Here is a 72,089-nt window from a genome sequence, read left to right as displayed (position 1 = left end):
TTGGCGACTTTGTTTCATGTCTTTGTTGCCTTCATAGACTACTATTAGTGCTTCCCACAAAGCCTTTGCTGATGTATACTCATGAAATCCTTGAGCAATCTCCGGAGATAAAGCCATGGTAAGTGTAGCAAGTGCCTTTTCTTGTTCCTCGACTCTTTCAAAATCGTCATCAGTGTAGTTTTCAACTTGTTTGAAATCCTTCATCTTGATATATTTTTCAGTACAATATTTCTATTCAGGAAATCCTTCGGCTCATAGCAATCTAGGAATTCGAGTAGTGGTCCCTATAATTGCATCTAATTCTTGATGAGCAGTCATGCTTTGAGATTCCATGTTTAAAGATTTGAATGAGTGTAACCGCACACACTACAACCGCACACTGCAACAGTACACTCTAACCGCACACACTAAGTGCACACTACAACCACACACACTGTCTGCACACTCCAACCGCACACAGTGGCTGCACTCTTGATCGCACACCTAACCACATACCTGACCGCACACTTTACCGCACACCTGACCGCACACCTTCAAACTACTTCAACCGCACACCTTCAAACCGCACACCCAACGATTTCAACCGCACACCCAATAATCTCAACCGCACACCCAAAAATCTCAGATTTTTTAATGAATTTTGATTTCAAGCTATCAAAAACAGTGATTAACAACAGTTCCTTGATTAAAGAGTATGAATTCACTACAGAAATGGTAAAATTTCTCAACCGCACACTCCAAAATGCTTCAAATTGATACCGAATTGGCTCTGATACCAATTGTAAGTCCCAAACTATGGATCCAAATCAGTAATCAATAAGATAATAACAATCAAATAGAGTGTTAGAAGGAGTAGAAGAAGAAACAAAGCAAGCATGCACACATTTATATCATATAAATGTCAAGTACACCCTGTCACACATACACTGTTCATACGTACCTGACAAACTGACACAACCATTTATATACGACCCACACCAGCACATATGAGTGCAGCCGCACACACATGTACGGCCGCACACACGTGTGTAGCTGCAAACACACAGACAGTTCTATCAATCTACCACTACACTATTACTCTATCAACCTACCAAGCTCTATACAAAAGAATGCCTAGCCCAAACCACAAAAGTATAGCCTTTCAAAATGAGTATGAATGATGGTTGTATAAATTGTATGTATTTGAGCCAGGAAAATCCTATATTTTCCTAAAAGTGAAATGCAGTCTCAAATGACCAAGACCGTAACCTGTGAGCAACTATGACATGCTCAATAGAATGATGTATAGTCTTATTATAAAACAAAAATATAAGAAGATTTGTATTTTAATGTGAAAAGAACTGTATCAGTTACTTTTCCCATGAAAAATGTAATACCATAATAATTGTCTATCCAGTGAGTTTTTATAACCGTACTATCATAATTTGCCTGTAGCGATGTTCTTCAGGTGTCGAAATGAGATGACACTTGTCACCCCGGGGACTGTAGCTAGTAGTCAGGGCGCGGGATCATTAGTCCCGTATAGATCTATACACACTTGTCACGTTCTCCGGACGGGAGATTCTGGTTATAAAGAGGACTTCTAGCGGTACCTTAAAAGGTATATTGAATATGAACGACTCATGAATTCTTAATTAAGTCACGTACTAGAATGAATATGTTTGTCTCTGAAATAATTACCCTTTTCTACAGATTTGACAAGGCATAATAATGATTTGTATGTTCTTGCATGTTCACTAATGTTATAGTAAAAATGGTTACCCTTGATATGATGCAAATATATAAATAAAAATTCAAATATTCATAATTATGTTTCATCCCGAGAGGGTATAGTGGTGTAAGATGTTTGCATGTTAACAAAATCCATGTAGTAGTTATAAAGACAATATGAAATGTATAACAAAAGATTTATGTTTTCATACGGGATTAACCATGTGTTTACTTGTATTGCCCCCCGTAAAGTGTTCAAAAGAATTTAAAATCAGTTAAAAGTGTAGAAATGGGGGTATGAACTCACTTGGTTGAAGAGGCGGGTTGAAGAAGATAAGACAATAATCGAGCAGAACTTCGACAGGAGAAAGCGGATTTCTCGGGATTACTGGGAATCTCGGGAGCGTAAAACTTCCTTCAGGACTTGGATATGAAAACCGGGACTTCGAGATGGCTCCGAGGGTTTAAACGCAGAGCTTCGGCATGAGAAAGAGAAGAAATGAGCAAATAATCCTGGAACCCTTGCACCCTTTTTATAGGCGCTGACCCCCCTCGTATGTTGTGCGTACTCACACCAATTACACTGGGCGTAATGAGTCATCATTGCACGCGTAGCTCGGACCTGATGGCCGATGGGAGAGCCTGCTGGTCGATGGGACGAGGCCCTTATCGCCTGGTACGCGGGGCGTAATGTGATTTTTCCAACTTCTAAATTGTGTAACTTTTGCGTACGAGCTCCGTTTTTTGCATTCTTTATATCCATGCGTAGGTGAGAATGTACTCTACAACTTTCATTTAGACTCCGTCGGCTAATTTTGACCTTATTTTAAATTATATATTTTTAATAGGCCGGGACACGAAAAGTCCGTTAAAAATCCATCACTTCTTCATCTGACGTCCGTTTTTGTCTGTCTTTTTACTGTTGTATTGTTATTGTCGAGACCTTCATCTTTCATTTAGGTTGTTTTGGCTAAAAATTGCTCGATCTCTATTTCGAGTTTTTAGCTGTCTACCGCTATCCCGAAACTTCGAAAAATCATAACTTCCCCATACGAAGTCAGATTTGGGCATTCTTTTTATGTATGTTCACAGTTTAATGATATCTACGACTTTTATTTAGATACCTAAGGCTAATAAATATTTTATTGAAATTTTTCGTTTTAGGCTTAACAGTGTTTTACCGGTATTGTTACGGATCTTCAAATGGTCATAACTTCTTTGTTATAACTCAGATTTTTGTGTTCTTAATATTTTTGAAAGCCTTGTTACAATATCTACCACATAGTATACTCAAATTGAGCTTTTTGAACATTTCATTTTTTTAACGCTATTTTATTATTTCACAAAGAGATTAAAAAAATTTACTTTAGTCATTACAATGATTTGAAATAACGGGCTGTTACAGCAACCTCCCGAGCTGAATAATAATAATAATAATAATAATAATAATAATAATAATAATAATAATAATAATAATAATAATATAATCAATGATAGGACTTTAAATTAACCAAGGGAAACCCAACCTCCAAACCCTTTCCCCAAGGCCCAAATACCCCTTTACTTGCTAATGGTCCCCAAAGTCCAAGTCCAATATTCTTAATGGGCCTTTTGGCCCAATAAGGCCCAACCATTATATCCATTGCTCATAACAAATGAAAAATCCCATAACTTACAGAATGCAACCAAGCCCAATAAGGCCCAACCATTAAGTGCTTAATGCTCGATTCCTTCACGTCCAAAAGTCAGATCTAGGTTTGTTAAAACGTCCTAAGGCATAAAGTTGCCAACTTTATGCCTTTGCATGCCTCATAAACACCCAACACCTCTATTAAGACCTTTCCAAGGTCTTTAACCCATGCATGAGACTAATACATCCACAAAGACTCCATTTTTATGCTTCAAAATGACCAAGGGACCTCAGATCTGCCATTCCCATCTCATGGAGTTGCTTAACTCACCAAAAGAGGTCCAAAATTAACCAAAGGGACAAAACTAGAAAAACCTAGCTAGATATAAGGATTTAGATGGAAAGGTGCAAGCTTTTTACCTCCAGAAGCTTTGAAAGATGAATATGATGCCGGATCTTGAAGCACCCACATGTTCCAAGCTTGCTTGACCACCTCTTCTTCTTGCAATGAGCACTAAAAGGCCACAAATGCACTCTTTTAAGCTCAAAAATGCTCTCACAAGGATCTCTGGAGTATAAGGACGTGCTAAGGTTGTAGAGGCTCTCTAGGGTTAAGTCCAAGGGACTTAAGATTGATTAAATAGGTCTCATGTCCGAAAATTAGGGTTTTGAACCCCTGGCGCGTACGCCCCACGTAAGGCTAGGTACGCCCAACATACCTCAATTCTCTTCGCAACCAGCCATGCATAGTACGCTAAGCGTACACTTAAGTATGCCCAACGTACTTAAGGGACCATTTATGCAAAAATATAATTCTTTTGGATTTCAAGACAAACCAGATTTAGGGCATTACAACATGTGTGAATGTTTTATTAGTTAGTTAATTTCTTGATTAAGTAATGAATATTCAAATTAACAAGCAACAAATTATTTGTTTTTGTGTTCATTTCATTTAATTCATGAAAATATTTTCTCCAAAAATGGTAATGGAAACGTTTTGATTCTGTTTAGATTTGGTGACGATCATAATGATAGTTGATTTTTCACAAATTACATGTTTTATTGAATTGTGACTTTGACTAAGAAAATATGTTATGAGCTTCTGTGACTATTGTATTAATTAAGAAGGGTCTAGCTAATTTATGCTTTTAAGCCACTGTAGCCAAATTAGATTAAGTCACAAGTATTGCACCATAACACATTGTTAAACTAGCTAAATACCCATGTGATGAAGTCCAATATCAACCATCTCACCTCTATCGATCTAAATCAAACATTTTATTGTTTAATTTCAATTTTATAGTCCTAGTATAATTAAGAGTTTTAACAAGAAAATATCCCCCTTTTTTTCTTTTATAGTCATTTTAAAAGTATTTTTACAAAGAGATTTTTGTAGAGTTCACAAATTGAACCAATCATCATGGATTCGATCCCTTTACCATCATATGCTATCTAGTTTGCGAATTTATGGTTATTTATTGTTGCCAACAACCACCATCTTACTCGTATCCTCTCCGAATAATTGAGCATTTGATTTGTATCCTTATAAGTGATTAATCAAAGAGATTATTGTGTTATATTTACATAAATGTTCATACACTTTTAATTTGCTGTTTCTATTTGTCTTCTTGTTTTTGATCCAACATAGGGTTTTAGTAATAGTCGATCGACTGTCTAAATCTAGTAAGGTTTTTTAGTTTGAAACATCAATTCTACAACAATGATGACATATATATTCATTAAAGAAATTTTCAGATGATAGCGGCCCATCAGGCAGGAGCGATGAGGTGCCAGCGTGGGAATCAAATGCCCTTGAGGTAGCTTTCCAGCCTAAAGTCTTGGCCGAGATAGTGGCGGGAAAGTCGTCTAGCGACAAAACGGTATGTTGACTACCTAAGTGCTGCACACACCACCACCAACATCCTTTCTATCCTTTCTGAGCCAATCACGACCCAGAGCAAGAAACAAAGGACACCTCCGCCAATGAACCATTGGAAATAGTGTCCAAGGCTATTAATTTTTTTTTGTAATAGCATGGTCTTTTTAAGTCGATCTAATGACCAAATAACATTAAGGAAATAGAGAAATAAGATATTAATTATTAAGGAATTAATAAATTAATTAGAAGTGTGAACCAAAAAAAAACCAATCTCCAGAACCCTCTTCTCACCGATTCTGGTCTCTCATTATTCGTTCGACTTACTCCCTTGCTAAATTACAGTAGATGTGGGCTTGAAATTACTTGAATTTAGTCGTGCACAGTTTGAATCAAATTCCGAGTCGAGTTGAATTTGAATTTGTTGGTCATATTGCATAAAAGATTTTACATAAAGTGCCTGAGAAATCTGTCATTCTTATTACTTACCTAAGCACGTTGGTTATTCCTTATCCAGCTCGTGTTGTTCTAGAAGAAATTGTTTTTTGTATTTTAAAGCGTTAGGTTAAAAGGAAACAACCTGCATTATCTCCTTTCACATGCTGAACCGAAAAAGACAAAGTCCTCAAAAGGGTGCTACATCAAAACCAAAAAAATCTAAAAAGCATGTTGATAAAAAGGAAAAAGTGATTCCTAATCCAGAAAAACAGAGTCTGATCAGGAGATTTTCAAAACCAAACCCTATAAACCTATTCCAATTGAAACTATACTTCTGATTTCCGCCTCTAAGCAAATTTCCAATGTCAAATCTTCTAAAGAGGAGACAAGCAATCTTAATGCCTTTGTTAACATTTATGAGGTGGAAATAAACATTTCACAAACTGAGGTGATTCATCTTGAAGTTGATATTTCTTTACCTCCAACTCCACCACGAACATCACTCCATAATCAGCAACTATTTCTTCAACCTACTATGAGATTTTGAAGATTCCGTTGAATAAGCGTCTGGATTTAATCTAGTCTATAGTTGCAACCCAAACTTCTGATATAGCAGATGATATCCATGAAGACGAGCATATTGATCTTGGGGAAGTTGTATTCTTTGTTGCTCCGATTCAGATTCCTGATGATCATGATAATTTGGATGGGAATGCTCTAATGTTAATCTAGCAGTTTAAGATTTTCAATCGGAAGCTCAACTTGATGATAAAACTGTCAGCAAATGTTTTCCAATCTTCCAAACCTTCTTTTACATTGACTCCACTTACTGCAACTACTAACTCTGAATTGTCCTCGACAATTGTTTAATCCTTTTAGTCATATCCAGTTCTAAACCTTTTCCCTTCTTAATGCCCCAGGCATTTGGAAAATTTTAGAAAGGACGAATATAGCACATGTAATCGATCCTATATCCGAAGCATATAGGACACGATTCATGATGTCTTACATAAAGACTAAACCAGTCTTTTGCTATAACATTTCCATTTTAATTTGCCAAGTTCTCATAATTCAGATTATGAAAAGGGATGCCGTAATCATAATCGAATTTTAGAACGCAAATAATGGACTCATATACAGAATTTCCTTATGTTGAGCCATTCCAACATGAAATTCATATATATATATCCTTGACTAAATGGTTAAAACCTCACGATCTAAGCTTATAGATTTGAGATGAAGTATAATTTCCTCTCCCTTAATTATAGCAAAACAACTCTTTCCGAGTTGAAACTTTTGTTTTCTATAATTAACATTGCTAACTTGCAATACTTATCATAATTATCATGCTCCCACTAACATGATGATTATTAACATAACACTTATGCTCCCACTAGCTTTGACATATACTCAGAAAGCTCGACTTCTAGAAATCAATACTTTATTGATTTTCTTACCAAAGTTCAGATTTCTGATACTAGATTGTTTTGATAAAACTTTATCAGAATCATACACCTTCCCTTAGATAGCATACTTGTGTGTCTAAACAATTATGAAGAGGGATGCCGTAATCATAATGGTTAGACCTTTTTGCCACTTCTCACAAGTCCAGGTTAGTGTGCCGGTAAACCACACATGCTCCACTAACGACTTTGAGAATGTAAATATCACAATTGCTATCTAGCTAAAATCTACTTAGTGAAAGTGTTTCCTCACCATCATTTTCATGAATCGGAGAGAAACCTTATGACACTCAGATTTGCTGGTGTATGTGTTCTTATCCATGTGAATTGTCAAAACCATAGTCAGAAGACAAGGATAATGACAAATCCAAACTCATATGGACTGAATTCAATGTTAATTTCTTGCCACCTGGTAGCTCAAGGGCCTGCCATTGCTTCCAAGTTGTTATGCAACCAATTGAGAACTCTAAGAACTCATATGCAAAACCAACTTTAACTGGAATGGGCACAGAATATGTCAACACGATAGGTTATAAACCTCAATTCGTGTGCTAGAGAAGAACTTCAGGTTTTATTCTTGATTAGTTCTTGAGACTTTCAAGACCTTTAAGACTCCCACTGTCCTCTTGGCCTATAAGACTCCCTTGTCAAACATCCAAGAGATAGTGCGGATTCTAATCAAGACAAACACTTCACAACATTGGCCTTAGTTGGTCTTTGTTTTATCCAAAACATCACAACTTACCAATTTCAAATGTACAAGAGTAGAAAACTTTTACTCTTACATTTGACAAGTGTTTTAAACCTTCTTTAAGACATGTCACTCAAATTACAATCTTGGAGTATGACTCTAAGACTTGTAGTATGACTCATCTTCTTGACTTAACCATTTCAACAATTCAAGTTCCTCTTCTTAGTCATAAGAATGCACTAAGATTTCCTTAGAGAACTAATTTTGATATGATTTCTTAATCATTAAGATGATCTCAAAACTGATACTAAAGTACTCTCCCATCTTTTCAGATTTGAGAAACTTTTATCCTTCTGCCTAATTTGATTCTTCTTATTCCCTCTGTCATACATTGGAACCTTTTTCCAATGTCTCAGAGTTACACTTAAGCATGTAAGTATAATCATATTTACTGAGCTTTAGTAAACTATGACGAATAGTTTTATCAAACTTTTGTGGTGGACTTAATCAATGCACAAGAATGTGTACTCGACCCCTTAGTCCTTTACTTGACTCACACATCCATGTGAACAAGTAATTAGTCTTAATTTTCCAAAACTTGAAAGTTCTCATTCATCATGCTATACAACTTGCATGATTCCAAGTTCCGGTCCAATTGAGACTTGGGTGATGAGAATCTTTCCTTATTTGGTAAGTTTAGACATTACCACAAATGAAAGAATCAATTTCATATTTCCACTCTTGCTCTTAATGGAATCATATAAGCAACAATTTTTCCTCAAATGCCATTGTAAGGATATTTTAAAATAAATAAAATCAAAAATTTTCCTTTTATTTTAAAACTTTGCGGAAAAACTTGTCCTTACAATTCATATGAAAACTTGTTGTTATCTATTCCTAAGCAATATCTCATAACTCCTGAGAAGTAGCTCAAGAATCCGATCTTCAAACTACGTGATAGAAATCCATCTATGCGATCAGATTCAGCATATTCTTTCTTTAAGTTTCTTCACTTTTCTTTGATTCTTAAAACATCACCATGAGACCCAGTCACATCATGTATCAAGAATCTCAGAATAGAAACTTAACAGAGTTAGATAGTGGACTTTACCTGAAGTAGAGTCAAACTTATTGACTTTAACATCCTTAGGTAAATATGGCAGCTTCGCAACCAATGCCCCTTTCTTTGGCAATATAAACATATGGGCCCTTTGATAATGGTACACGAGACTATCACAGACTTAGCTTTTCTCTTTACCATTTGGTCAACCGAGTTGACTATGGCCGATCCCTTTCCATTGGGAAGAGAATGCTTTACTAGATATCCAATGTCATCATTGTCAATGTCCATTAAGTTTTAAGAAAGTTGATCTTAACAAATAGATAAAATCATTAAGGGTCTTGTCATATTCTGTTTCATAGGTGTTCCAAAAGAACTCACTATGTGACTTAGTAAGTAGTTGAACCACCAACTTTCTCAAGACTTTGACACCCAACTCTCCCGGCTTGTCAATATGTGACTACATCTCCAAGATGTGACCACACCTAGACCTTGCCTTGCCAATAGGGCTTGAGTGACCTTAAAATTTTCAAGAACTTGTGGGTTAGGGAGAATAATTGGAGGAGGAGAAAGAAGTATGATTTCCAAGGGATATCATCTTCATTTAGGAAAGCTTGTTTCAAGAGATTTAGGAAGATCATAAATGTCTAAACCAGACATGTTATGGGAGATATTCAAGATAGTTGATTTAAAGTCCTTAATATGACACCCAATATGAAATATTAAGGCTAGGACCCAAAAAACTATTTTATAACTTAGAAGAGGGATGTCGTAATCCAAGCTATAAAATATTTGAAGGTAGGTGAATGACGATTCACCAATTTCCACCAAGATAAACGAAATGAATTATTAGGTTTTAATTGGATTTGAAACTCCTAGATCTTTTGAGATTCATTGAACTGTTCAATGGCATGTTTCAATCTCGAGTGTGCCCTTCAGGTTTTGTGACTGGGATGCCGAGGATCACAAAACAAGGTGTGAAGTAACCATGCAAATTACTAGGTACCCTTAAGTGTTTACCCCTTAATCGATGTGCCGGTTAACCACACACGCTCCATCGATACTATGATAAACATTATGTTACCCTTTACCTACCTTGTTAAGTCCAAGTTAGTGTGCCGGTTAACCACACACGCTCCACTAACGACTTAGACAAAGTGTAAAGTGTAATTTCATGGATTAGCACCTTATTCACATTTTCCTAAGTAACTAAGATTGGGAATTATTAAGAGTTTAGTTACTTAGTATTTATCATTAATACTTTTAATGAAAGGAGAATTTATAAGTCCTTGTCTTACCCGTTCGGCTAACGACCCTCCACCAGTCAAGCAAGCGGTGGGTGAGAGTGGACACCCATTAAGTTGCCATTTTATAGGCAACAACCTTATACCCACCTTATAGACCGGCTTCGTGAATGAGGCATACTAGCGGTAAGACTGACTTTACTTTTATACATACATATATATATATATATATATATATATATATATATATATATATATATATATATATATTATTAACTTATAATATTATAAAGTATAAGGGTTGAATTTTAACTCTTTAAAATTCTAAGGGCTAACTTGGAATTAAAGTATTCATAAGTGAAAACTTTTCAAATTCCAAAACTTGAGGGCAAGTTTTGAAACTATTCAAAACTAATTAATTCCATAATTTATGTGTTTAAAGTAGTTTTAATCCAAAAACTCTTCAAGTTCCATAACTTGAGGACAAGTTATGGAAGACTTTAAACTAATAAAAGAATTAACTTTTCTTTATTTTATAACTTATGGAATTAATTAAGGTTACACTTTATTTATTTATTTTTTTAATGAAGTAACTCTTGAACCTCCATAACTTAGGGACAAGACTCTTCATCTTTTGTAACCATTGCCAACTTTTATAAGTTTTATGAAACTTAAATGTGACTTTTCAAATAACTTGAGGACAAGTTACAAAAACACATTTTAGAATCAACTCTTAGATGAATTTGGATTGAAAACAACTATTTCACTCAACTTTTCTATTAATCTAAGCAACTCATAAGTACAAGATAATTCAAATCAAACTTTTTCATGTAATTAGTCTAAACCTTAAACTAATACAAAACATGAATCTATTGACAATTATCTTTGAAAATGGATTAGCATGAACATTACCACTTCAAAAACAAGTTTATAAGTTCAAAAACATCTTAGGGTAATGTTCCTAGTCCATTTCTAGCCAAGAACCTCGAAAATATGCTGTCTGGGGGTCCAACTCGTCGAGTGCATGAACCAACTCGGCGAGTTGGATCGATTTGATCACTTTTTAGGCATGGACTCGCCGAGTCTCCTGATGGACTCGCTGAGTCTGATGATCAGACAGCAACAATTTCGATTTTTTAAGCAGTTTTGCAAGTATAACAAGAAAACAAGCCTAGGCTCTGATACCACTGTTGGGTTTTGAGCATTCTAACACTCCTAAGTGTATATGCAACCCTAAATACCTTGGATCTATGTTTTCTCTATTATACATGCAAATAAGAACTTCCAAGGTATTATCCTAATCTAGCATACAAATCAATGAATGTAACAAGATAGAATACATACCTTTTGATGTAGCTTGATGTCTTCAAGCTTTAAGAGCTTAGCCCCAATAGTGCGGAAGCCTCAAGTGGAATCACAAATCACCAAGACACCTTGGATTACTTTAGAGAATATGAATACTTGGTTCTCTCTAGTGAAATTGGCTAGCCCTTCTTAGTGTATCCACACTAGTGCCCATTTCACCAACCAAGGACATCTTTATATAGTGTGGAGGATTAGGGTTAAACCCTAATACCCATGACCTTTCATTTCCTAGGATCCATGGGTTAAACACTCCATGGACTATCCATGAAAGCTTAGCCCAACCTAAATGAACTTGGCCCATTCCATATATATAAGAGTCCATATTTAATTAGTTCCTTTTGATCACTTAATTAATTATAAATTAATTCTTGATCAATACTAATTAAATAATATGATTCCATAATAATATATTAGAACTTATAATATATTAATATTAATCATAAACATACTATTCTCAAAAGATTATCCATATGAATTGTGTCGGTGAAGTGCAACCCAAATGGACCATGCCGGGTCGGGTCAAGTACATACCAAATATAGTTATCGACTTAGACATTAATCCAACATCAATAACATCAAATCAACTAAAAGCTTCAAAAATTCTTATTGATAACACTCGAAGATACCTATAATATGACAAAAAAGGATAGATAGTTGGTTGATTCGAAAAAGCCACTCTCCCAGTAGGAATAAATTCCAGATTTTAGACAAAAGATAGATATCTTACTCCGTAGCCCACTACCCTCTTATATTATCTAACATGACAAACTAAATACTATAAAATGCCTAAAATGCCCCTAAAGCCCTTGCACTAATAAGATTCTCTTTATTTTGTTGATTTCCCATCTTACCCCTTTCTATAAAGTTGTACGCGAGTGAATGCGTAGCAAATACCTTCGAACAAAGTAAAACTTTTCAACTCCAAACTTCGCTATGTGAACAAATACTCCTAAACAAAATTAACAGTTCATTCTATGAACTCTAATTGTCTTAATATGCCAATTTTTATCACGAAGTTTGAGTGCAAATTGATTTTGGAGCTATATAGTGTATAATGCATATATGCATGTTTTAACACTTGATTTTGATTTTTTTGTTCAATGCTTTAACCTTCGGTGCTTCTTCTTTCTTTAACACCCAGATCGAAATGAATTACAAAGGTATCTTTTTCCTTACAGGTTTTTGTGTAGTTTTGGGTTAATTTGGGTTGGCTTATGACAACAGGAGGAACATGGAAAAGATAAAACAAAAATCTCCAATATGAGGAGATCATTAAACACCCCATCACTTTGTGATTGAATATGAAAAAATTCACAATTTTGAAGGTGGGTGAAGATACATGTTATTAAACAAAAGAGTGCAATTGAGACCCAAAACCTACTCACAACTCAAAACAAAAGTCATAAATTGAAATTTAAGCAAAGTGTAACAGGGGATTCGTATTAGTGTGTGATTGTATGTGTTTTACGCGATCGATAACCAAAATAAGAGAGAGGAGAGTGCAATGCTCACACTCAAAACAAAAACCATAAATCTAAATTTTATTAAAGTGAAGCCAAACAAGAAATTTCAGCAAACAGAAGCCAAAGAAGAAAATTATGATTTTATTTTTTTTAGTGGATTATTTTGAAGAGATGATGATGCAGAATATGGATATCTCTGGTTGCAAAAAGAAAGGATGAAGGAAGGTGATGATGGAATGATGGTGATGATGGTATAAAAGTTTAAAAAATGAACAAAAAATTAAGTAGTGGGAACATCACCAGGAAATTTATAATTGGATATTTAAGTTTTTTCATTATTAGTGTTTGAGTTACCATTAAGGAGCCGATAGGGATGGAAATAGGAAGGGTATGGCGTGGGGTTGACCATCCCTGTCCCCATCCCCGAGTGCCTAAACACATCCTCATCCCCATCCCCATCCCCGACGGATGTGGGGAACCAAATCTCATCCCCTTTTGATTTTGTGCATTTCCCCGACTCATTTCCGATTTATCATATAATAAACTTAACTTATGTAAAAAAATCAAGTGTAATAAGTTATCAAAACCAGAGGCCATAATACGATTGTGTTTATATCAATTATAAATATTAAAATGTATGAAAGTGAAAAGTGACAATTTGGTATATGGACCGACAAATTAAGGGATGATTGATGAACTCTTGTAAATAGGGATATAATTTGATATAAGGACTCTGACTCTAATGGTCTAATACAAAGCAATTCATGCTTAGTGGACTTATTTCAAATTCAATAAATTATATATATATATATATATATATATATATATATATATATATATATATATATATATATTGGAGTTACTAAAATTATGTTAGGTTTCATCAGTTTAATCAATTTTCTTTCAATTTGAACCGAAAATTATTATCTAGGCTTTCTGTTATTAAATCTTGGGGTTCTTTGGATATGCGTTCATACCTGAATTTCTAATTATTTAGGGTTTCAACATGATTTTATGATTTAGGTCAAAATTATCAGAAATGGACGTTCTTTAATCATTATTGAAGATCTGATTCTGGTTCATCTTCAAGTGGTAACTTTTTATATTAATTTCATTCTTATTTCTTAAGTCATCATCAACATTTTCAGTAGTTTTGTAATATTTATTTGATGATGTTGATATTATGTAGATTCTGATAAGGATAGTTCATCTGAAGATGGATTGGATGCATATGCAGATGCAGGTCATTCACAGCAGGTCATTCACCTACAAGTTGAATGTCATAGATTAAGGTAAGCTAAACATGTATTAGCTAATGAATTTTTTAGGATGTACATGCTTTTTTGTCAAATGGTAATATATTGCTATTTGCCACTGTTGGATAACCTTGTGTAACACATGTTCCAGGTATTGATTAATTTATATAATTTTTAGGGTTTTTTGCATGGACTCAGCGAGTTGGGGTGGTCCAACTCGTCGAGTAGAGACTATTATGAGGACGTGGGATTTAGGTTCTACTCGACGAGTTGGAAGGCGCCGACTTGACGAGTAGGAGTTGTAATGAGAAACCCTAATTTTTAGGGTTTGCACCCTATTTAAAGAACATAATCTGCCTCTTGTGGCCTGCCTTATCACCTTATTAGCCAGAGAAAACCCTAGTTTGACCTTGCACCTCCTTGAGTGAGAGAAAGAGCTTTTGTGAGCAATTTTGGGGTATTTGTGAAGGATTTTAGAGCTTGGAGAAGAAGAAGCAACGAGAGGAGCAGTATAATCGACATCTACTCTGTATTGACCATCATCTTGAGGTATAAATTCGTCACCTTGATCTCTAGTTAATTAGATCCCTTTTCTTGGAAGTAAATGGTCATTTTTGGTGCAAAATGGAGTCAAACTTGGATCTAGACTTATCACAAGGATATGGTTCCAGATTTGGACCTCTCTAGGTGTGACAACCCATTATTTTCTACTTTGTAAAAGTCAACTCTAGTCAAACTCAACAAATAAAAGTCAAACTTAGTGCTTTGTTAATTTAATAAAGTTAAATTAATATATTTGATACACTAAAACACTTGGTAAAAGTGTTGTAGAAATAAAGAAGTAGAAACATCCAAAATCCAAGAAGCTTCGTAAGACCACAAACCCTCACTTCTTCTTCTTATTTCTTCTTTCTTTGGACCGCAAACATTTCGCAACCGTAAACCTCTAGACCGCAAACTCGTATCTTATCTTCTCGCTAAGTGTTATCGTCTGCAAACTCGCAACTTATCTTCTCGGTAAGTGTTCTCGGCTGCAAACTCTCGCATCTTATCACCTCGGTTCGTGTTCTCAGCCAAAAACTCGCATGAATATATGTAAGAAGTCCGATATTTTCATTCATTCATACACCTTACAACCGCAAACTCACACTCCTCTCTCAAGAACATCAAACGAAAACACATTGTTCTCTCTCAACTATCATTCAAAATCCTTTGAATCTCCGTCAGATCTTGCTAAGAAGACCGGGTATTCTTCGTTTCTTCAAGCAAACATCTTCCTTTTGAGTGATCATTGGGCCGAAAACACTTGAGTCTCCTTGGTTTCACCAAGAACACCAAGATCTTCTTGGGCCGAAAACCCAAAGGCTGGCCGAAAACTCAAAGCAACCTTCCTAATTCGCTTCTAACACTTCGTTTGTAAGTAAATCTTACAAATTAGTGTGTTTCCTTAGCATACTTATCATTATATTCATTATTTATGTCTATATATTACGTGAATTGCTAGTAGGACTCGTTTTTGTTACAGAACATCACTTGTGGAAAAACATCCTATACCGAATCTTCAATCGAATCATTCACAAAAGGTGAGTTCATACCCTTGCATTTTCATTATTTTTACAGTTTTAAGGGGGGGGGGAATACAAGTCTAACACAAGGAAATTGTGTTACAAACAAATTGTTTCCAAATACTTCAAAAATGACATCAAGTCACCAAAAAGATATTAAACAATATGACTAGTGTATAATTACTTAAACCAAAGAGTATGAATACAAAGTACTGGTTTTACAAGAATATAGTTTACAATAACAGCTGGTGGAGCCAGGCACACTCACATTTACAGGTTTTACAAAGGAATACAAATACAGAACACTAGTTTACAAAACAGAGAAGCATACAATACAGAAAACATTCTTTTTATAGTTTTATTGTGAACTAAAACTATGTTACACTATTTTATAAGTACAACAATGCTTACACATAACAGTTTTATGGGATTAAAACTACTTTTCAGTTACATCAGAAAATATAGGATTTTCTGGAACATTAAACATACTCAAGGAACAAGAAACAAGCTTTCAAACATAAATACTTATGCACTCACTCAACTTTATTGTTGATACTCTCTTTTTCAAATACTTGTATTCTTAGGGACCAGTAGACAGGTACATCCCCGAGCTTTTGAGAAGACAGAGCAGTTTTGAGTTGTGTCTTTCAGTTTTACTATATTTTTGGTGTCGATATACAATGATTGAACACACATATAAAAACTTATACCTATTTAATGTAATGGCTATTGTACTTTGATTACTATGATGCATGTGTTGTGATACTTGAACATGAAGTCACCCACCACCGGATGTTTCCACCATCAGGTTTAGGGGTGTGACACTAGGTCCCCAATGACATAAAGTTGCTCACTTTATGCAGCTTAGCAACTTTTCATGCACAAGAACCTTGTCGGAAGCCTAGTTTTGAAGTTATAGCCTTGGAGGGCCTTGCATTCATGTAAAGTTTGCAACTTTACGTGGTATCTGCATTAGGAGAGGTTGGATCTGAAGTTTGGGACCTTAGATCCCACTAAAAAGGGTTGAACCTAAAAGCAACAGAAGGAACTCGTCGAGTCCCTTAGTCAACTCGACGAGTCGGGTAGGGTTTTCCCATTTTCAAGTTTTAGAAGGAGTTATGTGAAGGATTAGGGTTTTCGGTCTTCAGGAGTTTTTAGTCTTCTGGACATTGAGGAACTCGACGAGTCACATAGGTAACTCGGCGAGTTGGAGAGTTACACGGGTAACTCGACGAGTTGCTGGATGCACTCTGCGGGTTGAGGTCAACATGGACTGTTGACCTTGACTGTTGACTTTGACTTTGACCAGGGTTGACTTTGAGGGCACCTATAGTATTTATGGGACTGTGACAAGTTGATCGCATGATGATTACAAGCGGCTGAGGAGCGATAGTGCATGGGATGTATCTCATCTTAGCTTATCAGTCTAGCATTCGAGAGGTGAATCTTCTCACCATACCAATGGGTCTAAGGCACAATGGCCGACCCATTTTATGATATGTGGATTTTCGATTGATTATGCATTATATTAATATGACATTTGCATGGAATACCCCCCCCCCCCCCCCGGGGGTGGGGGGTCCCGTGGCAGTAGACTGAGACCACGTGGGGGTTCTCGTGGTATTTGATATAAGACCTTAGAGGGTTTCCATGGCAGCCTAGTATATTTGTATGATTGGCTTGTATGATATTTGCTTGGTGGGAAGACCATGTGGGGGTTCCCATGGCAGGAAGACCATGTGGGTTTTCCCATGGCAGGAAGACCATATGGGGGTTCCCATGGCAGGTAGGAAGATCATGTAGGGGTTCCAGTGGCACAAGGTGTAAGACCCTGGAGGGTTTCCAAGGCTTCCTTATATGTTGTATGCATGGCTTATGCATTATATGTAGTTTTTATAGCTAATATGTTATCTGATATGTGGATTGTGTGTGGGGTATGCTCTGGGGGACTCACTAAGCATTAGTTTACAGTTTGTGGATTTGTTGCAGGTACATCTTAGCCTAAGGGTAAGGGCAATGTTTGATGGCGTGACGTGCACTCTCTCTCTCTCAGGTGTTTTATGGTACACTATGATGATTTGAAATAAAATTGTAATGGTTATTAATTTTGAAAGCAATTGTATTTGGAAACCTCATTGTTTGTGATTGTGTGTAGGGTATGCTCTGGGGGACTCACTAAGCATTAGCTTACAGTTTGTGGATTTGTTTCAGGTACATCTTAGCCTAAGGGAAAGGGCAATGTTTGATGGCGTGACGTGCACTCTCTCTCAGGCGTTTTATGGTACACTCTGATGATTTGAAATAAAATTGTAATGGTTATTAATTTTGAAAGCAATTGTATTTGGAAACCTCATTGTTTGTGAAAGTACTTTGGTTAATTAAAAATGAAAATGTTCTTTTGAAAATTGGGTCATTACAAGTTGGTATCAGAGCCTTGGTTTGAGGGATTCGGGCACACTCTCGGGTGTGTTAGGACTCAAAGTAAGGAAATCGTAAAATTGTTTTCAAAAATAAAAATAAAAGTTAGAACTTTTAAAGTATGGAAAATAGGAGAGTGCAAGGTGTGATCAGCCGAGCCAAGTAAGTAGTTCCCCAATGTGTTAGCCATGTTATATTGATATTTAAGCTATGATAATCGTAAGAAACTTGCTATGTGTATGCTTTTAAAATTATATTCGGTTAGGAGCTTATAGCCTTAGAATGATTGATTTGACTTATTTCCTGTTCCTCTTTTGGTTGTGGTCCTAGGGTAAGATCTCTTATTTGAAATTCTATTTGATCCTTTTATGTGTATAATTTTCATGCATAAAAGCAACCTGTTAGGATTAGTATGATTGATGTGGGTAGAGCAAATCTTAGGATCGCCTAGGATTTGAGACATGCAATAGTCTGTGGGGTAAGATTTGTTTTGGGATGAATGGAGTTATCAGGTAGAGCCTTGGGGAAGGTACAGGTAGGTCTGGAAGGTAGTATTGGGCCTGTACTACTGAAAGCACAAGACCTGTACCCGAACCAAATATTAGATCTAAAAGATCTAAGGAGGACATGTGTGCAAAGATCCCTTATTTAGGCAGCCTGATCATTATGATTTGTGGCATTGTAGTTCAGTATGGTGGTGACACGATTTGGAGCAGGGGGTTCAGGATCGGGGTCTGGATCTGGGGCTGGGTAGGTGACACTACTGATGCCATTTATGATAGGTTGTGTGAGCTTATTGCAGCATAGGTTACTAGAGGCATCCTTGAAGCTACCCCTATCATCTTTGGGACGGTCAAGGAGGGTATGATGAAGATCATGGAGGAGAGGCTCAGGGCATTCAGAGCCGAGATTGTTGTGGGCCAGGTTAGGGCCCGAATTCCCTTGTTTTGAGAGTTCAAGGCGTGCGGAGCACCGAAGTTTTTCGGGGTCAGGGATCCCATTGTTAGCCGACATCAGGTGGCAGATATAGAGAACGCTCAGCACACAAGTTCTTGTGCTGATGCGGAAAAGGTTGGTTTTGCTTCATGTATGCTGAGAGATAAAGCCCGAGACTGGTTGTAACATCCTAAAATTCAAGGCCAAAAATTTCATTTTTAAACAAGTGATTTATAAAATAATGTATCAAAACATTGCCAAGATCATGTCAATACATAAAACCACGATATCATGTCTCAAAACCATATCATCTGAAATAATAGAATATCAGAGTACAATCCCAGAAAACTATAAGCGGAAATCATGTGTGTGTGTGATGTGCTGGTACACCGTCGACTCCTTCCCCTTAGACGAAGAGGTACCTGAGACCAAAACTGAAACTGTAAGCACAAAGCTTAGTGAGTTCCCCCATCATACCACATACCAATCAACATACATATTGTCGGGCAATTTTGGAGCGCCCGACCTACCCATGTCAAGCCATTCAGGGGTGCTGACCTACCCATGTCAAGCCGTTCTGGGGTGCTGACCTACCCATGTCAGGCTATTCTGGGGTGCCGACCTACCCTCCGGTCTATCTCAACCGAACATGGGGACTATTTCACCCCTACCACTAGCATATAATATCATATCATAATCATGATGTCAGACATATATGGGGTGTCCGACCAACCCATTGGTCCTAGCGACCGAATCAAGGACTAGTCCCCTCCTACTGATACTATCTCACATAACATAGCATACTAGCATACACACATATCAAGCAATAGCAAACCAGACAATTACCATAAAGACAATCATCCCAACTTAAACAACTACTAATGGGTCGGCCTTGGTGCCTTAGACCCACTTCTAACTCACCTTGATGTCGTGCAGTGTCGAACTGTCCTCAGCGTGTAAATCGACTCTCCTCGACTCCTCAATCCCTACATGACAACCCTTCTAAGTTATCAACTCGAATACGCAACCCCAACTAGGGTAAACCCAATTTAGTCAAAGTCAACATCCAGTTGACCTGACTCGCCGAGTTGATCTACCAACTCGTCGAGTCCATACTCCTCTACCCAAACCAATCCCCGACTCTACTCGTCGAGTCTAGCAAGAACTCGACGGGTTCTCCTTCAATCATACCATCGGGACCATCTTCATCCGACTCGCCGAGTTCATCCTTGAACTTGTCGATTTCATCTCCCTCATAAGAATGTTTCTAGTCTATCACTCGTCGAGTTGTATGAACAACTCATCGAGTCCATCTTCAAAGATTCGAAGATTGCCTTGGACTCATCGAGTTTACTCAAACACTCGTCAAGTCCCAGGATTCCCAGGCCCCTTAAGAGCCTAAACAACTGAGGGACTTTCCACCCTATTATCTGGTCCATCAACAGAAAAGATTTGGTGGTCATTACACCCTGACTCGCTGAGTCCCATGAACGACTCGCCGAGTCCAACCTTTACCATCACTATATAGTCGATTTAAATGGGTCTTAACACACCAAAACCATAGATCTGGCCTCCTAATGTCCATTTTACACATAAAGTTCCAAGCTTGGTGCACATGCATGGGGTCTTTGGCTCAAAAAGTCGTAAAAGATGTTCTACAAGATGCATGGGGCTCTCATGGCCATAGAGTTGGCACCTTTATGCCATGAGACCCCTCCAATGACCCAAATCTGAAGTCAAAACTCCATATAACACTTCACAAATGTGAAAATGGCTTAGAAAGCCCTAAATATACTCAAAATCCAATCCCCAAGGATGAATAAACACATGGAAGACCAAGACAGGGGCATTTTACCTTGAATGAGCTGGAAATGGAACAAAATCTCTGGATTTCCAAGTCCCAACTCGAACACTCAAGCTTCTTTCCTCTTCTCAAGCTTCATAATCCACCAAAATGCACCAAAATGGCCTTAGGACACTCATACAAGGATAGGGTTTCGAGATAATGCTTTTTTGGGAGTAATAGGGACTATGGAGGCTGAGATAAGTTGTTTAAATAGGATGCAAACCCTCAAATTTAGGGTTTTAACCAAACAACACCTACTCGTCGAGTCAGTCTCCCGACTCGTCGAGTAGGTCACTTAAACCCCCCGCGGATCATGACTCTACTCAATGAGTTGGGCCACCAACTCGTCGAGTCCCAGAGAAAAACATAAGAATACTTGAAAGGAAAGCATACCAGGGATCAGGTGTTACACTGGTAGGGAGAGGTGGCTAGTCAGGTAGGAGAAACCGGTGTGGCTGAGATGACATGGGCCGAATTTGTCCAACGATTTGATTTGGAGTTTGCACCAGCCATTGAGGTGCAGAGGATGGTGAAGGAGTTCCAAGAACTCCGTCAGACTACCGAGACAGTGGCGGAGATCACCACTAAGTTTTGGCAACGAGCATTGTTGATCCCATAGTATGCTACCGATGAGGACATGAGGAGGACGCATTATCATTCCATGTTGAAGGATGATATTCGGGAGTTTGTGAGCTTCACAGGGTGCAAAATCCTGAATGAGATGGTGGAGAAGGCCCATGAGCGGGAGATGGAGTTAGACTTCCACACCAAGTGGAAGCCTGAGCAGGCACAGACAGCAGTGGGTCAGGCTGAAAAGCCTAAGGCCTCAAATTCGTCTAGTAGGGGCTAGCAGGGTCGTGGCTGGTGTGCCAAGTGTGGGAGATTTCATGGTGGAGTTTACCGGGGGACGAGCCCGACATGTTTTACATGTGGTCAGTAGGGCCACGTGAGCACGGATTGCCCCAAGAAGGGCTTGATTTTTTTTCACTACAACCAGACTGGCCATAAAAAGGCCGATTGTCCGAGGTTGCAGGGAGGGGGAGAAAAGTGGCAGTGCCTGCGCTGGCCACGATGAGGATTACTAATGGCCGCCCTGCTAAGGTGGATTCTCCAGCGGTGAAGAGCCACACATTTTTGTTGACTACCGAGGAGGCTCAGACAGCACCAGATGTTGTGGCTGGTACGTATATTATCTTCCTGGTCTAGATTTATTGTATTGCTTATGTGTATATTGTGCTCAGGTATAGGGACCTTTTTAGTCAATGGTATGTCTGCTCACGTTTTGTTCGATTCGGGAGCTACACAATCGTTTGTGTCTCTTGCACTTAGCAAGAAGTTTCGGGATGCGCCGGGAACCTTGGATTTCCCGATCAAGGTGGATCAAGACCGTGTCCTGAATGTGCTTGAGGAGAGGTTTCGTGTTGATCTAGTCCCGATACCGTCGCGAGGGCTGAAGGTTATTGTTGAGATGGACTGATTGGGGGCCAATGGGGCCATGATCAATTGCGAGCTCCAATTGGTTAGGGTTTGAACCCCAAGTGGGGGAGATCTGGTTATCCATTGAGAGAGGGCCTCGTAAGGGACAACCCTCTGTTCGGCAGCAAGGGCTTAGAGATTTCTGCAGCAGGGTTGTATGGGATATCTGGCATATATCTCAGATACGAGGTTTGAGACGACGATAGATGTGGACAGTGTGCCGATTGTATAGGAGTTTCGGGATGTTTTTCCCGAGGAGTTACCAAGAGTGCCTCCGGAGAGGCAAGTGGAGTTTCGTATTGATTTGGTGTCGGGTGCCACTCCGATAGCGAAGGCACCATACCGGCTCGCACCGCCTGAGATGCAAGAGTTATTTATATATCTTCAGGAGCTTCTAGACCGAGGGTTTATCCAACCGAGCAGTTCCACGTGGGGAGCTTCGATCCTGTTCGTGAAAAAGAAGGATGGATCACACATGATGTGCATTTATTATCGAGAGCTGAACAAACTAACGGTGAAGAACTGTTATCCATTACCGAGGATCGATGATTTGTTCGATCAGCTGCAGGGCATGTCTTGGTTTTCCAAGATTGATCTTTGGTTGTTATACCATCAGATGAGGATTCGAGATGAGGATATACTGACGATAGCTTTTAGGACTTGGTATGGGCACTATGAGTTTGTTGTGATGCCATTTGGGCTCACCAATGCCCCAATGAGAGAGGTGTTGGAGACCCTGAGGACGGAGAGACTATATGCCAAGTTCTCCAAGTGTGATTTCTGGCTGCGAGAGGTACAGTTTTTGGTGCACATCATCAACTAGGAGGGTATTTCGATTGATCCAGCCAAGGTTGAGGCAGTGATGCGGTGGGAAGTGCCGAAGAATGCTTTCGAGATCCATAGCTTCTTGGGTCTAGCAGGATATTATAGAGATTCATTCAGGATTTCTCCAAGATTGTTGTGCCTTTGAATCACTTGATCAAGAAGAATGTGACATTTCGGTCCGGCACAGATCAACAGTTGGATTTTGAAACCCTGAGACGGAGGTTATGCAAGTCTCCAGTTCTAGTACTACCTGAGGGGTTAGATGATTTGTTGGTGTATTGTGCTGCATCGATTTCAGGGTTAGGTGCGATACTGATGCAAAGGGGGCATGTGGTAGCTTATGCCTCAAGGCAGTTGAAGCCTCATGAGGCGAATTACCCCACCCATGACCTAGAATTGGGGGCAGTGGTGTTTCGCCTCAAGATTTGGAGGCACTATTTGTATGGGGTACGATGCACTATTTATACTGATCACAAGAGTTTGAAGTATCTGATGGATCAGCAGAACCTCAATATGCGACAGAGGAGGTGGTTGGATGTGCTGAAAGATTATGACTGTGAGATCTTGTACCATCCAGAGAAGGCCAACATGGTGGCCAATGCTTTGAGCTGCAAGGGAGCAGGTTCCCTGATTCGGGACGTTTGTTTGAGGATTACGGTGATATCTCCATTGTTGGATATGATCAAGGAGGATCAGGTCGAGAAGGTGAAGAAGGAGAATTGGAAGATTGAGCGGATTCGAGGACATTATCCTTTGTTTGTTAAGGATAGTCGTGGTCTTCTGACACAGTGTGGTCGGGTGTGGGTACCAGTGACTGGCGGAGTAAGACAGAAGGTATTGGAGGAGGCACACAAGTCTAGGTTCTCTATACATCCAGGGGCTACGAAAATGTATAGATATTTGATACTGAGTTACTAGTGGCCCTGCATGAAGCGGGAGATCGCTTGGTTTGTGGTGCGGGGCTTCACCTGCAGGAAGGTCAAGGCTGAGCATCAGCAGCCTCATAGCAAGGTTCAGCCGCTGTCCATTCCCATGTAGAAGTCGAAAGAGATCACTATGGACTTCATCACAAAGTTACCGAGGATGGCGAGGGGGTGTGGACACCATATAGGTGATTGTAGATAGATTGATGAAGAGTGCCCAATTTATTCCGATCTCTGAGAGCATATCTGCTAAGAAGTTGGCGGATATTTATGTGCAAGAGGTGGTGGCTAGACACGGGGTGCCAGTGTCGGTAGTCTCTGATAGGGATATTCGGTTTACATCTAGGTTCTGGAAGAAGTTCCACGAGAAACTGGGCACTCAGCTGCATTTTAGCACGACGTACCACCCCTAAACAGATGGTCAGAGCAAGAAGACGATCCATACACTTGAGGATATGCTTCGAGCATGTTTGTTGCATTTTGGAGGGAGTTGGGATACGTACCTTCCACTGGTAGAGTTTTCATACAATAACAATTACCATGCCAGTATCGGTCGACCTCCATTTGAGATGTTGTATGACAGGAGATGCAGGACCTTGGTTCGTTGGGGCGAGGTTAGACACTGGGTCATGGGGAGCACTAAGGTAGTGCTCGAGACTACCAGGCTGATTCAGCATGTGCGCAACCAGCTGCGGGTCGTGCAGAGCCGTCAGAAAAGTTATGCTGACCGGCGACGATCGAATCTAGAGTTCCAGGTGGGGGACTTTGTGTTGCTAAAGGTGTCGCCGTGGAAGGGGGTCATCAGGTTTAGGAAGAGGGGCAAGCTAGGGCCTTGATATATTGGACCATTCAGAGTTACGACCCGAGTGGGCAAGGTGGCATATCGCTTGGATCTGCCAAATGAGCATAGCCAAATTCATAACACCTTCCATGCGTCACAATTTAGGAAGTATGTCACCGACGAGGACGCAGTCGTCTCCTTGGACGACATTTAGGTGGATGAGAGTCTAAACTACATCGAGAGGCCGGTTTCAATCTTAGATACAAATATCAAGGTTCTTCGGAACAAGGAAGTGAAGCTAGTAAAGGTGCAATGGCAGCACCGCAGGGGCTCCGAGTGGACTTGGGAGACGGAGGATGGGATGTGAGACCACTTCCCGAATTTTTTTGGGCCAACAAACTTCAAGGACGAAGTCTTGTTCAAGTGGGGGAGACTTGTAACAACTGTTCAAGGTATTGATTAATTTATATAAATTTTACCCAACTCGTCGAGTAGAGACTATTATGACGATGCACGATTTAGGTTCTACTCGACGAGTTAGAAGGCCCCGACTCGACAAGTAGGAGCTGTAAAGAGAAACCCTAATTTTTAGGGTTTGTACCCTATTTAAAGAACATAATCTGCCTCTTGTGGCCTTCCTTATCACCCAATTAGCCAGAGAAAACCCTAGTTCGACCTTGCACCTCCTTGAGTGAGAGAAAGAACTTTTGTGAGCAATTTTGGGGTATTTGTGAAGGATTTTAGAGCTTGGAGAAAAAGGAGCAAGGAGAGGAGCAATAGAATCAAAATTTCTACTATGTATTGACCATCATCTTGATGTATAAAGTCGTCAGATTGATCTCTAGTTAATTAGATCCCTTTTCTTGGAAGTAAATGGCCATTTTTGGTGCAAAATGGATTCAAACCTGGATCTGGACTTATCGCAAGGATATGGTTCCAGATTTGGACCTCTCTAGGTCTCCAATGACATAAAGTTGCTCACTTTATGCAACTTAGCCCCTTTTCATGCATAAGAACCGTGTAGGAATCCTAGTTTTGAAGTTATTGCCTTGGAGGGCCTTGCATGCATGTAAAGTTTGCAACTTTATGTGGTATCTGCACTAGGAGAGGTTGGATCTAAAGTTTGGAATCTTAGATCCTACTAAAAAGGGCTGAACCTAAAAGCAATAGAAGGAACTCGTCGAGTCCCTTAGTCAACTCGACGAGTCGGGTAGGATTTGCCTGTTTTCGAGTTTTAGAATGAGTTCTTTGAAGGATTAGGGTTTTCGGTCTTCAGTAGTTTTCGGTCTTCTAGACATTGAGGAACTCGACGAGTCATACAGGTAAGTCAGCAAGTTGGCGAGTTACAAAGGTAACTCGACGAGCTGCTGGATGAACTCGGCGAGTTGAGGTCAACATGGACTGTTGACCTTGACTGTTGACTTTGACCAGGGTTGACTTTGAGGGCACCTATGCTTGGTAGGAAGACCATGTGGGGGTTCCCATGGTAGGAAGACCATGTGGGGGTTCCCATGGTAGGTAGTAAGACCAGGTGGGGGTTCTAGTGGCACTAGGTGCAAGACCTTGGAGGGTTTCCATGGCTTCCTTATATGTTGTATGTATCTGATCTTATGCGTTATATGTACCGTTTTTAACTAATACGTTATGTAATATGTGGATTTTGTGGGGTATGCTCTCGGGGACTCACTAAGCATTAGCTTACAATTTATGGATTTGTTTCAGGTACATCTGAGCCCAAGGACAAGGACAAGGTTTGATGGCACTGTGTGCACTCTCTCTCAGGCATTTTATGGGACACTCTGATGATTTGAAATAAAGTTGTAATGGTTATGAATTTTGAAAGCAATTGTATTTGGAAACCTCATGGTTTGTGAAAGTATTTTGGTTAATTAAAAATGAAAAGTTTCTTTTGAAAATTGGGTCGTTACACCTTGGTTCCTGATATAGGCTCATTTTGACTTTTGTTGTTGCTGTAATATTGTTATTTGAAGCCTTATTCATATAAGTCGTTTGAAAGTTATTCTTGAAATTCTGGAAATGCTAAAAAAAAAAGCCTGATGTCAATGCAATGCTTCATTAATTTGGATTACAGGTGTGTAATTTCTTAGTTTTTTTTAATGATTTTGATGAACAAGTTTTATGTTCTCCTACAGCTGCTTTAGAGTTGTATTTGGATTGCCTCACATTAATTTGGATTCCAGGTGTGTAGTCTAAATTATTATATTTTTTGCCGTATATAGTATCCATTGTATTAATTTGGATGTGATTCATATATTTACATGTGAATTACATGTGATTCACATGTAAATCACATGTGATTGACATGTAAATCATATGTGATTCACATGTAAATCACATGTGATTCACATATTAATCACATGTAAATCATATATGAATAATATACGATTCACATGTAAATCACAAGTGAATTACATATTAATTACGTATATATGTACACATTCATATGTTAATCACATGTAATTCATATACGAATCACATTTGATTCACATGTAAATCACATTTGATTCACATGTAATTCACATGCGATTCACATGTACATCACATATGATTCACATATGAATCAAATGTGATTCATATGTGAATCACATGTGATTTACATATGATGTCATATGTGAATCGCATGTGATTCATATGTGAATCGCATGTGATTCATATGTGAATCACATGTGATTCATATTTTAATCACATGAAAATCAAATGTGTATTTTTGTGAGTATTTTTGCATCAATATTTTTTTTTTAATTTTCTTGTAGATTTGGAAGAAATTGTGGTGAATATTGAAGAGGTGAAAAATGATAAATTGAAGAAAATAAGGAAATATTGACACGAAGACATGAAAACGATTTGAAATTTGTAGCATTTTTTATTTTATATTTCATTTTGTATCGAATAAAATACTTGTACTATTATGTTTATAGATTAATTAATAAAAATAAGATTTTTATGATTTATTTACGAATATTATAACATAAGAAATATGCATATATGCATTCGAAAAAAATTAGCATATATGCACCTAAAACTTTGATTTTTATTGTTAAAAAAATAACAATATTTTTTTTTAAAATATTCTAGTTCTTTTTCTTTTAATTTATTGATTTTTAAAATTTTTATTTTTCAAAAAAATGCAGTTTCTTTTTATATTGTAGTTTTTTGGAAAAAAAAAATGCAGTTTTCTTTAAAAAAAACTTGCTGTTATTTTGAAAAAAAATGCAGTTTTTTTTATTTAAAAATATAGTTTTTTTTAAACAATTGCAATTATTTTTTGTTTGAAAAAAAAATGCAGTTTCCTTAAAAAAAATTGCATTTTAAAAAAAAATGCAGTTTTTTAAAATAAAAATTGCAATTTTTTTAAAAAACTGTAGTTTTTTTTTTCCAAAATTCATGTTTTCTTTAAAATATTAAAAAATCTGCACTTTTCTAAGAAAACATCAAAAAATTACTATTTTTAAAAAAAGTCCGAAAATTTGATTTATTATGTAATTTTTTAAACATTTATAATAATATATTCAATAACACAAAAAATTAAACATTTGAGAACTCATAGTTTCTCGAGAACCCGAGAACAAAACAATGACTGTTAAATTAAAATAATAAAGTGTTAGGATGCTTTATGTCATTTTTATAAATACCTGAAAATAAAAATGGACGAGGGCATCTTATTATAATAAATCAAGGGCATTTAGGGAAACTGTAATTGTTTCCCTATTATCAGATTAATTACTTTGACTCTCTCCCTACATCTCTCTCTCTCTCTCTCTCTCCATCTCTCCTTATCCCGTCCCTCTCCCTACACCTTCATCATGTCAACTTCATCACTGATCGTTTGATGAAATCCCATGCCACCATATGGAAGCCATGGCCGCCTCCGATAATTGTCACCGTATCGATTAATTGCCTTCCTCATCGTCCCTCTCCCACTTCTCTTTCTCCCTCACACACACAAACACACACACACATACATCTTTACACCTTTGTGACGATGATTCCGTCGATCAGGATAACATCGATGAGAGATTTAAAGAGAACACGATGATGAGAAATCTCTCTCCTCCTATCGTTGCGTCACCTCTTTCTGTTTCAGTCAATTGAAAAAATTAGGGTTTGCAATTGTTTTCTGATCCACAATTTCAATTTCGTGTTAAGATTCGAAATCAATAGACGAGACTAGCAACACGAACATCACGAGTTAGAAATCGAGCGATGGAAGGGAAAAAACATTTGGAAGATACGATAGAATCGAGATTTCAGATATTATCTTCGATAAAATCAATGGAGCTCTCAATGAAGTTCGGCTCCGATACAAAGCATCTGTTGCAACTCTTTGTTCTGTTCTCAGTGCTATTATAAATTCTAAGGTAATGTTTCCAATTTTTCAATAAGATCGTAATTTCTCTTTATTTTCAAGTATCTGATCCATTAATAATCTGATTATCAAACTGTTTACAAACCTTGTGAAAACTATAAATCAAGGATGCTTATGTGTTTGTTTTTTCTATGTTTAAGGATTGCAAAACATGATATGAATAATGATTTAATGATATTTCATTTTGAATTTGTCATCTACAAATGTAGTTCAACGCTTATGACATTAATACAATGTTAACTGATGAAATAAATGTTGATTAGTTGAAAGAGAGTGTCTCGGGAGAACTTATACAAATTTATTATTTTCTGCAATTTTGCTAGACATTTTATGCTTCATCTTTGCCAGTCAAGAAATCTGGTTAGCATTCTCTCTCATAATCTTTCCTTTGTATTCATTTTTTTTCAGTTTCATCTAAAATATGTCACACCCCCAGACCAGAACGGCGGAAACGTCCGTAGGCGGGTGACTGCATTGTGTAGTATCATAACAATTGCATATAAATGAAACATAACAAATCCAAACAACATACATAAATATGAAAAACTTACATTGTTTTACATCATTTTTATGTTTTCAAGTGTACACAAAAGAAACATCAGTAAGCAAATTTCCCAAAATAAAACAAAATAAGCTTGAGTCTGCACTCCATTACCTGCTTATTGATTTCCTGAGAATACAAGTCGTTTGAAAAGCGTCAACATAAAATATGTTGGTGAGTTCATAAGCATTTTCGTATAAAACTTGATGCTAGTTTAGGAATCCAGAAAAGCCAATATTTTCTTATCAAAATCGTTGTAAGTCTTGTTTCAAATCGAGTATAGTTGCATGCGTGTCTTAATTCATCATTTTCCAAAATCGTACAAATCGTTTCTCCAGAAAATCCTATATTTTCTGATTTATAAAATAATAATTTTGGTAATAACATAACACTGGTGTGGAAAAGTCTCATTGAGGTAGTCAAAATAGTTTATTTTCAACCGAAGATGAAATCTGTATAAATACATTTCTGATATATTCTAGTGAGTCGTTATAACCTGATATTTGCATAATTAGACATATGTTTAGCATATATTTTTATTCATTTTTAGCTAATTATATTCATAATATGGACAAAAAGATACTTAATGATGCTTAAATTATGTTTTCAGTCCAGGAAGACAGCTTTGGAGCAAAAAGGAGTAAGGAGGAGCAATTAGAGACCAAAGGATGAAGAAAAAGGGAGTATAACATATCTACTCGACGAGTCCACGCATCAACTCGGCGAGTTCTTAAGAAGGTTCCCAAAGAAAAGTCAAAAATCATTGCCGTACACGGATTCCATGCAGCTACTCGGCGAGTCCACGACCTACTCGACGAGTAGCCCCTGTTTTGTGATAACTATAAATAAGGATTCTTAATATGAATAAAGGACTTTTCTGGCTTCCTTAGAGAGAGAGCTACAATTGGAGAAACCCTTGAAGACCTGAAGAACCCTAGTCTTTGATCTTTTGAAGCTTGGAAGCGAATTAGGTTATATTTTCCACTTAATCTAGGATTGCATTATGTTTAGTTTAATCAAATTCGTTTTTGAGCATGCTTTTCTTGTAATCATGAGCTAAAACTCGGATGGCTTCTGTTTAGGAAGAACCTAATTACTCCTATAGTTTAATTGATACTTTAGTTAATTGTTTATTGGTGATTTCATTAAATTAAGTTTGTTAAAGAACCTTATGCATTGATTACAACTATTTTCTGTTAATTGGAAGACAATTAAGCTGCATGAACATCTCTTAGTTGTTAACCTCATATGTTTATGTGACTACTTCATCATATGACTAGGAATAATGAACATGAAACTAGAATTAATAAGAGAATAGGTAAATTAATGTGTGAGCTTGTTTGAGAAACTAACAAACAAGAGGTTAATTGAATCACCCACTTGATTAACCAATTACAAATCTTATTTAATCCAAATAATTGAACTAGGGAATTAATTAGTTTAAACAATTGGCCATTGTGTGAATTAATTAATTATCTAAGGGTTAGTATTAGTGAATATGAACCGAACCACTATAGTTGGTAACCAATAACAATTAATATATTACATTACTATAAATATAACTATAGGAGTGAATTGGTTGGACCTAAACAGAAGCTCTTTATCAAAATTTGGTGAATTTTTGCTTGATAGTTTTTAGTTCAATTTCGTGTTAGGTGTTTTGTTTAAGTTTCTAGTCTTGTAAAACTAGAGAAAAACCTCTGCTCTTATTATTTGCTTAGTTAAAATTAGTTATTAGTTTAATTTCCGTTCCCTGAGTTCGACACTCTACTTATTCATCTATACCACTAAAAGACAGGTTCACTGCCTTTGTGTGCTAAATTTACAACTTAAAAGTAGGATTAAAACCAGTGCATTTTACACACATCATAACCTTACTAATATGACAGAGTGTCTGTTATGACGTTCTTCAAGCGTCGGTTTTGTTCAAGACATTTGCCACCCCAGACTGACCGGTCTAGCTGTAGCGAACAGCGAAGGTGCGGGGTGTCAACCCCGTATAGATCTATACACAAATTCCCGCTCTCCCTCCAGGAGACTCTAGTTATAACTCTTATAGGACTTAGGGTGTACAATATTGTATATAATATATGTACTGTGAAGATTTCGTCTGACTAGAATACTAATAGTTTCACGCAAAGCGTGGAAATTCATTATTTACCAAATAATTAATACTAGTTGTACTTGTTGACTAGATATTTCGTTTCGTTTCATTTGTTAAAAATGATCCGCTCTAAATATTTATCAAATCGACTCAATATTAGCAAAGTCGGTTAAAATGGCTCTCCTCTCTATATATTACTGAGTGAGATCCCATTTACCGGGGAAATGTCAAGTTATGATTTGTGTAAAACTTATGACTTCTGTGAAATTTTGACAGTAGCTTTATGAAATGCAAAATTTTCTGTCATAAAGGCTGCATTTGCATATATTCTAGGTGAAATTACTTATATCCAATTTTTACAAATAACCCCTTAACAGTTTGCAAATAGTCATTTATGGAACACCAAGTTCAAATTTCGAAGTTCTAGACTTAGTGTCAACCTTTCAAGGTCTATTTCAACAACTTTCATCTTTAATTATGAAGAGCATGGATACAAGGATGCATGTTAAACACCCCCAAAAACTTGGGAGGTTCCTTTTGTAAATTGTATTACTCATATAATGATTAAAATATTATTTATTTTCATGGGTTCTGTGAGACCTCACGTTCACAGAGAGTTATACATAAAAATGATAATATTTCAACACACATATTAAACACACGTACAAATGCAATCATTTGAGAATTTAGAACAAGAGGTGACTTGTACTCTCCCCCCAAATCAATAAAAATCTAAGGAAAAAGGTGGGGTATGAAGCTCACCTTGGTTTAGTTTGCGGGAAATTTGAAGAGATGATGAGGAGCTTCCAAGTTTCCTAACACTTGAAAGGTTCTTAGGACTTCAGAATGATTCTAAGAATAATTTATGCGTAAGTATAGTGAAATCTTAGGAATGGTGAGGAAAAATCACTATTCAAGGAGGATGAACACTTACCAAAGATTCTGGAAATTTTCCTTGAAGGAATAAAGCTTGAGTCTTGAAGGAGTTTGAGAGAATTCTTAGGAGTTTACTAATGAGGAAGTGGGAAGTGTGATAAGGGAGGAAAAGAGATTCACGTATCTAAAGGGGAAGGATACGGAATGACTTGACATTTGCATGGAAAACTGGTGGGTAAAGCTTATTTTCTAAGGGTAATGTGTGTTTAACTGGGATTTGCATGGGAAAATGGAGGATTGAGCATCACATCATAAAGTCAAACCCCTTTATCTTCTTAGGATCCTCTTAAAATCTTGGGTTTTTATTTTATATAAATATATTTCAAATAATTAATTTTGGCATAAAATAGGAGTTTCAGGGGTTTAGGACATGAAAAATACGAGTTTGGTGTGATTTCCGGCATCAAAATGCCTTAAAATGGTGAAAAAGTCCGAAAATGATGAAAATCTGGAGTGGGATGATGCTCCTGCGAGGGTCCGAAGGGCTTAAGAAGGATTCTGGAGTCGTTTGCTCAAGTCCGGAGCTACCAGGCGAAATCCGAAGCTGAGTTTCAATTTCCGGAGCATCTCCTCGGTTCCGAAGTCAGAAGGCGGAGTCAGTGGTCCGGACCGATCAGGTGTTTCCGGACCGATCAGGTGTTTCCGAACCGAAGTGAGGTAAGGGGATTCCGGAGCTATGAAATGGTCCGAATGGGAGGCTTCCGGAGTGCAAGGTCTGAAGTTAAGAAGGGAGGTCCCGAAAATGTGCTTCCTCTTGGTTCCTTAGGAGGTGTCCGGGCTGAGAGGGTTCCAGACCAGGAGGGTTCCGGACCAAGAGGTTCAGGACCAAGAGGATTTCGGACCAAGAGGGTTCCGGACCAAGAGGAGTCCAGACCAAGAGGGTTCCGGGCCAAGAGGAGTCCGGACCAAGGGGGTCCTTTTGGGTTCTCTCCTCCGGTTTTGGGTTATTTTCGATTGAGGAAGTTACGTAGGGAGATTTGGGAGAGATTTCTCATACTTGGAGAGATTTAGGAGAGATTTCACATACTGGGAAAGATTTGTGAGAGATTTCACATACTTGGAGAGATTTGGGAGAGATTTCACATACTGGGAGAGATTTGGGAGAGAGAGATATATAGTGGGAGAGATTGGGAGAGACTTTGTTGGGAGCCTTTATTAGTGTTTTTCTTCGTAGTGCAAGGTCCTTAGACTTAGATACATTCTATTTTGAGTGTAATACACCCCCGAAGGGTACTCAATAGTGCTTTATAGAGCTATTACTTCCCTAAATCAAGTTAGGGCTTTAAATTTTGAACTTTTGAGACTTTCAAGTGTTACTTTTCATTAGGAATTATAGTTGAACATTAGGAAACATAAAGAATTTCCTAACATATAAGCACTAGTTGAGTTGACCAGATGGTCTGTTGACCTTGACTTGACTTGACTTGACTTTGACTTTGACCAGAAGTTTGTTGGTTGTCACAAAATAGTTCAGCTTGGGGTGTATGTAGTAACATTTCTTTAGAGATTTATGGAATATTTGCTATATTTTCAGTGAAACTGACTTTGTTAATGGAAATAATTGGGATCATAGTAAGATCATCATCCTTATTTTCATGGATTCAAATGTATATATTAGGGCCTTCACTTGTAGATAGTATTTATAGTTTTTAGGATTATTATTACTATTGTTTACATGACCTACAAGTCTATGGGATTATTGTTACTATTGTTTTAGTATTTATAGTTTTGGGAGGTGTAAAATGATTAACAAGGTTGCACAACCTTTCTTATACTTGTTCTATTTTTGCTCATTTGTATATTCATTTGGATATTTACAGCAAGGGAGGATCATCCAATAACTATGTTTATGAAACAGAAATATGAATAATGAATGACCTTGTAACATCCCAAAAATACGGGCCAAAAATTTCGTTTTTAATTAAGCGATTTAAAAAGAAAAGCGTTCGTAACAAAATATCACACGATCATAATATTTGATAAAACGTGTCTCATGGCCGTAAACCAAAACATAAAACATGAAAATGTCACAGTACAAAATCCCAGAATGACTCTTGGTGCGGAAATCAAAAGAGCGTGTGTGATGCGCCGCTATCGCACCAGCTCCTTCCCCTTGACAAAAGAGGTACCTGAAACAACAACTGAAAACCGTAAGCACGAAGCTTAGTGAGTTCCCCCCACTGTACCACATACCATATAATCACATAGCATACATACTGCCAGGAAATTCTAGGGTGCCCGACCTACCCGGTACGACCATTCTGGGGTGCCGACCTACCTGTGTCAAGCCATTATGGGGTGCTGACTACCCATGTCAAGTCGTTCTAGGGTGCTGACTACCCTTCGGTCCTAACAACCGAACATCGGCGACTGCTCCCCTCCTACTACCACTAACATATATAACAAATCATACTGGCATATAAACATATCGTCACATACTGTCAGACATAGTTGGGGTGCCTGACCTACCCTTCGGTCCTAACGACTGAACTCGGGGACTGGTCCCCTCCTACTACCTCTATCGTGTATAACATAACAAGCCAGCATGCAAACATATCATCACATACTGTCAGATGTACCTGGGGTGTCTGACTACCCTTCGGTCCTAACAACTGAACTCTACTACTATCACATACAACATATCATGCTAGCATATAACATATCAGGTAGTAGCAAACCTAGATGATATCACAAAGACAATCATCTATCATACGTCTCCTACTGGTAGGCCGGCATTGTGGCCTTAGACCCACCGCTACTGGAAGGTAACTCACCTCGAAATTAGCTGCTGAAGTCTGCTTGTTGAGCGCCTGACTGCTGAATCGTAAATCCTCCGGCTGAATGGAAGCTTCTCCCTGAGTAGAGTTCGGATCTACTCCTTTCCTTGCACTCTTCAACCACCTCTTTCTTCTTCTAAGCTCCAAACCTTCTTCACAAAGCCAAAAACACTCTCAAGAACAATATGGGGTCTAGGGTCTCGCTCTACTGCTCTCTGGAAGTGTTACAGACAAAGGTGGCCAAGTTAGAACGTTTAAATAGGGTGCAAACACCCGGATTAGGGTTTTTGCCCAAACAGGGTCTACTCACCGAGTCTGGGGACCAACTCGCCGAGTCCAAAGTCCAATTCCTGCGCCTTATCCCACTCCTACTCGACAAGTTGGCCCATCAACTCGTCGAGTCCAAGGCAAAATGCATCATTTTAAAAATGTAAATAGCAAGGAGTATGTACCGGGAACCAGGTGCTACAGACCTCTTTGTTTATTTTTCTATCTATTTAGAATAATAAATTATCTGACAATTTTTTTACGATCCTTTTTAAATAGTTGGAGTTACAGGCTAAAGTTTGAAATCTTTCAGAGAGAATTGGAGTTCTAGTAATCAAACAACAAACAATGCTGGAATACCTGATCGTACTATAGAAATACATTGGAATTTTAAGTAAGTTTGGAAACAATGTCTTTATTCTACTATTTAATACTTGATACTTATTATATTCCATTCAACTTTCAAATTAAGTATTCATTTGGATAAAATGGAATGAGTAATTACATTACATGACCATGTTTCGTTAGTTGTAGGAACGAAATGAATTTTCATGTAATATATAAAGATAAATATATAATTTTAACTTTATTCTTTACATTATTTACAAATTTATAAAAGGTTAATTAAACCCAAAAGTGTTAATAAAAATAGTATTATTTTCGTTTTATAGAAAAATTAAAATAAAACTAAGTTATAGATATAACATAGGAATTATATGTGATTCACATGTAAATCATAAGTGAATCACATATAAATTACATGTGATTAACATGTAAATCACAAGTGAATTACATGTGATTCACATGTAAATCATAAGTGAATCACATATAAATTACATGTGATTAACATGTAAATCACAAGTGAATTACATGTGATTCACATGTAAATCACAAATGAATTACATGTGATTCACATATGAATTACATGTGATTCACATGTAATGACTTGTGATTTACAAGTGAATCACATGTAATTCACATATGAATTAAATGTGATTCACACATGAATTACATGTGATTCATATATAAATCACATGTGATTCACATATAAATCGCATGTGATTCACATATAAATCATATGTAATTCACAAGCGAATCACATATGATATATAAAATGACATGTGATTCACATATAAATCACATGTGATTCACATATAAATCGCATGTGATTCACATATAAATCATATGTAATTCACATATGAATCATATGTAATTCATGAGTGAGTCACATATAAATTACGTCTATATGCACACATGCATTTTGTATGAGTGTTCTTTTCTTTTATTTTCTTGTGAATTTCACATTTGAATTTTAAAATATACAATCACATGTGAATATCACATTATATAATCACATGTGAATATTACATGATATATACATATGCATTTTTGTGAATGTTCTCGCATTAATCATTTTTTTTTATTTTCTTGTAGATTTGAAAGAATTTGTGAAAAATTTTGAAGATGCAAAAAGTTATAAATTGAAGAAAAATTTGGAAATCTTGATATGAAGAAATGATAGCACTCTGAATCTTTGTAGCTTTTTTATTTTATATATTTTATTTTGTATCGAACAAAATACTTGTACTATTATGTTTATAAATTGATTAATAAAAATAAAAGATTTTTTACGATTTACTTACAAATATTATAGTATAAGAAATATGGATATATGCATTTAAAAAAATATGTATATATGCACCGCACCTAAAACGTTGATTTTTTTTTTGTTAAAAGAAATTAAATTTATATATATATATATATATATATATATATATATATATATATATATTCTAGTTTTTTTTAATTTATTGATTTTTAAAATTTTACTTTTTCAAAAAATGCAATATTTTTTTAAAAAATTGGAGTTTTTATGAAAAAGTTGCAATTTTTTAACAATTTTTTTTAAAAAGCTGTTTTTTTAAAAAAAATTGCAGTTTTTTTAAACAATTATTTTTTTTTTCAATTTCTTTTAAAAATTCATGTTTTCTGAAAAAAAATTAAAAAAATCTCCATTTAAAAAAAATATGAAATTTGATTTATTATGTTAATTTTGTCTAATAACACAATGAAATAAACATTAAATGAGATCGGTAAGATTATGATCATGCTCTTAATGAAATAGTTTTGATCTAACGCTCCACTTTTAGTTCTCGGGAAATATGAGTTCTCAACCGATCTCAGCCCTATATATATATATATATATATATATATATATATATATATATATATATATATATATAGGGTCGGCCCTAGAGGGAGGACAAGCTGGGCGACCGCCCTGGACCTCGCCAAATCTCGGGTCCCCTAAAAATCACGTTTAATATATATATGTTTAGATAATATAAAAGAGAATATGCAGAAAACCACCAAACAGACTTGCAGTTGAGATAGGTGAGATGCTAGTTGCAAGCAGGAGGGTTATATGTTCGAATCTTGTCACCATCTACGCTTTTAAATTTTCGGCTTTTTTTAATTGGGAAAACTGCAATAAAGTCCCTACATATTGGCCTCATAATCGATTTATTCCCTATATATTTTTTTATTCAATTAAATCTCAAATACCGGTAATCGTATTCAATTTAACCCTTTGACCCGGTCAACAGGTCATCCAACTTTCAAAAATTACATTTTTGGCCCAGATTTCAAATTTTATTACAAATTTGGTCTAAAATTTACACTTTTGGCCTAGATTTTAAATTTTGCTACAAATTTGGTCAAAACTTTACTCTTTTTACCCAAGTTTTAGAATTTTATTATGAATTCATTCTAATTTTAGTTTTTTTACAACTTTTTTTCTCAAAGAATTGTTTCTAATATGTTTTTTCTTTATAAAATCATATTTATACAAAAAAAAACATATTTTCACTTAAAAATCTTATATGTTCTAGATAAAAACTTTTTTTTTTAATTTTTTTTATATGAAATATCTAGTTATAAAAATAAATATTTATTAAGTATATAAATATATACAAATCTTTTTTTATAAAAAAATGTATACAAAAATGTATTTTACAAAAAAAAACGTATACAAACACCTATTTTATCTATATTTTTTTTATAAAATCTTGTTTGTTTACATTTTTTATAAAAACTTGTTTGAATAATTTTTAGTATAATACGTGTTTGTATACATTTTATAAAATGTATACAAACATGATTTTATAAAATATATACAAAAACGTATTATATAAAAGATTATTTAAACACATTTTTATAAAATGTATACAAACACGATTTTATAAAATGTATACAAACACGTATTGTATAAAAAAAGTTTGAACACATTTTTATAAAATGTATACAAATACGATTTTATAAAATGTATACAAACATGTATTATATAAAAATTTAGTCAAACACATTTTTATAAAAAAAATATAAACAAACATGATTTTATAAAAAAAAAATAGATACATACCTATTTGTGTGCATATATATATATATATATATATATATATATATATATATATATATATATATATATATATATATATATATATACACACACACACACACAAAGGTGATAGGTGTTTGTATACATTTTTTTTGTAAAATATGTTTTTGTATACATTTTTCATAAAAACGGTTTTGTATATATTTATATACTTAATAAATATATATTTTTATAACTAGATACTTCATATACAAAAAAGTTTTTTAAAAAAAGTTTTTATATAGAAAATATAAGACTTTTATGTAAAAATAATTTTTTTTTGTATAAAAATGAATTTATAAAGAAAAAACATATTAGAAACAATTTTTTGAGAAAAAAAGTTGTAAAAAAAAACTAAAGTTAGGATGAATTCATAATAAAAGTCTAAAATTTTGGCAAAAAGAGTAATGTTTGGACCAAATTTGTAACAAAATTTAAAATTCGGGCCAAAAGTGTAAAATTTGGACCAAATTTGTAAAAAAATTTGAAATCTGGGCCAAAAATGTAATTTTTGAAAGTTAGATGATCTGTTAACCGGATCAAAGGGTTAAATTGAATACAATTACCGGTATTTGGAACTTAATTGAATAAAAAATAAATATATGGACTAAATCGATTATGAAGCCAATATATAGAAACTATATTGTAGTTTTCCCTTTTTAATTCTCTTAAAATACAAGCAAATTCTTCGTAAATGAATAGCCTTTTTTCCGCGTCTTTTAATGGAAGCGATTTTTTTTTGTATCTTGTCATGGAAGGGGGAATATCAAGTCTCTCAATTCTCCCAAAAGACTTCTTCTGTTTCCTAAAGCGACCTCTCAGAATCGACTTCATAAACAGTAAGCAATCGAGAGTTGTAATTTGTAAACCCCTTTCTAATATCTGAATATGTATCGTATTTCTGAATCTCTGTAATATATACTAGTTCCGATTTTGAATCCTTTAGTTTTTTGTTTTAAATCTCTAATATCAAAGGTTTGATCAATCTAGACCTGGGTTTGAAACATATTCCATTGTCAAATTCTAAGTTTTGATTGTGAACTTCCGATTTGGGACTCGCTGAACTCTGAAATTTATGATTTATGATTTTGCATCCACAATTTTAGAGAGGGACAATAAATTGAACAGTTGATTGTGAAAAGGCTTAGACGAAGTGTAGGTATTGAGAAAATGTAGTAAAGTTAATGTTATTAACGACCACACTTTCACTGCCCACCAAGTGTTTGATGATATTCTGAGTTCGTTGGAACTAATGGTTTTACATACTTTATTCTCTTTTGATTATATTCTAGCTTTCTTTGTTAGTTAATTGGATGTGGATACATAATTCTTTTATTTTGAGATACTTTAATGCAAAAAACCTAATCTTATCTTTCAGCTAGCATTCTCTTGAAATTATGTAATTGATGTTGATTTACTTGACAACTAGTTGAACATTACATTATGCTATATCATTGAGTAATTCACATACTATTTTAATAAAGATTATTATGGAAACCAATATATGATCAATAGATATACTATTTTATTATGTATTGCATGTGCTTGTTCAATCTGAGAAGGTTGAAGGCAAGCCTCCAGTAGTTATTTGCTTTGGCTATCCCCATTCCAAAGATTGATTGTGTGATTTGTAGTGTTCATTCAGAATTAATTATTTCTGTATTTTTTGTTGGATCCAATTGTCACATGTTTTTTTGTTGTCAATTTCCTGAGTATAGTCTTGATGCTATGTCAAACTTGGTTTCTTTTTTTATTATTAAACTTGTTTGCTGTTAAAAAAAATTATTAAGGGCCTCATATCTTTTATTTTGCCCCGGGCCTCAAATCGGGTTGGACCGGCCCTATATATATATATATATATATATATATATATATATATATATATATATATATATATATATATATATATATATATATATATATATATATTGGGTACGTATGGATCTATTTTATAACCAAAAGATATAACTCACTGAGTTTCAAGAGATTGAGTTGCAGTAGCATTTGGTTGCCCAACCAGATGCATCTATTTTGAATTCAGACACCTATGTACTGTAGGCTCTCTTTCTCAAGCATTTTCATGTGAAGGACGAGACCTTGAAGATTCCCTCTTACCCTACAGATAAAAGAAAAGTATGAAAATTATAAAATTTCATGAAGTATACAAAAGGCTATGAAAACTGATAGAAACTTAGGAGTATTTATGTTATGTTACATTTTCTTGACTCAACAGACTTAATGACTGGTTTCCATGGCTTCTTAGAGTATTGATCAATATCTCTTCCAAACTCTTGAATCAATTTCTGCATTCTTAACCTAAGAAGTAAGGTTCCTTAAAAACAAATAATATACTTAAACAGTACCTTATTTTTTTTTTCCAGAGTGTGGTAGTTTGTTATTACCATGGAAGGCCCATAAACATCTATTATAGATGATGCATGGAATGGTGAGAACTCGACCCTACTGACTTTGACATATGATGGCAATACAATATATATACGACAAGATCTCTTTAAGTTTGTTTGAACATATATGTGAATAAGCTAAATAAATGTGGGACATGTTAACAAATAAAATCAAAGGATCAGAACACGTCCATAAAAATAGAATACTACAAGGCCTAAAAGAATACAACAATTTGAAAGCATGAGCTACAGAGTCACTAACTGAAACCCTGACTTATATAGCATGCTTGTTAGAGAGTTGAAAAAACTTCAAGTGAAAAAGATAAATATTAAATTTATGTCTAGTCTAGGAGGTCAATGGTAAACACTGAGAATTGTAATCTACACATATTAAATTCTTAGCAATCTATCAATACATGGAGAAGTAGAATAACATGAAAAACTGATCGTTCACAAATACACAGTTTGAAACGGACCCTGAATTTGTGGTAAATTAACCAAAGATAGAGGCGGAGGACAGTTGAGTTCCAAAAAATGTGATGAAATTTTGGATTTTCTAACAAAGAAGTTCCACAAATGCACGAAGAATCCAAACAGAGGAAATTATCTTTTAGAAAAGATTACATATATGGTGGAGAAAATCATTTTTCCAATTATTGAAATGAAAATAAAAAAGTGGTGAAAAATGGATCGTATAATTTATAGATATATCAAGAAGATGGTACGAATGAGAAAGTGCACATGGCACCGAGAAATATCAACCTGAAGTAGAGATCTGGTCATCATCTGATGAGGACTCCCAATAGACAAGCCAACATCTTCCTATTGACCTATAATTCAGAATCAACAACCTCATTAAAGGATCAAGCTGCAACCATGATGAAGCATGTATTTGCCTTTTCGAATTCTAGTATTTCTATTAATCTCATCAAATCAACTTACAAATGTTGCCTCTAAGAGAAAGGGATTCAAATTCAAAAACTGAAGAAAATGAATTGGCGGAAGTTCAGAATCAGCAGGAGACCCTTAAGGAAAAGACAAAGACTGTAGTAACAAAGTACAATTTGACGCATTGTATGAGGTTTTGAGGGAAAAAAGAACTGAATTGTATGATTAATATTCTCAGCAACAAGAAAAGATAAATCGACTCGATAGTGTCAAACATTTGAATCGTAGATATGATGCAAATCAATTTGTTGATAGAAGAAAATTTTTAAATCCGAAAGATGCAATCAAATGTCCTTAAAAGGATGGTTCTATTATGGTTGGTAGCAGCAAAATTTTTAAATTCGATCTCAACTAAAAATATTTGAGAATAATTGCCTAAGATATCATGTATTCAATATAAAGAAAAACAAAGATAAATAAAAATCAAAACCTTGATAACAACCAAAAACATTCGTATGCTTCCACTGGAAATTTAAATAGTTAGAGAAGATTAGACAAAATTCATGCCCTTATCATATCAGCCCAACTACATTTTATTGCCATTTCCAAGCATCCATAGGCAAGGTTATTACTCCTTTTACTTTGTTATATCCTAAACCAATCAAGAAATTTGCGATAACATATTTGGTTGTGTATGCCTTGTATTCATGTGATGATAGAAAGGTTTGGGTGTCAAAAAATATACCAATTGTGCCCGGATTTCTTTGAGAAAAAGCTCTGAACCAACAGTCTTCCTTTTGTGCTGAAAATAGATAAAAATTTGTGTTAATCTTTGTTACTACAGTCGACCCACTCTAACGGATCAATACTTGGGTCGACCCCTTAAATTAAATAGAACCTTTGTTTTTTATATTTTATAAAAATAAACTCTTATTTTAGAGGTCAATAAAATATTTAATAAAAAGGACATTGACCTTGATAATTGGGACCGTCTGCAATGAATTTACGATGATAGGGAGACAATTTAATGGCAGGCCGAAAAAATCGGCTTTTGCTTAATATGTATTGTCCTGTTGTTGTTTGAAAAGGGGAGAGATCTCCACCAATTATGTGATTCCATGACTTGTAATAACCCAACGCATCTTCATCCTTCTTCTCTCCATCATCATACATAAGACTCACCCCACACTCCTTTATAACTTCATCATACGGCAGTGTAACAGTAATAGTAATGAGGTCACGAGCCTCCATCTCATTCATCCCAAACATCCAATGACTTAACAACACCCATTGACCTTCAGTTTTTCTGTCCCTGTGACGTTCGTATATCCACATGCGGTTCTTTGTTATGTTACTAATTGTCATCATTGGCGATGGAGGGAAATGATCATCATATGGAAAGAGAAACCTCTCATCAGGAGATTTCAATGTATGCAGAGAGCAGAAGTTGAGTCCTATAAGACGGTTGCTTGGAGATGAAGATGATGATGATGGGATGGTAAATGATATTGATGGCCCAGCACTTCTATGCCTAAACCAACTCGGCATCTCCCCCGCCACATACAATGTGCTGAATATTCCAAATTCGTAAAACATCATCTGCCAAATTCAATCACCTTAATTAATCACCATAATAACTATATTATACATATTAACATAAAGACAGACAGTTAGCTAGACAAAACCTGAATTTCAGATTCCGAAGAATTAGTTCCCACACTCCTATCGTTAAGGAAGTCTAAATTAGTCCAGCCCAAGCTATGTAATACCTTTTCCTCAATAGCGACCATTGGTAGGATTTTAAACATGCCTTCAATTTCAGTTTCATCCGAACTCTCCAAAAAAAGAAATACATCAAGTGGCGACATTTCTGGATCAAATGCAATTTTTTCTACGTAAGACTTATGATCTGAAAAGAGGTACAACGCTCTAAGTGTATGTGGAGGATGCTCGATTGACTTCAATTTTTTACAGTCTTCCATACTAAGTATCTGAAGCATAGGAAGGGTTCTCACACAACTGGGCATGGAATCGATAGGATTGTCATCTAAATATAAATGCCTTAACATGATTAGGCTACTAAAGTCCATGGGAAAGGATTCAGTGGACAAATTATTATTTGCAAGTGACAAACTTACTAAAGACCTCGGTAAAGAAACTGAAAACAACTTCAAATCACTTGGTATACCACCCACAAAGGCGGAGGAAGAGGTTCTTATGTTGATTCCAATGTTGTTAGCCTTGCACAATTCCATTGAATCCACATCCCTATTCTCGATTCGAGAATCACTGAGATTACAACCATCTAGCATTACTGTTTTAACATTCTTCAACATGCTTATGTTTCTTGGAAGTTTCTCAAGCTTCTTGCAATAGCTCATATCGATGAAGAAAAGTCCAACACATTGCTCAATTGATTCACTAATCTCAACCAAAGCAATGCAATTTCTAAGTATTAATCTCTCAAGTGCAGGGAGTTGGTCAAAGTCACCAAGAATACGAAGTTGTGTACAAAAACTTAAATTAAGAATCTTCAATGATCCAAGCAACATTTTATCTTTTAAGCATGACCCATCCAACTACATAAATAGAAATAACTTAGAATGGTAGAAAATTTCATCAACTCGACATGGAACAATGATAAATGAAGATAAGTTACCTTTTGCCTCTTCTCAAGTCGGTCTGGATTACTATAACAATTGAAAAATGATTCAATATTGCTATATGACATATCAAGAGCAACAAGATTCTCCATAGGCAAGTCTGAAGGTATAGACTTCAAATGAAACCCATGCATACACAAGCCTCTTAATTCCTTCGGAAAGTTCTCATAAGACCCATTCATGTGCACATAATTGAGTTGTAACAGCATCAGACTATCCATGCTACTCAATGCATCTGTTTTCAGCTCAATTGATCCACCCAACTTCTCTTTCTCAAGCATACGCATGTCAAGGGCAAGGCCTATAATATTTCCCTTTCCCTAAGAAGAAACAAAATGCGGATAAAAAAATTAGACAATACAAATTATTTTGGACATGTACACTACTAAATGCATACACGCCTATTTACCTTTTTTTGTTTTAACACTCTGAATGACTCTTTATGACACCATAATCGACTTCGCTTCCATGGCTTGTTAAGTGATTCTCGACGTACTTCGAATCTTCCCATCTCTTGAACCAGCTGGTGCATCTTCAATTCGTTCTTCCATCCAATACTAAGAAGGCATCTGTCAGTGAGATTTGTGATCCCGGATCTTGTGTTTATATCACATGCCTCTAATATTGTTTTAGTAACATCTCTACCTATTCCAACAAAAAAACAAGCAATATGCTTAAACAATTCCTTATCATTTTCGGATGGTAAAGAATCAAAGCTCATTTTTAAGACATTATTTATATGAGAATTTGTTTCTTTCTTAAGCACTTCTATGCACCCTTCCCAGTAAGCTACATCTCGATTATGTAGAGACTTGCCCAAAACTTCAAGAGCCAATGGATGCCCTTGGCAATACTTCACAAGCTTATCTGACACCTCTTCATAACCCACCTTGGGATGATTGCACACGAATGCATGGTAACACAAAAGTTGTTGTGAATCAATCTCATCTAAGCCTCGAAGCACAAGACTTTCATACTTGGGTTTAATGTATGTTTTGAATAGTGCACAACTCTGCGTCAACCATGCATCCTTTGTTGTTATAATGACTTTGCTCCCCGGGTGAAAACCTTTGCTTCCAAGTAATGCATCCAACTGATGAAGAGTACTAACATCATCAAGTACTAAAAATACCCTTTTACGAGCTAATTCATTCTCAATCCTTGAGGTGTATACTGAAACATCATGAACTTTAATTGAACTTGTTTTTGAAATGTCACTGCAGAGTTGTTCTTGTAAATCAAGCAATCCATTATACTTTCTATCACATTTCCTACTGATATCTTCAATATAGCTGCTTCTGTCGAATTCATGCCAACATAGCCTATAGACATGTTTTGCTAAAGATGTCTTCCCGATCCCGCCAATACCCGAAATAGTGAGTATGTCTGCCGTATGTGAGGATCCATCTTTCAACCATGAAGTCACGAAGTTAATAGAATATCCCATCCCAATAAGTAGCGGCTGAGTAGTCCATAAGGTTACATGTAATCTACGGTGGATGCTCTTCACAATTTCTTCAATAAACTCAGTCTCTATCCTGAAACTTGATTTAATAAGAATTACAAAATACAATCCACAAACTAAAACTAGATTTGGAGATTTTTTTTATCCAAAGATCCAAATCAAAATTATATCATAGCTATTAATTTTAATTAAGTTCTTCACATTAAAACCATATTGTGTTTTCACTTCTAACCATACAAGTATCTAATGTGTAAGGTCATAAATAATTATGTATAATAACACCAAAGCTACTAATGTAATACCAGATTTTACTAACAGTCCACCTAAATAGACCATCAACCTTAGCTATCATTGTGGTGCGTTTGAAAAAGGTTATCCTTTACTACTTACAAGTGAGAGCAGCTACTTATCATAAAGAGATGCTATGACTTGTAGGTAGTATGGTATAATTAACAGTAGACACATAGCAAACAACTCAAATTTGGTTTCCAATGGAACAATATAAAAATAAATAAAATGGTTAAACTAAATGGACTAACTTATGATAAAATACTGAACTCATAACAAATGTGTAAAATATATCAAAATGGTTAATCTATATGTATATGAACTGAATGAGTGATCACATAATTGAAAACATACATTCAACTTTATGCATCTTTTTTATCCTTATACATCAAATATTATGAAAATTTAGAGATTTTTTTTGGGAAAAAGATGTGTCTTCTCTTTGAGAAAAATCTTGAATATATACTCAATACACAAGTTAATTACCAGTCTAAATTATAGATTTCTAGCCTATAAGTCAGCTTACTAAATTATCTACAATTATTGACAATAAAAGCATGTGATAGCAAAGATATTGTGCTGATTAATCTGAAGCATAAAATCAACATGAAATTTGCAAGTAATATCTTTGACAGCCCCCTCAAACTGATGTTGGTAAATTCAAAAGCATCAACTTGATAACAAGAAAATTATGTCGTTGTCTTGCCAAAGATTTGGTGAAGATATATGCGATCTCCATAATGGTGGAGACGTATGGAAGGCTGTTACTCGATAATCGTATTTTTGTCTAATGAAGTGGGAGTCAATTTCGATATGTTTTGTGCACTCATGATAAATAGGATTGGCAGCTATTAGGATGACACTTGTGTTGTCTACATGTAATGGAATTGGTTGAACTTGATGAAAGCCGAGTTTTGTAAGGAGGCCATGTAACCATATAACCTCAACACATGCTGCAGACATGACGCGATACTGTGACTCAGTAGATGACTTTAACACATAGTTTTGTTTTTTGCATTTCCATGAGATGAGAGCATCACCAAGGAACATACACCATCGAGGTAGATTTCCCTAGCCTCCCCAATCCACATCACTATAAGCTTGTAGTTGTAGCGAAGATCCTATAGAAAAGAATAGGCAATGATTAAGTGTCTCAAGGATTGAACGAATGATGCATTTGACTGCACTTAGGTGGATTTGTCGAGGAGAATGCATGAATGTGCTTACGGTATGAACTACAAAAGAGATATCGAGTCGAGGAATGGTTAGATAGATTAGATAACCAACCAACTTCCGATATAGAGTAGGATTCTCAAGAAGTTTTCTCTCGTTTCGATGATATTTTACATTACTTCCCATTTGGGTATCAATAGGATGACTTCCTGTGAGTCCAGCTAGCTCAACCAGATCTTGAATGTACTTGTATTGATTCACAAAAATCCTTTTTTGTCGATGATACACCTCTAACCCCAAGAAGTAATTCAGAGGGCCAAGGTCTTATGAAATGTTGAATGCAACAATTTTTTTAATCTTAATGAAAGTTACCATATCATAACAGTGACAATAATATCATCTACGTAAACAAGAAGAATAACTCTTCCCTTTGATGTCTTTTGAAGAAAAAGGGACAAGTCATATTGGATTTGAACAAATGAAAAACCAAGAAGAATATATCAAAACTTCTTAAACCATACTCTTGGTGCATGTTTCAAACCATATAGGGATCGTTTTAGTTTAAGAAGTTTTATATAAATTTCTTCTTTCAAATCCCTATGTAAAAATGCATTCTTGACGTCCATTTGAAGTAAAGGCCTTATCTGAGAGGGAGCAAGGGCCAATATGGCCCGTACATTAGTCATCTTGGCTACCTATGCAAATGATTCATCATAGTCTAAGCCATACTCTTGTTTGTTCGGAAGAACTACTAGACTAGCCTTGTAAGTGGAAAAGAAATAATGATGATCTACAAAGATAACATTTTCGGAAACCCGAATACGTCGCACTTCAGGATCATAACAAAGAAAACCTTTATGGTGAGTGGAATAACGTAGAAAATCACATTGGACAGATTGAGATGTTAGTTTTGTACGTTCATGTGTAGCATACATAACCAAAGGTACAAAGATTAAAATAATTCAGGTTGCAACCAAATAATCAAGTAAGAGGAGAGAGATGGTTCAACGAGGGAGAAGGAAATCTGTTAATAAGGTGTGTAACTGTAGAAAAAGCTACACACTAAAACCTAGCAAGATGTGTAACTGTAGAAAAAGCTTCACACCAAAACCTAGCAGGCACAAATGACTCTAAGAGAAGCATACAGACAACATCAAGAAGGTGATCAATTTTTCTTTTCCCACCCCATTTTGTTGAGGTGTTGAAGGATATGATCGATGAGAAATTATGCCATTTTCTTGTAAGAATTCTTGAAAAATATGAGACATGTATTCTCCCCTATTGTCTGATCGGAGAATTTTAATTCGAGCTGAAAATTTGGTTTGAACCTAAGCATGGAACAACTTGAAAACTAAAAGCACTTCATCTTTAGAACACATGAAATAAATCCAGGTGAAACGCTTGTAATCGTCGATAAAGGTAACGAAGTATTTACAATTCGCATGGGAAGTAACTAGTGTCATATCCAAAAACATCACTATGTGTCAAATTAAAAGGTCGAGTTACGTTGGGTGAATGAGTTGGAAAAGGTAGATTTTTTCTTTTGCCGAGTTTACAAGAACTACATTCAAATTGATTATTCTCAAAAGATGGCGCTTTTTATTTCCTAACAACCCATATTTCAATAAATCAAAAAGAACAAGTTTATTTGGATGTTCAAGCCGCTTGTGCCATGTTTGGTAATCAACATGAGCAAAATTACAAGCAACATAAGGCAGCATTGGATATGAAGAAAAAAGAGAATCAAGACAAAAAAGACATCCAACCTTAGCCCCCCTCGCAATCATCTTTCCTAACTATTGATCCTGTACAATACAACCAAACTTAGAGAATTCCACTTTGTAATCAATATCAACGAGTTGACCAACAAAAATAAGATTAGTAGTAAGGACAGCTGGAGAGACAAAAAAACATTTTTTTACAGAAGCCAAGATGTCATAGTAGATGTGATAGTAGTTGTGAATACCATCAGCGGTATGGATTTGAAGATTCCCAGTGTATTTCTTTAGGTTGTTAAGAGAATGAGAAGAACTTGTCATATGGTTAGAGGCTGCAGAGTCAAAATACCATGTAGGTGAGAAATTTATCGGATATTCCTAAGGCAGAAAATGCAGAAATAATCATTAGCTGAATCATTTTAGGAGTTACAGGTTTTGCTGTAAGGGCATTTTGTGTTGCATGAACTGTATTCGCAGAACCACCAACACCTGAAGACCCAACTGATGCATTATATGATGTTTCTGATATTTTAAGAGGCCCGATACGGCATTCCTTGATAATATGGCCATCCTTTTTGGAGTCGTTGCAGAACTTCTTTCAACAATCTGAAGCGTAATTTCCAATTCTTTGCAACAAAAGCATTGAAGTGTGCGCATATCCCTACCTGTTGGCTTACCATATGTTGCATAAGCCATATGGGCCATCATGGATCTCTGTTTGTCCAAGTAATTTTTAGTGAGAAGACGTTCTTCTCGAAATAAATCTTCAAGGCATGCATCCAAAGAAGGAATCAGGTCTCGATTCATAAGATTGGATCTAGCAGTTTCAAAATCTGATCAGAGCTTCATAAGGAATTGATAGCTTTTAGTAGTTTCATGCACAGCTTGAACATAACTAAGACCTTCTGGAGGCAAAGTGGCATAAACAAAATATCTGTGTATTCAGCTCAAAGATTCATGAAGCGAGAGTAAAAATCATAGATGGAAAGAATATCCTTTTGAAGGGAAGCGAATTCGTGTTCTAATTAAAATCGTCGAGCAATGTTCTAACTATATAGTTTCTTCAAGTGTTCCCACATCTAGGCTGCAGTCTTAACCAGATGATGTAACATGATATTGGATTCTAAGGAACAATGATCCATGCCATTATTGGGCACCCTTGATCTCCCATTTGGCATGTTCGGTCTTGTATTTTTCTTTGTCAAGAGTGGGAAGTGGAGTCTTGCCATCAATGTGGCCCTCTATGTCCTACCCTTTGACAAAAATCTAGAAATGAAATGCTAATGATGAAATGCCAATGATGAGTAGTTTTTCCCATTAAGGCGAACCAAGAAAGCATCACATTTGTCTGAGGACATGGTAATCATGAAGCTATGAGAACTCGATCAAGAACTAAGAGCAAGATATTAAACTAGGATTGAGTGAGGAAAAAAAACTAGACACTTATCATAATTAACAATATACATGTCTATTTGATGATACTAAAGAAACTTTACTGAAATGCATGATGAGGAGATGGTATTGACTTTTCACGTGTTAATCAAAGTCAAACAAAATTAAAGACATAAAAAAAGGAAAGAAAGTAGTTACCTTCCATTTACGTCATTTCCTTTTAAATTGGCAACTTCGATAAGGGCTTTATGCCATCGGTCCATCTTTTGAGCCCATAAACTTCTTTTATTTGCATTTGTCTCTGCCTCCATCATTTGTTTATGCTTAGCCATTGCCTCTCCAAAGGTACTTTGTTGCTTCCTGACATGTGTGGGCTCAACATGATAAAAGATGGGGATGACAATATGGTTGGATGTCATACGCTGCTCAAGGATCAGCACCAATTCATCAAGGCACCATGTTGAAGTAGCATAATTCTTAGACAATACAATAATAGAAGCCCGAGATGCCTTAATTGCACTCTCTAATTCCGGTCTCAGATCTTCCCCTGTTTCAATCTCTTCATCATCCAAGAAGGTACTGATATTGGCTTCAATGAGGGCCTTATAAAGGTGATTAGTGAAACTATGGCGCGTGTCAACACCTCTAAAACTTAAAAATACATCATATCTATGATCATGAATTGGTGAACTTTGGGCAGGAGCTGATGAACTATAACCCTGAGTTGATGATGAAGATGAAGATCCTTCTGAAAGTTCAGATAGAATAACCATTATGATTTATGGGTTGATGACACTTCACCCTTCTCATTAAACTCTCAAACTCCTCCACACGTTATCACTACTGGAAATTGGTTTCACCGAGTTTCTTCACTTGTGATTTTATGTCAGGATCCCGTACAAAATGCCTCTAAATAATAGCAAATTATTAATTACAATATGCAACTTAAATCTCATGAAAGAATTTAAACGTAAGCTGCTAGCTATTTGTTGATGTGTTTGAAATACAAAGAGAGGCAGCTGTGTTTTCTTATTTCAAGCATAAATAGGCTAATAAATCTATGTAACCATTACATTGTCAAGGAAACTATTTAAAAAGCAATTACTCACTCAATTGAATTGCTTGACCTGTTTTTCCAGCTAAGTTAGGGTGCCAAAAAAGTATCAAACCAATTTATTCATTTAACCTACAACATATGTATTTTGATTTGATTACCCGATATAAACATCCCTATTATTGTCCAAGTAAAATCCATTTAAATTTTAGTAAACTAATCCTCAAACAAATAAATACCAAATACCATTCTCGAAACAACTACAAGATCCACTACTACCTCCCATGAAAGAAATTGTAAATTTGCAATACATAATTACATATAGGCAATTTCAAGCTTTTAGTAGATATCAACAAACAATTAAGAGATCTAAACACAAAAATGAAAAAAAAACAAGTTTCTTGACATGCTTAATTATAGATCCCCAAAATTAGCAACAACAATCTTTTCAAATTTGAATTTCTCTATCACTGGATCTATAAGCATAATCTAAAGGATTTATGAAACTAACAAGTTGTGCCCTTGCTAAGGGTCCAATTTCAAACTCTATACTAAATGGAACTTCAAAGGTAAATGCACTTTATGCAAAAGCATATAGATATAATTGAGTTTTGATTTCAATGGTAAGTGAAACTATACTCGTTACGGAAATTGAATATTGAAGGTTGTTCATTATGAGGGTCTACCTTACCATTAGAAAATATGAAGGAATTGAGGAAGCAATTGTCGAGTATTGAAGAATTTCCCAATATGCATGAAGTTTTGTTTAATGTTCATCATTTTGTACTTTAAGCTAGAAATCCTAATTGATATATAAAATTAAACAAAAGTAATTCCACAGCTAAAGGGGGATTGACTCGGTATTGGAAGCTTGAAGGCTCAAAATCTTGCCCACTGGGCAAATGGTAATGGCGATCTCCATCCAAAAAAGATAGCATATGGAAGGAGGTCATTATCTCAATTTATAGCAACAATGGAAAATGGGCTAAATGCAACAAACACAAGGCTAGAAAATAGTTCTTTGACCGAGTAGGTGTTGTTGAGAAAATGAGTGTTTTCTCTGAGGCGACAACTTTATTGTCATATGTCTGGATTATCTGGAACTTCCATAACCTCAGAGTTCACTCGAATGACCTCAAAACCCATGGCCACACTACTTTAGCTAATGAGATTTAAGAACTATCATATCTTGGATAAATGGCCCAAGGAGGAAAGGGAGAAGTTTACAACGGTTTGATTGGTGCAGGACCCCATATCAAAATGTAGCTTATGTTTCTAATTGCCTTCATTCTGCCTGTTTCTGTTTTTGTTCATATTTCCTGATTTCGTTTTTTCCTTTTGTATACTAGCTTCTAGCTAGTTTCTTCATTAATGATGAAATTCCAAAAAAACTATTGAGGCAAATTCCAAAAGCGCAAATCTTAAAAATAAAGATATTTATTAGGGAAAATTCCAAGAAAAGTATTTGTTTGACAAATTCCAAAAACTGTAACGAATTGATGCAAATTCCAAAAAAAAAAAGTAATGATATTTGTTTGTTAAATTCCAAAAATTATTGACGCAAATTCCAAACTGAAAAAGTACAAATCCATATGTTTGGCAATTTCCAAGAAAGAAACAATATTCGTTTGGTAAATTCCAAGAAAGTAAGATATTTATTGAGACAAAATTCAAGAAAAATAAAATTACGGAAACAGGCACCACTTCAAAATGTAACAAAACCCTACTAAAATTAAAACGCAAGCTAAGGATCTAATAACATAGACACAGATTAAACTAAAAGAAACGATATTAATTCAGCAAAATAAGAAGGCACTTTTCAGGAACAGGAAAAATGACTTCAGTTGAACCCAAATTACACAAAAGTCGGTAAGGAAATAGAGGAAATCTATGGAGGAAAGAGTAACCTTTGTAAACGATAACGATCAGCTGGGTGTTGAAGAAAGAAAAAGCAGAGATGGTGAAAGCATTGCGAGATGAGGCTAGAAATGCAGACCTACGTTTTTTACCACACGAAGTTGGAGGTTGGTGAGATCACTGATCAGGGTGCACAGGGAAGGGATTTGGTGATGGTGGGTTTGCCGGGGAGATGTGGAGGTGAGGTCGAGGTATAGAGATGAAGGTTGGAGATGGCTTGAGCTTGAAGATGACACTGCAGGTGTTGGTAGTGGGGCGAAAAGCAAAAGCTTGTTCCACTTTGTTTTTGTGACTTTTGTTTGCCTGGGGGGTACTAATTTGGGATCGGTACTAAAAATTAGAGGGTTAACGACGTGGAAAGGTGAGGAATTTTCGTCTTTATCTATATTTGGTAATATGTTTTTTTCTGATAAATTTGATCATTGGACAATGTTTTCATACACATTTAACCGGTATTTTTATTTCACTACAAGAAACTATGTCTTTAGCGGTGACATAATTACCGGCGACAAGGCCTTTTAGCGGCAACTCTACCATTTGTCGCCGCTAAAAGTCATAGTTGCCGGTAATTGTGTCGCCGCTAAAGGCTTCTCACCCGAATCTGTGTTTTCCCCCTTTGATAGATCTCAGCCGCTCGATCGAGTATCTAATCCAACGGTTGGGGCCTCTTATCCGCACAAACCTAATAACGGCGACATTCGTGTCGCCGCTAAAAGTCTAAAAAGTCGCCACTAATAGTGGTCTAAAAAAAGACGCGGTACCCTTCCCTCCAGATAGTCGCCGTTGTTGATTAGTGTCGCCGGTAAAGACCAAATTTTCGCCGCTAAAAGCTATTGCAGATAAAAAAGAAAAACGGATGCATTCTGCTCTTTTGCTTCCTGTTTTCCATCTGTTTTGCTTCTGCTTCCTGTGACGCTGCTGCTCTTTCGATCGGTGCCCCATTTTGCTATCATTCCTTGATTCCATCAAGATATCTCCTCACATTGCACTACAAATAAAATGACATATAGTGGCACATATTTTTAGTGGCATATGGTTAATGTGCCACTATATCATGGTTTTTAGTGGCACTTATTATATGTCACTAAAAAATTAATACATTTAATGGCACTTAATCTTTTGTGTCACTAAATTTCATAGTTATTAGTGGCATAATGACTTGATATACCACTAAAACTTTTTTTTATTGAAAATACCGTATAGATAATTCTTATAATAACTTAAAATTTTAATTATAACATTAACAATTTATTTTATATTTCTCATTTAAAACTGGTAATACATATTTATGGAAATTTATTATAATTATTAATTGATTTGTGAGTTTTTACAAAAAAAAAAAAAAAAAAAAAATTGGGAATCAAGTGTTAATTTACATTTCCATGGGAAGAATGTGTTGAATTAATGGATGTCCAGATAACCTTGAACTCGTGTAATGTGCTCGAAGCCTAACATCTTTTAAGTACAAATCGTTGCAATTTTCTTATTTTTGTACTCAAAAAATTTGTTAATAACAATTTCTGGAGGAGGTGCCTCCTTTTCTTTTTCAAAAAATTAAATATTTGAAGGGCCTCATTTTTTTGTCCGATGCATACTTCTTTACCTCTGCTAACGATGTAAAAACAATTCATATTTCCAATTTCAATGGTCCGATCTACTTCAAACGATAAAGAGTCTGCATCATATTCTTGCAGAATAATCTGAACGCACCATCACCACGCTCTCTTCGTCGATGCCGGACCAACACGCTGTCCTCGGCCTGTGTGTCGCTGCTTTCGCGATCGTCGTTGCTTCCGCAATTGCCACCGCTTCCTCGATCGCCACCGCTGCATCCTCAATCTCACGGTTAGGTATTTTTTTATTCTCAAATAACGTACTTACAAATTTTATTTGTTAGTGAATTGGAAGTTGTATACTGCTCGATTTGTTGCATAATCATTACCCAAACTTCTATGGTTTATCAAATTTGAATGATGGATCTTTTGCTATCTGTTCAGCTAATTCCTTAATGCTAGGGTCCTGTAAAAAAAATTATCCACTCATCCTTCTGGAGCTTGTCAAACTTTTCTTCTTTTAATGTGTAAGAATGCCATCTGGAAATAACTAGACCTGTAGGACACCTTTCTAACATTTGTACATTAGAGTATCAAATGTACTGAATGCACTTAGAGGCTTTCTATGCTCCCTAAAATTCAATGTTGATAATGAGGTCCTATTGCCTTGTTGTAATTTCCATGATGCAACACAACACCCGATTAAATTGGAGTCTAATCTTTGCCATTTTATAGAAGGGAAATTGTAGGAATTAGAGAATTCCATAGTTATTTGCAATCAAACTTTGGAATGGAATTAAATTTCAATTTCAGCCAACTTCATAATTAAAATATCCTTCATATTTGCCTATTTGAAATTGCACAGTCATTTTAGAGAAGAATCAAGTTGGGGGAAACTGTGATTCCATTCCCACTAACATTACCATCACTAAAGCCTCTTTTCTTGTGATCCAATTATTTTTACCATATAGTTAGTAATCAAATAATCAATAGAAATAAATAATAAAGGATATTAAGAGATAACAGATAGGTTACCTGAAGCAATAGATATAGTTAAAAAAGATGATTTATCTTCCACCAACTTTGTTGGAGAATCATATTCATCAATCCGACCTTGTTCTAGAACCAAAATCATGTCACTATGAAGCACAAAAGTGATACGATGAGCAATCATTATCACTGTGGAATCTGTAAAGTGTTGTGCAAGTGTTTGCTGAATCATTCCATCAGTTGTTGTGTCAACTGATGCAGTAGCCTCATCAAGAACCAAGACTTTGGTTTTCTTGAGTAGCACACGCCTTAGACACACCAGTTGCCTTTGACCCACACTCCAGTTTTCTCCATTCTCAGTCACTATAATATTTTGTTATAAAAACTATTAGTTAGATACATTGAGTCCAAGATTTTAGCTCCTTACTTCATCTCCATGTTGGCACTTATCAAGAGCCTGAAGTAACAAACATGGTTACATTCTACTCGTTCTAGCATTACAAACTGTTTGATTGCAGTGAAATTTATATTTATAGTTTTGCTACCTCCCAAATCTTATCATCTATATACTCTTCAAGGGGATCCAAGTTGCTTCGAATAGTTCCTTCAAACATGGTAGGATCTTGAGGAATTATGCTCAACTTTGAACGAAGATCAAGGAGTCCGATTGTTGATATGTTAATTCCATCTATGAGAATCTCTCCAGCTGCGGGGTCCACGAGGTGGAAGAGTGTTTTTTTGTGTGCTTCTTGTCTTGTTACAAGTTTATAACTGATTCCATCCATTCCACCTGTACAATACAAATGGAATGGAATTGAATTCCATGGAAAAACAGAATGTGATGTAATTTTTTTTATTCTTATTGCTGACCTGTTTGATCTATAGAGAAGAGTGACAGGTGGCGATCCCTTAAGACTGCTAAAATATATTTGCCATCATGTGAGAATTCCATCCGAGTGACTGTTAAGATGTGAGACTGTAATCTTCGAACTGCTTTCCAACTACCAACTTCCCATAGCCATATTTCTGCCACTGAAGCCAATTGAGCCTTCTGCTTTGAGACTGTAACCACATTCACCCAAATACCTGTTGTTCTTTCAGGTTACCATATCATCATAGTTTTGTCCATTGATGCAGATAATAAGCTTTGAGGTTGATAACATGATAAAGAAGGTGGTTGTCATTCGATTAAATATACCCAATCTTCATGACCAATGAGAAGAGATTCTAAAGACACTTGATAAGATAAAGAACCGGATACAAATACAAGCCCTTTTATGTAATAAGCCAAGCTGTTTTCTGCTTTCTTTTTGTCTAGATTTCATAAAGATATTTCCCATGCTCATGTTTCAATTTCCAAGAAGCATTCTCATCCTTCTGCTTTCATCATTAGCAGATTGTGATGTCATGTTTTGTTGTGCCAATAAAAACTGTTAGTTGATGCTGTGGTGTTAGCATTTGTAGCTGATGAAGAGGCTGGGAACCCTGCATGTATGGCTTCTATTGATGCAGTAGAGCAGACCACAGATGCTGAAAAATTGATGCACTTTTTCTTTATGTGTATATTTATATGCATGTGTCTATGTATTATATGTATATATTTGTATGCATGTACTTATATGTTGTGGTGTTATAGGAGGATGGGTAGGCGTAAGAAGCTATGAATCACCTCAACTAATATCCCTATTGACAATGAGATACATGATTAAAGTTCTGAGTTTTCTGCAACTGATATCCCTACTGAAGGAGATCAATCAGGTCATCCACAAACTACTGAAGGAGGCCAGTCTACTGCTGAAGAACACAACTCTACTGAAGCAGGTTAATCAGGTATGTCAATGACATATGTTACATATATTTTTTCAAGTATTTCATGTTCTTTTTTACTTTTTCATTTACAATTTCAATTTATAGTAATTTCCTTTCTGTGTAAACAACCCTTACTCTGTTGATTGATACTATTATTGCATATTTTCATATCTATTGATGAAAACTATCATATTATCACTCTATTGCTAATTTTGGTTAACTTTACTAATTTTTTTATTAAGTGCTCAAAAGAAGGTAAGGGGTTATACCCAAAAGACTGAGATATGGAACATGAGTAGCTCCCAAAAAATAGTAGTGACATTTAATAGGTTCGGAAAACCGGTAGGAGATGAAGGAAATGAACTCGTACAATACCTTAGGACCCTTGTGAGTATGGCTAATCATGTCGGAATAGATTATGATGATTGAAGGAAGATCCCTATACAAAAGAAAGAAGATATGTATTCTATGGTTAAGGTGCATATCTATTAACCAAAATTATGGTGTATTTATATTTACATGTAAGCTTTATTTGTAGGCCAAGTTTGTTATTCATCCGGCTGAAACAAGTGAAATGAAGAAATGGATCCTTTTTAGCACGGGGAAAAATGGAGGACTTGGAAAGGTTCACTAAAGGCACGTACATATGATTCAAGTCTTACAATCGATCAAATTGTGGCACAAGAAACTGAGAAAGATAATAGGGTGAACCCAACTCAGTTTAAAAAACTTGTTACTCAATGGTTTACTCTAGAATATCAGGTAATATATTTAGTTTCTTACATAAACTAAGGAATTTATCCTATCAATCATTAGCTGCCATTAATAGCCTAGCATGATTTTTATTCATTGAATCCCTACTTTCACCTCTTAGTTAAAACAATTTTACACTAAAAATAGAAAGTACATTGCTATTGTGGGTAAAATATAAAGTAAATTAATGGAAAATGATTAAAAAAAGTTAGTTACCTTTAATGGCCTAGCATGCTGATGAGTTATGAAAAACTCTTTGATCGATTAGATCTTTGTAACAGGTAAATAAAGAACGTAAAAACAATGAAATAAAACACAAGTATGGATCTAAATGAGTCGAATGATTCGATTAACTCAATCCTCAGCAGAGCTTGATTAAAAACTTCCGCTGTAGAGGATTCTAGGGTTACAAAACAAGAACGATGAATATGCTGAAATTATTATCTAATCGTTACGTTCTAAGATGCATGCAAGCATCTATTTATAATAAACCCTACATAAAACTCACGGATGGACAGACCCATACCGGAGACAAAACTTGGACTAGCTAACGAACCCAATGACGCAACACTAAACTGGGCCTAAGAATCTCCCCCTTTGCGTCAATTTGGAGCGAGACTATCATTTCTTCTTGCTTGGACCAGCCGCAGGAACCTTCTTTGTTGTATCAAACAGACGAGGGATAATCGCGAGATGTTTGTCAGCCAAAGCGAAAAGGCATTTCTGGCCTTCGTTTCTGGTAAACATAACGGAGTTTTTCTTTGGGTCTATCTTCCCCATCTGCATCATGTTGAGATCACTGGCAGAGCCAACAGGAGATATGGTAGGCTTTTTCTTGAATACGCTCGCTATCTCCTGATCCATCTGGGCAACTTCCATGACATAACAGACAAGCATCCTCTTGAAGTGGTCAATGATCGGACCATATTCTGCTTCATTTGTAAGAAGGATGTTGTGCAAAATGATCCAGTCATGTGGATTTAAGTTAGGAATATCCGCAAGCGAGATGGCATGTTCGGTCTTGGCAGATACCCGCAGTACCTTGAACCGAACATTGGTGAAGTTTCCTTCCCTATACGGCTTCAGAACCCGAACATTGATAATCTTCTGAGCGCTCCATGTTTGGTACTTTGGTTGAGCGGCCCTCAGATAGAACTCGACTAAGTCCCTGTCAACCTTGGGATGAGGATGAGGGAACTCAACAATGTTATCAAAGGCATGAAAAATGAACACCTTTCGGGTCAGTGGCATATCGAACTAAGAGTCGATAGTATTAGAACGATCTAAAGAGATCACCGGTTCTAGCCACAAGATGTTGGGTGTTTCAATGGCTTCTTTCAGCAGCTTCTCAAGAGTCCAAAGAGGAAAAAGAGTTTTCCTGCTCTCGAGAAGGTCGTGAGCTTCCTTTTGTCTTCTTTCAGCTTCTTTAGCCTCTCTAGCCACACGAGCGCTGATGTCAGCATCTTTATCACGACCTTGCTTCTTTAGAAGGTCGGCAATGGTCTCCTTATCATCATCGCTCTCCTCAGCAATTTTCTTGCCCTTGTCTTTGACACCCAAACCTGAGGCTTGGCCTGTAAAAGGAGGTTCGGTTGTTTTGGTTGCTGTTGAAGAAGGAGGCGGTTGAGACACATTTTCATTATCTCCCCTTGTTTCGGAATGGACACGAAATCAAGGAGCCCTTCAATTTTGCTCAGGAGAGAGAGGGCGGGAGCAAGCTTTTCTGCAAGACTACGCCTCACAGAAAAATTAAGTATCGGGTCATGCGCTTCCAGGATGTTTGAAATGGCTGAGTGGACATCCGAAACACACGATGAAATCATCTCTCTTTCAGATCGAAGAGACTCAACCTCCTTTTGAGAATTGGAGTGTTGAATGCTCTTGACCTTAAGAGCGGTGGTCTTCCTAGCGAGAGCGTCCATGAGGGAGTTCTCAGTAGCTAGGTCTTCTTGAAGCTTGGTCAACCGTTCCTCAATCGTCGCCTGAAACGCTGAGTTGTCGTCTGAGAGAGTCTGACGAAGAGAAGCGAAAGATTTCAGTTCTGATGCAACGGAGGTAGCCAGCTGGTTGACAATGGGTTCCAGCTTTGTTTTGGTGGCTTCGGCAGATTCCTGTAAAGATTGTAACAGGGAAGAAGCATCAGTAAATAGTTTATCAACTTTTTCGGTCGCTGCCTCACAGGATTTGGTTGAGGCATCAATGGCTGCAGTAGCGGTGTCGAGAGAAACTTGATGAGCTTTGGAAAAAGCATCAACAATCTTCTGAATGGCAGCCTCAGAGATGGTAGACTGGGATGAGGAAGAGGAGGCAATGAGCGAATCTATCTTTTCGTGAAGCTCCTTGAGATGCTTCTTTGTGACGGGAGCATCATCATCGTCATCACTCTGTACCTGATACGGACTATAATAGACCGAATCGAAGGTCATGTTCTCTCCGCTAAGGAATGGTTCACTCTCTGTCGGGCGAGCAGGAGATGAGGGTGGAGGCTCGGTAGTGAAGGTAGGTTCGGGTTGAGATGTGTTTTCGGTAGTGGTAGTGGGAGTGGGTTCGGGTGCGTCAGTATGAGCCCCCGTATCAGATACGTTGGTTCTTACTTTGGCAGTTGTGGTGGTTGCTTCTGTAAAGATGGGAGGGGGTACTGGAATGGAAGTAGGTGGTATTGGAGTGGTGGAAGTTATGGGGGGAATAGAAATAGGAATGGTAACTGGTGGAGAAGAGATAGGTGAATTAGGAAAGTGAGCTTCTGGGGTAGGGGATCGTGGAGGAGTGTTACCACGAGGAGACTCGTCAGAGTCAGAACTCTCTTCCTCAGATTCGCTTGAGGAGGAAGCGATTATCAACTTTCGCCTTGGTTGGGTTTTTCTCTTCTTTGGCGGAGGGGATTGAACTGCCCTGGTGGGTTTACGTTTCTTGGGAGAAGGCCCTTTCGCTCCCTTTGCCACCTGTTTGTCTTTGCCCTTGTCAGTCTTCTTTCCTCTTGGAGCAGGCTTGTCACCCTCATGAATAGACTTGAGCATCTCAGGAGTAAGCTCTCTAGGACCAGATTGACAAAACTCCTTGTAGGTTTTAAGGATCCGGCTGTCGGCTGGAACGTCGCCATACATCGATTCAGGGATTGAACCGATGAATTGAAATTTGGAAGCATCTGAGACAATGATCTTCATGGTATGGAAAGTACCAATCGAAGACATTGGAGTACCAGCGACAATGGGGATGTGGTACTTGTCCATCACCCATTTAGTAACGAGAGTCCAGAAACGAGCATATGAAATCTCGGAATGCCGAGATGCAGAAGATAGACTCTGAATAAGTGTTGCCATAGGACCGACCCGTAGTCCAAATTGATACCATTGTAGATCCCGTAGAGAATTACTCCATCCGAGATGAACAACCGACTTGCTCCATCCGATCCAGCACTGCGTTCAGACAGCCCCTTGAACAGCACTGTAAACAACCCATTCCACTAAGGAGGCAGGCACGATTTCTTGAACTTCGTGACCATTGTGAGCACCTCAGTATACCCCATGTTGTAGAACATTGAAAACAGATGACCCATTGGAATGGTTTCAGGGTTAACCCTATACAAATCAGGTTCAAACCCTAATAACGAGCAGAATCTCTGCTTGGAAATTGACGCCTTGTGATCAAACACATCAAAGAAAATCCGATCGACGGCCTTGTCATAGTGAGCGGTGGCGAAAATCAGAGATACGAACTCCATTGGAACTGTTTTAGCTTTGGTGAGAGCAGGAGCAATCAGGGAGTACTTGAGGCATTCGATGATGGGGAACATGAAAGCGTCGTATGCATGGGGAGTAAGATCGATGATCAAACTCTGTTGGGGACGAATCGGCAGGATGTGTGAAGTAGCATGAACTGATGAAGAATCCGCCATTATTGTGAAGAAGTTGGGAGAGATGATGAACAGTAGAATTCTTGAAGGTTTTTCTTGCTCTCTGAAACTTGGGTGCAGTAAAGAAGTAAACAATGGTTGAAGTTACCTTTTATACTGTGGGTAGAGGAGAGAAAAGAATCGTTCCCAAATCTTCGAGAGAAATACGAAGGGATTTCCGGATGGGATTGATGCGTGACAGTTGGTAGCAACGATGATTACACATGAGAGAGAATGTCAGTCCCGATCCACACGCCTTCCCATCAGGTGCCGTTTGTAAATGAAACGGTTCCAATTCGCACACCTAGCCTTCAAGCGCCGTTTGAAATCAAATCGAATGGACTCCCGCCTGAGTCAGCACTTATCTTTTTAGAGTAATCGTCATCTTTAAGCAAAATTAACCACGTGGATTAATTTAAACCACAACTCGTTTATAGCTGTAAATCCCATTAAAAAAATGCCTGGTAACAAATGAAACCAGAATTTTGGAAAATCAAAAAGATTTTCGTGCTTAGTGTGTAAAAGAAAAAGAAATAAAGCAACACTTATGAGGGAATTTGTGATGTCATTAAAGACACGAAACAAAGGATCCCGGGCACGAATCTCTTCCTTCAAAGTCAAGAGAGACTTTAAAGTGTTTGTGTGGTTTCCCATTGAATAACGATCAGACACTTATTGAGAAGTGTTGATAGGCTTCTTTTGATTAGGCTAATTTGGGTGGCTTCCGCTTCAATTCAGAATTCCTGATCTTGATATAAGATAGAAATCGAACTAAGTATTATGAGACCAGTGTAGTCTGTTGAACAAGTAGGTTTGAAATAATTTAAGTGGCAAGGTAAGATAGAGTATATGAAATCTCAAGAAAAATTAAAACTAGATTCCAAGGGAAGAAATGTTATGGCATTTAACAATTTCATAGGAATCACACAAAAGGGAATTAGAGATTTCAGTCTGTTAATTCATTAGTGAAAGCTAGAGCAAAATAATTGTTCACCGTCAATGCATAGTAGGTATTGAATTGTGGGTTTCACTTAGCACGTAGTGGCACGAAGCTAAGATCATTAACACAGAAATTGTGTAACCATAAACCTCAGTGGTAATTTCTGAGAGTCTCAAGGGTTACGTTTATGAAACGAATGAGATGGAGAAAAGTAGTGTATATGGTGTAAAGAAACCAAAGTACCTCTGCTGTTAAAAAAAGGACCAAGCAGAAAAATCTTATCTCATGTGAGAAGAGAGTTAGGTAGCTCATGATTAGAATAAATATGAGAGCCTAATTGGGAAGACAAGGTTTGTATGTACCAAGTCAGTAAGGCTATTATTCAGAATCAGGTGAGGCTTTGGACACATACAACAGCATGCTTCTAGGGACACTTAACTAGTGAAATGATTTCCCCATAAATAGACACACAAAAAGATATGAGACACAAAACAAAACAAAAACTTATCGAACAAATAATAAAAAATAAAAATGTTTTTGGAGTTTTTGATTTAAGAAAAAAATAAGAAAAGAGTAAACAAAATATTTTTGGGATTTTTGATTTTAAAAAAAAAATTAGACACACAAAAAAAAAATTTGGAACCGAACCCGAGCGTTCGGTCTATTTCGAGTAAAAAAAAATTTGGACCCGAACCCGAGCGTTCGGTCTATTTCGGTTGTTAAAAAAAATTGAAAAAGAAATGAACTTTGAAAATAAGAGAGATGAAATTTGAGAAAAGAATACAAAATGTTTACAACCAAAGAAACTACCTTTGAGTGATAAGCGAAGATCAGATGATACGACCGAACCCGAGCGTTCGGTTCATTTCAGTATACCAGAACAAAACCCGAACCCGAACGTTCGGTCTATTTCGCTTCCAACTTTTAATTTTGAGAAGTAGTCTTTGGTACTGACTCCGATTCCATCATTCCTAGCCCTTGTAGAATTTTGTTGAAAGATGCTTCAGGAAGAGCTTTGGTGAAGATGTCATCTAGTTGATCAGTGGTTCGAACAAAGTGAATTTCGACATTCCCATCTTCCACATGATCCTTTATGAAGTGATACCGTAGTGCTATATGCTTAGTCTTGGAATGTTGCACTGGGTTATGACAGATCCTAATTTCACTTTCTAAGTCGCAATATAGTGGGATCTTTTTCATATTGAGTCCATAGTCACGGAGCTGGCTTTGGATCCATATCACTTGAGATGTACAGGAGGCAGTTGCGATGTACTCTGCTTTAGCTGTAGACAGAGATACACATGTCTATTTCTTTGATTGCCAGCTAACCAACTTCCCGTCAAGGAATTGGCATCCTCCAGTGGTGCTTTTTCTGTCTAAACCACAACCGCCAAGGTCTGCATCTGAGTAGGCTTGAACGAAGAACCCTGAGTTTGATGGATACCGTAAACCGAGAGAGGTGGTTCGTTTCAGATATCGGAGTATGTTTTTCACTGCAAGCATATGTGGTTCATGAGGATTTGCCTGAAATCTAGCACAGTAACACACAGAAAACATTATATCAGGCCTGCTAGCAGTGATGTATATTAAATAACCTATCATATGGTGATATAACGTAATGCCGACTGCTGATTTTTCCAAGGATGGTGTGAGCTTGGTGCCGAACGCCATTGGAACTTTAACCTTTGAATCTCCCATCATGCCGAATTTAGCAAGGAGAGTCTTGGTGTATGCTTCCTGATTGATAAAGATGCCTTCTGGTCCCTGTCTAATATTTAAACCAAGGAAAAAGTTAATCGGACCCATTGAGCTCATTTCAAATTTAGTCTCCATCAGCTTTCTGAATTCAACTGTTAAGCTAGGATTCGTTGAGCCAAAGATGATATCATCGACATAGATTTGAACAATCATAAGGTGGTTACATTCCTTCTTACGAAAGAAGGTTGGGTCAACCGAACCTTGTTTGAATTTTGACATCTTTAAGAATTTGGTTAGCGTTTCATACCATGCCCTAGGTGCTTGTTTCAGACCATAAACCGCCTTATCCAGAATATAGCAGTGATTGGGGTACTTTTCATTAACAAATCCTGGAGGTTGCTCCACGTATATCGTTTCTTCAAGTTCTCCATTAAGAAATGCGCACTTTACGTCCATTTGGTAGACCTCGAAGTTCTTGTGTGCAACGTAGGCAAGAAATATTCGAACAGATTCTAACCTAGCTACTGGAGCAAAAGTTTCCTCGTAATCAATCCCTTCTTCTTGGCAGTATCCTTTCACCACGAGGCGAGCTTTGTTTCGAATCACATTTCCTTCCTTGTCCATTTTATTTATGAATACCCATTTGAGACCAACAACTGAGGCTTCTTTAGGAGTGGGAATGAGGCGTCATACCTTGTTTCTTTCGAACTTGCTAAGTTCATCTTGCATAGCTTGAACCCAGTCAGAATGATCAAGAGCAGTATTAACTGTCTTTGGTTCAACTTTTGATACGAAAGAGTTATACATGCAGAACTCTACTTTGGAGAATAGAGATGTTTGCTTTGCCTTCAGTTGAGATCGGGTCAGGACCTTTTCAGAGACATTACCCACTACCTGGGATACAGGATGATCTCTGGTCCATTTAACAAGAGGAGGATAATTTGGATCATATGATGGATCCAGTTCAGCATTCACCATTTCTTCTAATTCAGATTGGCTGTTATCATCGTAAAACGTATCAGAATTCTCCCCCTCGACCGATGAGCTTTCAGGTGTAACTAGATTTTCTGGTGCTACAGGACTTTCGGGTGGTGATGAGCTTTCGGGTGCTACAGTACCTTCGGGTGCAGTAGAGCTTTCGGGTGCAACTGGAATAGAGTTCTCCCCCTCAACTTGTGAGCTCGGCTGTTTTGAAGAAGATGGATTCTCCCCCTCAACTGATGAGCCTTGCTGAGGAGGTTCGTTTGGACCTTGTTCACCTTCACCCATTCGTTTGGCGGCATCTTCAACGATTTGCTTCAGATGGTCGACTTTGTTGTCTGCTGCCTTGGCTTCCGAGAGAATAGCTTTCTCTGGTTCATCGAATAATTCTACAAACTGCTCAAACAAATTAGCAATTGAGGCCGTGACTTGACCTGTTTGAGAGAAAATCTCCCCAACTGTTTCTTCCGTGGCCTTTAGCTTCTTGACGTAGCTGTCATCAAAAGTCACATAATACGTTTCTTCAATCTTTCTGGAACGCTTGTTTAAAACTCGGTATGCTTTTGAAGTAAGTGAGTATCCCAGAAAAATTCCTTCATCAGCTTTAACGTCAAACTTGTTACGATGTTCTTTGGAGTTGAAGATGAAGCATCGTGAGCCAAATACATGGAAGAATTTTACGTTCGGTTTCCTGTTGTTGATGATCTCATAAGGAGTGAGAGAGAAATGCTTGTTGAGATAAGACCTGTTCTGCGTAAAACATGCTGCAGCAATAGCATCAGCCCAGAAATATAAAGGTAGAGAAGCGAAACTTAGCATGGTTCGAGCCGCCTCACACAAGGATCGGTTTCGTCTTTCGACAATTACGTTCTGTTGAGGCGTGTAGGGGGCTGAGAAGTTGTGACTGGTTCCTTTTTCTGCCAAAAAGTCTTCAAATTCTTTGTTCTTGAACTCCAGTCCATTGTCGCTCCTGATGTTGCGAACGACTTTTCTCATTTGCACTTCAACCTGCTTAATAAACATCTTTAGCTTATGAGTATCCTCATATTTGTACTTCAGAAAGAACACCCATGTAAAACGTGAAAAGTCATCAACAATAACAAGAATATACTTGCTACCGCCAATGCTTTCGATTGATGATGGACCACACAAGTCAATGTGAAGTAACTCAAGTGGTTCAACAACTTTAGTGTTTATAATCGATGGGTGACTTTGACGACTCTGCTTCCCCATTTCACACGCAGCACACAAATGTTCTCGATTAAACTTGAGCAATAGGAGACCCCTGACATGACCTCCTGTGACAAGCTTGTTGATGTCCTTGAAGTTGAGATGTGAGAGCCTTCGGTGCCACAACCAGCTTTCGTCAGAATGAGCTTTGGACAACAGACAGATAGATGGATTTCCTTTGATTGGTTTGAGATTGAGAGGAAACATTTTGCCTTTCCGTTTTGATTTGAGAATCACCCTATTTGATTTCTTCTCGATGATTTCTGAGCCTTCATCATCAAATGAAACCTTAAGATCGGTACCTCCTACCAGTTGAGATACGCTGATGAGGTTATGTTGTAGACCTTCAACGTACGCCACCTTTCTTATTGTGAAGTCTCCATTGGTTATCATCCCATAACCTTTTATCGTTCCATATGAGTTGTTACCGAACTTGACATTTCCACCATTTGGAAGAGATAGAAATTCCCTTAGCTCTTTCTTCCTTCCTGTCATGTGACGTGAGCAGCCACTGTCAATGTACCATTCTTCGTTGAACTGCTCGTCACTGATAACTTGCAAAAATCAAGCAGATTTAGGAACCCAAAGTTTCTTGGGTCCACGTGAGCCTTTCATAGGAACTGGAATAGTAATAGAAACATCGACAAGGTATGTTCTTTTTATTAATGTTGTTTCATCTTTCTTTTTAATGGTGAATACTTTGATTTTGTTAGGATTTGTTACAGTTGTTTTGGTTTCATGTTTCGGCGTTTGGACCTTGGACTGCTTTTGATCATCCTTGACTAAGGAAACCTTCGATTTTCCTTTCAAGTTCGTCGATGACTTTGGATTGTGAGCAGGAACAAAATTAGGTTTAGAAAAGGATTGAGAGTTAGAGGAATGAGAACGAGAGAATTGATACTGGGAGTTATTCCTGACTTGAGGTTCTAAGTGACCCTTTTGTTTTTGGTCATTAGAGGGACCGAACTTTGAACTTCGGTAGCTTTTGCTTTCAGAACCGAACCTGTCCTTTCGGTTGTTATTGTCCTCTGAACCGAACTTGTTCTTTCGGTTGTTATTGCTCTCTTGTGGCCTGAAAGCACTTTTCTCTGGCTTTGAGTTTTTATCATGATAGGAGAAATGAGCGTTTTGAGATCGCCAAAACTGCTTTCGTTCTGAGAGATTCTTTTTGTATCTTTGATTCCTTTGCTGCTTTTGATTCTTCACTTGTTTCGGCTGTCGGTGGATGTTAGCCTTTTGCTTCAGCTTCGTGTCAGCCGGTTTGCTTTTCTCATATGAGGTTTCGCTTGTGGAAGTGACTTCTTCTACAGGTACATCTTTTGTGCCACTTGTGCTTGGCACGTCGAAGTTGTCAGGCTTGTTCAGTGGCACTGGTACATATCTACCTTTGGTTTTCCAGGACGTCCGCTCAGAAAGACCAACGGTTTCGTCGACATTATCTATAGGAGCAGACCAGAAAAACTCATCACATCCGTCTGCGTTATCTTCGTTCACTATGGCAATGAGTTCGGCTGTTTGATGCTCGGTTACTCCTGTGACCTTATATACCTGATTTGGTGTTGTTCTCACCTTCTGGTACACAACAGCTTTTTCTTCAAGAATCGGGGACTTATTTTGGGACAAACGAGCAAACTCCACAGAATTTTCAGAAATTAGATTTTTGTGGTTTTTGGGTTCGCTTTTGACAAACTCAGAACAGTCGACTTCATCCTCTACAGAAATTTCACTCATATCATCGTCCTCATTAAGTTCAGATGAGTTTTCAACATCAATTTTATTTTCTGAACTTAAATTGGCATTCAATGAGTCAAATTTTTATATGGTTTCGGTCCTTAGTTTCAGCTTATCATTTTCATCCAAAAGATTTTTCAGCATGTCCTTATGGTCCTTAGACTTTATAAAAGATTCAATTTTGTCCAGACCATACTTATAAGTGGGATTCACATCATCAGACGATACAACGCTTTCACAATTGTATGCTTCAGCATCGATTTCATCTTCCTTAAACTCAAGGAAGGGTAAAATCATGTGATGTATTTTCTGCCCTATTTCACAATTCAGATGTAGTTGAGTAATGTTAGCATAAAGTCTTTTAGCAATCAAACAAAAAACATTTCTTTGTTTTAAAAGTTTCAAATTGTCTCTTTGTAAATAAATGTTTTCATCCTTCGACTTAATCAGCTCCGACTCCTTTAGCTCAATCCACATCCTTCGCTCCTCACTCTTTAATGACACCCTGCTTATTTGGTCAGTTAGGTTAGAATTGGTGACTCGTGTTTGAGTTAAACAACTATCCAGATTTGAGATTCTTGAATTTAGGTTATTTAATTCCTTTTCATATGATTTTTGTGGAACTTTGAACGAAATAAAAATAGATTGTACCTTCTTGATCAATTCATCAAGCTCATTGATCTGCACACTGAGAGGTTTTGTTGTGAAGCATAAGTCCTCTCGCTCCTTGGTGTCCTCTTTTCCACCATCAGTATTATATCCCCTCATGTGAGATATATCAGTCACCATCAAACACTTCCCACTGCTTTCACCGCCTCTGGCTACATACGCCTTTCCATGTGATGGCTTTCTCACCTCATCATCCTCTGAGTCGGTAGACCACACCTCCATGCCACCAAACTCGTCATCCGCTGCCGAACCCTGTACAATAAGAGCATTCATAGAAGGATTAATAGCAACTTTCTTTCTCTTAATTTCTTCCAGCTTTTTCATTAAAACAGCCTCTTCATCTTTTTCTTCATCTTTCTCTGCCATTTTCTTCAGAACACAATCTTTGGCATAATGGTTCTTTCCTCCACAGTAATAGCAGTTTACACCAGAATCTCCGTCAACCTTCGCTTCTTTCTTTGGTTCTTCTGTCTTCGGCTCATCCCTTACCTTTTCAGAACTATAGCTTCCCTGCCAATTTCGGTTCTTATTGGTAGGGAACCTTTTCTTGATAAACCTTTTTGGATTGGACACCATCATAGCATAATCTTCTGTCGTAAGATCGTAGTCCTCCAGGTTTAGATCTTCTTCTTCCACAACATTCTTGCTTTTAGACAGGAGGGCCAAGGACCCCAAACTTGAGACTACATTCTTCTCTTGCATGACTATCTTTTCTTGGGACTTCAAAATTCCCACCAGCTTTGCCAACGAATAAGACTTGAACTGCTCATGAGCTTTGACTGTAGACACAACAGCTCTCCATTCGGATCTTAAGCCATTCAAAAAGGTGACCTTCTGTTCAATCAGCTTCTTTTCTATATCATGTTTAATCATCTTGCTTAGAAGATGATTGAAGCGATCGAACGTCTGAGTAACAGTTTCATCAGAATTTTGCTTAAATTCTCCAAACTCAGACAAAAGCAAAGTCTGAATAGAATGCTCCAAATCTTCATCTGTGGAATACAGCTCTCGCAGCCGATCCCAGATTTCTTTAGCGGTACTGCAGGAACTCACCAACCTAAATGTATCAGATTGAAGACCGAATCGGATCAGTCTCAATGCTTTAATATTGCACTAAAACTTTTCCTTTTCGTCTTGAGCAACGTCTTTAACATCCTTTAACAGATCGTTATACTCTTTCTGAGTTTTAATGATTCTGGATGTTCCTGAGTGAGCAAATGGTCCAAACACAATAGCTTCCCAAATAAGATACCCATTATCTTCAGATCCGATGACATAGTCTTCAAAATGATGCGCCCAAACTTCGTAATCCTGGGTGTAAAGAATAGGAATCTTTGTTGTCGATCCAATGTTGTTTGAGATGTTGATAGGATTAGTTTGAGAATCGCCCATGCTTGATCGTTTAACCTGTTTGAAAGATCAGACTTGTAATATGTAATATTAGGGCAAAACAAATAAATGTTGAG

General features: G+C 36.8%; 1 protein-coding gene across 12 annotated transcripts; it reads right to left on the bottom strand.

The window, feature by feature from the left end:
• Positions 1-29,898: 29,898 nt before the first annotated feature.
• Positions 29,899-54,665, bottom strand: LOC145042045 (disease resistance protein RPV1-like). 12 transcript variants are annotated; one of them, XM_078990462.1, is made up of 12 exons: positions 54,368-54,665; positions 51,605-52,315; positions 45,780-46,908; positions 45,367-45,690; positions 44,393-45,286; positions 43,682-44,306; positions 43,453-43,509; positions 42,582-42,649; positions 41,630-41,730; positions 41,388-41,530; positions 35,709-35,926; positions 34,831-35,063 (listed from the first exon to the last, which is right to left on the bottom strand). In XM_078990462.1, exons 2-8 carry the CDS (start codon positions 52,177-52,179, stop codon positions 42,642-42,644), a joined length of 3,612 nt encoding a protein of 1,203 aa, XP_078846588.1. In that variant the 5' UTR covers positions 52,180-52,315; positions 54,368-54,665; the 3' UTR covers positions 34,831-35,063; positions 35,709-35,926; positions 41,388-41,530; positions 41,630-41,730; positions 42,582-42,641. The 12 variants fall into 12 exon arrangements, with proteins under 12 accessions (XP_078846559.1, XP_078846588.1, XP_078846579.1 ...); XM_078990453.1 differs by having other exon boundaries at positions 41,630-41,717; XM_078990445.1 differs by lacking the exon at positions 41,630-41,730.
• Between the last annotated feature and the right edge of the window lie 17,424 nt (positions 54,666-72,089).

The sequence above is a fragment of the Lactuca saligna genome, chromosome 1, assembly GCF_052625555.1.
Source record: "Lactuca saligna cultivar CGN05327 chromosome 1, ASM5262555v1, whole genome shotgun sequence".
NCBI lineage: Eukaryota > Viridiplantae > Streptophyta > Magnoliopsida > Asterales > Asteraceae > Lactuca > Lactuca saligna.
The sequence above is the reverse complement of the archived record's forward strand: the minus strand, read 5'-3'. Positions and strand labels throughout refer to the sequence as shown.

Bases quoted from the DNA above. Each gene is read 5' to 3' on its own strand.
- LOC145042045 (XM_078990402.1), bottom strand. From the start codon at position 52,179: ATGGTTATTCTATCTGAACTTTCAGAAGGATCTTCATCTTCATCATCA. The intron at 45,691-45,779 runs GTAAATAGGCGT...GTTTCTTCTTAG, and splicing joins GAGTGTTAAAACAAAAAAAG to GGAAAGGGAAATATTATAGG. The intron at 43,360-43,452 runs GTATATTTTTTG...TGATTGGTTTAG, and splicing joins AAGAAATCCGGGCACAATTG to GATATAACAAAGTAAAAGGA.